This window comes from Cornus florida, unplaced genomic scaffold (genome assembly GCF_030987335.1).
Source record: "Cornus florida cultivar Cherokee Brave unplaced genomic scaffold, ASM3098733v1 CherokeeBrave_3.0.0_Hap2_Chr06, whole genome shotgun sequence".
Classification (NCBI taxonomy): Eukaryota; Viridiplantae; Streptophyta; class Magnoliopsida; order Cornales; family Cornaceae; genus Cornus; species Cornus florida.
In genome coordinates this window covers 51,306,770-51,378,858 of record NW_026775576.1, presented here as the reverse complement: position 1 = coordinate 51,378,858, position 72,089 = coordinate 51,306,770, and the positions used below count along the sequence as shown (strand labels likewise).

The 72,089-nt window shown below is 35.7% G+C and overlaps 2 protein-coding genes across 2 annotated transcripts; both read left to right on the top strand.

Moving 5' to 3' along the window:
• The first annotated feature begins 26,862 nt into the window (after positions 1 to 26,862).
• LOC132311505 (rho GTPase-activating protein 7-like) lies at positions 26,863 to 64,209 on the top strand. Its single transcript, XM_059809422.1, has 22 exons — positions 26,863 to 27,307; positions 31,116 to 31,152; positions 33,597 to 33,673; positions 34,981 to 35,051; positions 35,132 to 35,210; positions 35,333 to 35,477; positions 35,650 to 35,769; positions 36,145 to 36,222; positions 36,520 to 36,575; positions 36,672 to 36,741; positions 40,978 to 41,065; positions 47,724 to 47,967; positions 50,294 to 50,515; positions 51,440 to 51,778; positions 52,624 to 52,673; positions 54,755 to 54,815; positions 54,907 to 54,990; positions 55,803 to 55,916; positions 55,997 to 56,166; positions 58,719 to 58,788; positions 62,453 to 62,659; positions 63,706 to 64,209. The coding sequence occupies exons 1-22, from the start codon at positions 27,254 to 27,256 to the stop codon at positions 63,889 to 63,891; spliced, it is 2,622 nt and encodes an 873-aa protein (XP_059665405.1). The 5' UTR covers positions 26,863 to 27,253; the 3' UTR covers positions 63,892 to 64,209.
• Positions 64,210 to 66,349: 2,140 nt separating this feature from the next.
• Positions 66,350 to 67,848, top strand: LOC132314093 (borneol dehydrogenase, mitochondrial-like). The gene is made up of 2 exons (XM_059813002.1): positions 66,350 to 66,438; positions 66,750 to 67,848. The coding sequence occupies exons 1-2, from the start codon at positions 66,350 to 66,352 to the stop codon at positions 67,540 to 67,542; spliced, it is 882 nt and encodes a 293-aa protein (XP_059668985.1). The 3' UTR covers positions 67,543 to 67,848.
• Positions 67,849 to 72,089: the final 4,241 nt, after the last annotated feature.

Here is a 72,089-nt window from a genome sequence, read left to right as displayed (position 1 = left end):
ATTTATAGTGTGCACTAAGGCGGTATTCCCAGCGGGTTAGTGCTCGGAATAACCATTTAGGTCTTGGTTTACTCCGAGATTTGATGTCCAAGTTTTCCACTATTAGATTTCGCATTCAATTCCAAGTTGACAACCAATGCTTAATTGTGACTTGTAATTTTAGTTATTGGAGAATTGATGTTGTTAAGTACATTGATATTGATATTGTGTTGTTATAGAATCATTGTGTTAGCTTAAAATGATCCTTTAAAACACCTTGAACATAGACGTTATGTGGAATAATCCCTTGTATTCGTCTATATTAATCTTGTAATGATATTGAAACTTTAGGGCATACGCATATGTTTCTTCCTACGAGTAACTTGATTACTCACCCTAATTGTTTGGGTTATTTTATAGGTAAGGAGACTATGTTCTCGGATGCTCATCATCCTTAGGGGTTTATGAGTAATTTGGAACATTTTTGTATATTGCCATGCAAATGTTTAGCATGCTTTACTTTTGATGTTATATTTTTGCAAACCATGGATGTATGGTATTTTGCAAGCTAAGGTGGCTCCTTAGATGTATAATGTGTATCTAAGTACTCTTGGCGATACTTATTTTATATGTATAACATGAGACCAAGGGCCATTAAATTTAAAGTTCTCACGTATGTTTAAAAGCTCAAGTATTGCCATAATAGCCTATTTTATGAAAATTGGGGGTTTAGTATGTCAAAATTTGTAAATGAATTGTAATGAGGCCATAGGCCATTGTAACGGGTCTACTAAGTCATTTTATGTTTGCGGGCATGTTTACATCTCATAAAACTCTTAAGTTTCAACTTTTAAACTTTTTTTGGAGAATTTATGAATTTTTATGCAAAATTCATGCATTGGAATAAGTTTCAAGCTTCCCCTTTGATTTAGCATATTGTGCATGCTTGTATGAGGCTATGAAATGTTTTTAAACTTGTTGCAGATCATATGGGATGCACGTGTAGCTTTAAGGTCGGACCGAGTACCTTCTCCACACATTGCAGCAGCAGCTTTTACTGCTGTCTACTGCGTCGGTCAGCTGACAGACCCTCGAGACCAATTCTAGTAAGTTTGTTGTTGAAAAAGGTCGTTTTAGCAGGCTGATGATCGAGCTTCAGTCGGCTGATGAAAGTTATTATAGTTTTAGTAAGATAGGGTTGTGGTATCTCTTAAACGGAGAATACCACTTTGTTCTATATTCACATTTTTTCCATCCGGACTCCAAATCAGGCAATTCTTGAGTCTAATTTCATTCATTTTTTGTTGTTTGTCTAATGGTGTGTACGGTGGCACCCATTTTACCCTTGGTTTATTTCTTTTCGGGTTTGAAATCCTTACTTTAATACTTGACTCATTTAAGTTTAGTGGCTTCATAAGGAGTCATTTTGGTGACTCAGGGATGACGTACATCTATAGAGGCCATTTTTCATCTTTCGCTTCTGCATTTCGGATCCGTTATCGGGTCATCTTTAGGTCATCACTAACGCACCGGGTTTATAAAACTTGTGCCGTCGCAAGTGGTATCATAGCTCCTAGGTTTGAATACCTTAGGACAACGGGTTTTGGGTGCATATCATGCATTTTTTGATCCACTTTGATATATTCACATGCCTTTGATAACATGTTTTGGTGTTATAACATGTTTACGTGCTTCTTGGTAACATGCTTGGTATTATGACATGTCTCTATGCTTTTATATTTATGTGTTTACAAGCATCTTTATTTGACATGTATGCTTATTTGTTTAAGTGCTTAATTATTTAAAGGGCTTTCTTTGATTACTTTAGCATGACCGTATGTTATATACCTTGTCTTGCTTCGTGTTTCGTGCACTCATTGTGTAAGTTGTATTCGGTCATAATAACTTGTGTTATTATTGACCTCTTTCCTTTCATACGTTTAGCATCATGGTTGTCACGTGTGGAGAGTCTTCAAGTCAGGGCATTGAGGAGCAGGTCGATGACACTGAGTTTACGAAGGGTCCGGGGAGGCCCAGGATTCCAGTTCGTGGCGTGGATGCTAATCCGCCGCGGGGCACCGACTTACGAGGAGCGGGTGGCTCAAGGAATCAATCAGGGGACCGCTGAATCCCTACAGGAATTGATACGTAAGCAGGTGGTTGGGATACAGATTCCGGCACAGGCACAGGCACCAGCACCGATAGTCAATGAGGCAATGGAGTACTTCATGTGACTACAGAGAGTTAAGATTGAACCATTTGCGGGGAGTTCAGATCCGCTAGTCTCAGAAGCTTGGTTGGACCTTATGGTTCACAAGTTGGACAGTATGGCGGTACCCACGGACAGGTTGAGGATTTCTTTGACTGCCTCTATGTTCATGGGAGATGCAAATATATGGTGGAGGTCGAAGACCAATATTCTCAATGTTGAGTTGATGACTTGGAATGAGTTCAGAGATTTGTCCTTCGAGGGCTTCTTTCCTAGGGCTATGAGGCGGGAGATGAGGATACAGTTCACATGTCTTTATCAGGGCACTATGAGTGTCATTGAGTATGAGACGCGATTTACTTCTCTCTCTCGTTATGCCGAGGATATGGTGGCGACAGATGAGGCCAAGGCAATGAAGTTTCAGGATGGACTACATCTTGACATCAGGCCACGGGTCTCAGTTCTTGATTTGAGGACTTACAGAGAGGAGGTCCAGAAGGCTATGCTAGTTGAGATAGAAGATCGGGATCAGTTACGGATCAGGGGTTCACATAAGTAGCCTCGTGGAGACACTCGGTAATACCCTTAAGTTTAAAAAGGATAGTCTCGGTATTTATTTTCTTGTTTTACAGCATTTTTAATTGATTATTTGATTTATTTGGCTAATTGTTTAATTGTTTATTTGAATTGATTGTTTCATTGTTTTATTGTGTACTTGTACTTTAATTGTTAGGTTTAAATGTTTTAATTGGGTATTTTATTTTTATTTTATTCTAAGGAATTGGATTGGGTTAGTAATAATGGACTACTTGGATAGGAGGAGTAATGGGTACGGATAATTTTCCATGAATAGTATACATATATATATGGGTATATGTGTGTGTGTGTGTGTGTGTATATATATATATGGTTATTGTATTTATTAATTTTTATTAGTAGTTAATGTTAATAAATAAATAAAGGTAGTATATGTGATTGGTATATATGACACAACACGTTGGTTTATATTAGCAGACTTATATATATATATATTATATTTTATTTTCCTTTTTCATTTAATTAAACTAAGGTAATTATAGTTATAAAAGGATTTGGATTATTAGGTTTTATATATGTAGGTATTGTCTGCCAAAGGGCTTAGAAACCCTATTCACGTTCTTATGGAGGCAGAGAGAAAAGAAAGAACAGATAGAAAAGAGTGCTTGGGTTAGGGTTCAAGGCTGAACTAAAGGAGAGGGAAGGAGGATCTGCTTGTGGATTGATTAAGGAGCAACAAAGGGGTTTTAACGGCAGTCAAGAGTCACCGAATTTAGGAGGAAAAATGTGATACCCCTCAATTCTAGAGCCACGGGTGATCAAGTCTGAGCACAGAATATAAGGGATATCAAACAATTAATATTTAAACAAGCATTTGAATACAAAAAGAATAATAAAGAATAAATAAATAATAAGCTGAAGGAAACTAAATAATAAATCCCTATTTTAAAATCCTCAAATAATTAAAAATCCAATAATAAAATCCTCTAATCTTCAGATACTAGTAATTTATTAAACTACAACTCGGGAATCCATCCTATGAACCCCTAATAATATCCTAACTGAAATAACTGAACCAAAATAAAAATAATAAGTAACTAATGAAGACGAGTCCTACGTAGAGTCGAAAGAGTGAATGACTGTCTCTGCTCGGCACGAACAATCTCTAAGACTGGAACTGACGAACACCTGAAAAATAATGGTGGGTCAGGCCCACATACAAGTTCTAATCTACTACATCCCAAACAGAGACCCAATACACGTACACATCCTAATTAATTCAATAATAACTAAATAGTCCATATGTAGATATATACACACTAAAGGAACCTCACTAAATTATAAAGTTGTCTCAACCTGAATAGTAGGCAACATGCAAAACGCACATATAGTGGGCATGAGTACCTAGACCTACCAGGGTACACAACTATGCTATATCTAGCTACACATCCCTGGCAATATATGCACCCTAACCACTGATCCTAAGACTCAAGCTCATATCATGGTGTATAATTATATATTTAAAATCCGTCCTATCCAACCATCAAAAAATAAACTATCCAATTATTATTTTAATAATATGTCATCCAACTATTCCGTTGACCTGACACGAATAAGTAGGACTTAACACTATGGTTAATCCGTTCCCTTATTAAAAATAGGTAGGACTTAACTCTTAAGTTAATCCGTCCCTAATATGCCCCATCCCATAATGGTGCATTAATCCATATCATAATCAAATACAAGTTTCAAATCCAAGGATAATGTCAATAATGTTTACATATAATAATCCAAATAAATATGATATAAGTCATATACACATCCTTTGCATTTACTTAAGCAAAAATAAAAATTCCAAACAGCATGCATTTAATTTACATCACAAGAAATTAACATGCATCTCAACTAAATTTTACATCTCCATGTTCTGATTAAATTAATTTAAATCTAACAATTGATTAAAATAATTTACTCCAAGAATATTTAATTGATTAAAATAATTTAATCCAAGAGTATTTAATTAATTTATCTCCTTTAAAATTAATTAAGTTACATACTTAGCATGTAAACTTAAATCATGCATTTTAATTCTTAATGAATCTAATTAAATTAATTAAATATTTTAATATAGACCCATCAATCAATCGAATTAACATAAGAATTTATTTAAAGCAAAAAACCAATTTTCTTATATAACACATTCATTCGTGAGCCACATAACAGCTTGTCCCATGTTGTTTCTCCCTCCTCATGTGGCGTGTGCGTTGTGAAGACAAAGCAATAAAATAAATTCAATTTTAATTACAAATTAAAATCAAAATTCTGATGCACTAGTTGCATGTGTGGCGTGCATAGCAATTTGCTTTCCTCGTTCAGCGTGCACCATTCCCAAATGAAACAAACTCACTTATTTCCAATTAAATTCTTAGAATCCTAGGCTACCAAACTTATCAATCAGATTGTTGCTTCGTCGTTCGGCGTGCCAATTTTATAAAGAATCACAAATTTTGACTTCACTCACAAAGGTACACAAACTGATGTATCAAAAATTCCATATTTATTTTTATATTTTTATATTTTTATTTTTTCCTTTCACCATTGTTAATTATCCTGTGAATCAATTTATATTCTAGAATTATCCCACTAGCAGTTGGACATTATACAAACACACCTTGAAACATCATAACCAAAACATATGCATCTATTTACCAAGACATGAAAATTCATTACAAATCCATTATTAACCCACATAAAATTAATCCATGTAATTAGATCCAATTAATTTATTTAAAGAACCTAGAATTAATCTGGCATGTATAGGGTATGAATCAAAGGAGAAGAGAAGAATTAAAACTTACCTTTAAGGATTTAATAAAAACTCTAGCCTCCTTCTTCCTTTTTCTCTTCCTTCCTCTTCTTTCTTTCTCTCTCTAAAATATAGTACGTGATATATTTTCTAACCTCTTTCGCAACTCTATAGTTATATATTTATAGGCAACTAAAATAACCCTAATTCTTTTCCCATTCCAAGACAAACTAAAATAAAATAAAAATAAAATAAAATAAAATTTAAATACTAAAAATGTAACCTAAATATATGTTACGTATAATCCATGTGTACCCCTTTCTATATATAATATATAAATATATATCAGATTATTATTAAAGGGACTTTCCTTACATATATATATATATATATATATATATATATATATATATATATATATTTATTTATTTATTTATTTATTTATTAAATATACATATACATGGGTAATCATCCGTACCCACTAAACCCCTTATCCAATTAGTCCATGGAGCCCAATTGATTGGTCAATTACTACTATCCATATCCAATAAAAATAAAATAAATAAAATAAAAATAAAAATAAAACAATTAAATTCCTAAATAAATACACATCATAACATACAATTCAATTTAAACAAATAATTAAATCAATTAAACAAGTAAACAATTAGCCAAGAAAACAACTAAAAAAAATTAAATGCAATTAAAACTATTAAAATAATACCGAGACTATCCTTTTTAAATTAGGGGTATTACAAAAAAGGAGATTAGGGGTTTTAATTCTAAAATCCTAAGGCAAGTTATATTCCTATCTCTTCCTCTTTGACTTGTGCTCTATACATGCTTAGTTTGATTCTAGGACGTTTTAAACGGAATTAATAAATTAAATTACATGCTAAAAATCTGAATATTACAATATATTAGTTTATGTAATGGGTTTATGTTTATGTTTCATGATTTGATAAATTAATGCATGAATTGAGTTTTACTGTATTAAAATTATATCTATGAATTGTATTGTTGTTGTTGGGACGTTCTGGGAAGGAGAATTGAAGCTTTGAATCTCCATCAATGGAGGTTTAAAGGCAAACTCGCTGAAGAAGATGAAGTACAGTGTAGTTTCGGTTGACCGACACAGGGTTCGGTCGACCGAAGAAGGGTCATCAGTCGACCAACTGGAATAAGGCTATCGGCCGACCGGTAGAGGATTTCAGTCGACAAATATTGCTTGGGACTTGGGTTTTCGGATTTTTACATACTGTTTAGGATTGCATGTTATGTGGATTTGTTTTAATTATTTTTAAATTGTTAAAACATATTGGTGGAGGATTTAATTACATAATTTAATAATTATATGCTAAGGGTTTGAACAATATGATATTAAATCAAATTACATATTGTTAAAGGAGGACTAAATTGCTTAATATTGTTTTAATAACTTAAATGGATATTAAGTGTTTTTTAGTTGGATGTTGAAAGTATAGTACAACCACGTATATAACTAGTTTTGATTATATTTTATGCTGGATTATTTTTTATGTTTATTTATATTATTTACATCAATTGTGGATTTTGTGGATGAATGCACCAGTATGGGATGGTGGCATTATAGGGACGGATTAACTTATCAGTTAAGTCTTACCTATCTGCATGTAAATAGATGGATTAACCAAAAGAATGTTAAGTCCTACCTATATTTAAGTTAGGTCAGCTGAACAAGTTGAATGACTTTTAGAGGATTAATAATAGTTAGATAAGATGGATTTTATATATATAATTATGTTGACATGATATGAGCTTGAGTCTCAGGATCAGTGGTTAGGGCATATATATTGCCAGGGATGTGTAGCTAGTTCTAGTGTAGTTGTGTACCTTGGTAGGTTTAGGCACTCATACCCACTATATGTGCAATTTGCATGTTACCTTCTATTCAGGTTGAGACAACCCTATAGTCTGGTGAGGTTCTTTTAGTGTGTATATATATTTATACGGACTATATAGTTATAGTTATTATTTATTTCAGTTGGATTTTGGATTAGGGGTCCAAATGATAGATTCCCAAGTTGTAATTTTAATTAATTATTGGTTTCAGAGGATTTATTTATTAAAGATTATTATTTAGTTTTCTTTCAGCTTTATTCTTTATTCTTAATTCATTTTGTATTCCATGCTTGTTTATATACTTAATTGTTTGGTGTCCCTCAGATCTGCGCTCGAACTTGATCACCCGTGGCTTTAGAATCGAGAGGTATCACACACTTTGTCATCTTCCGGGGTCAGTAGAAGAAGGCTAAGGCAGGGAACAGTACACACTCACAGGGGGCACCACAAGAGATTCATTCTGTACCCACAGTTCCTGTATCTTCAGGATCAACCCGGGGTATGATTTATCACTATTGTCAGCAACTGAGGCACATCAAGCCTCACTACCCGCAGCTTCAACCATAGGCCAGTCAGACATCAATTTCTACGAGAGCAGGGCAGGGAGCTTGTTTTTATTACAGGCAACCAGGTCATCTCAAGAAGGATTGTCCAAAGTTGTTGAATAAATCACGTAGTGGCACAGATTCACGTATGGTACCAGCACAGTCTGCAGTGGTTCAATCTGGTTTTATGGTTCCTCAGGTACTATAGCCAGTGGCGCTAGTTGGCACTTATCCAGCCAGGGGCTCTGCACTTACTGCTTCTACACATTAGTCAGGCTATCATGGCAGTTCACAGCAGGGCTCAGGGGCTCAGGGACGAGCCTATGCTCTTCCACAGATGGATGCTTCCGTAGGAACCTCTTTAGTTCAAGGTATCTTTCCAGATTTCATCTTGGGCACGAGTTCTTGTTGACACGGGTGCATCACATTCTTTCATTTATGCATCATTTGTTCATTAGGTCTGGAAGTTACACTTCGGGACAATTTTCTCTGTGTTGACATGCCAGTTGGGGTCCAGTATCTTTGGATCGTGTTTGTCGAGGTTGTGCTATTAAGATAGCTGGGCGGACCTTAGAGTTTGATTTCGTTGTGCTCGACAAAGTGGGCTTTGACGTCATTCTCGGGATGGATTGGTTATCATTCGTTCGGGCTACGATTAATTGCTTTCGCGGGAGGGTGTCCGTTTGCACTCCTAAGGGAGATTGTTTCCATTTTGTGGGACAGCGAAGCGAGCCCCACCTGGCGATGGTTTTCAGCATTAGTGATTGGAGTCACCACAGGTCCTAGTTGACTAGTTTGCTGATTGACGAGGATATGCGTTTGGGCCGTGTTCTTCTGGCAGTTGTTGAGGATTTTGTTGATATCTTTCCAGAGGAACTGACAGAGTTACCTTATTTAAAGGAAGTTATTTTTGCCATTGATGTCATTCCCGATATAACACCTATTTCTATGGCACCGTACCGTATGGCATCGGCAGAGCTTAATGAGCTGAAGGATCAGTTGGATGAGTTGAAAGCTAAGGGCTTTATTCGTCCTAGTGCTTCACCATGGGGAGCATCGGTTCTTTTTGCGAAGAAGAATGATGGGTCTTTGAGACTTTGCATCGATTATCGTAAGTTGAATCACGCTTCGTTCAAGAACAGGTATCATTTGCTAAGGATTGATGACTTGTTTGATCAGTTGAAAGGAGCAACATGTTTTTCAAAGATTGATTTGAGGTCGGGTTACTGCCAGTTAAGGGTTAAGGATAAGGATATATCCAAAGCCATTTTTCGTACACGGTATGGCCATTATAAGTTTCTGGTAATGCCATTTGGTTTGACCAATGCTCCGGCAGCTTTTATGGATTTGATGAACCGTGTATTCAGTGATTATCTTGACAAATTTGTGGTGGTGTTCGTTGATGACATTCTCATGTACTCAGCTTTGAAGGAAGAGCATGAGTATCACTTGAGAACAGTTTTGCAGATCCTTAGGGATAACCGATTGTATGCCAAGTTCGAGAAATGTGAATTTTGGCCACCGGAGGTAAAGTTCCTTGGACATGTCATGTAAAGGGGCGGTGTTGTAGTGGATCCGTCGAAGATTGAGTTTGTGATGGAGTGGGAACGTCTGAAGATAGTGTTTGAGGTTCGGCGCTTTCTTGGCCTAACTGGCTACTACAGGAGATTTGTTCAGGATTTCTCTCGTCTGGCGGCACCTATGACTCGACTTACTCGCAAGGGAGCTAAGTTCATATGGAATGAGGCTTGTAGTTCTGTTTTACAGGATTTGAAGGTTAGATTGACATCAGTTCCAGTTTTGATCATACCTAAACGTGGTTTGGGTTACGTGGTCTATTGTGATGCTTCGCGAAAAGGCTTAGGGTGTGTTCTGATGCAAACTGAACGGGTGGTAGCTTATGGGTCTCAACAGTTAAAGACTCATGAGTTGAACTATACCCATGATTTGGAGTTGGCAGCAGTTATCTTTGCCCTGAAAGGATGGAGGCATTATTTGTACGGGGAGAAGTTCGGGATTTTCTCCAATCACAAGAGTCTCAAATATTTCTTCTCTCAGAAGGATTTAAATTTGAGACAGCACAGATGGGTCGAGTTCATGGAGGACTACGACTTTGAGTTATATTATTATCCGGGAAAGGCCAATGTGGTGGCCGATGCATTGAGTAGGAAGTCACGGAGTACTCTTGCTAGTATTTCCGTCCGCAGATGGAAGATGCTAGAAGAGCTTGCAGATCTTGGTTTACAGTCATATGAGGATGCTTCAACGGCTATTTTATTTAGCCTTGTGGCTCAACCGGCTTTAGTTAGCAGTGTTATTGAGGCACGACAGGAGGATGGAGAGATGAAGTCCATCCACGTTCGAATTTCAGGCGGCGAGAATGTAGAGGGTTGGACCTTACATTCAGACAGTGGTCTCAGGTACAGAGGGAAGATGTTTGTTCCCTTGTTTTGTCGTGACGTTGTTCTTTGGGATTTTTACCATTCTCGACTCGCAGTTCATCCTGATTGTACGAAGATGTATCACAATTTGCGTGGATTATTTTTGTGGAAAGGCATGAAACAGGATGTTTCTCAGTTCGTGGCTAAATGCCTTACTTGTCAGCAAGTGAAGGCAGAGCATCAGAGACCGGCAGGTTTGTTGCAACCATTACCAGTGGTAGAGTGGAAGTGGGAGCACATCACTATGGATTTCATAACGGGGCTTTCGAGATCCAAGGCAGGGAATGATGCCGTTTGGCTCATTGTTGACAGATTGACTAAGACAGCTCACTTTTTGCATATAGCAGTGACAGATGACGCAGAGAGACTTAGTAGATTGTATGTGGGGCAGATTGTCAGGCTTTACGGGGTTCCAGTATCCATTATTTTGGATAGGGATCCCAGATTCACGTCTCACTTTTGGCAGAGTTTTCAAAAGGCTCTTGATACGGGACTTCATTTTAGCACGACATTTTATCCTCAGACTGATGGTCAGTCGGAGCGTACCATTCAGATATTGGATGATATGCCACGGGCTTGTATTTTGGATTTTGGAGGTAGTTGGGAAGGCTACTTACTGTTCGTTGAGTTTGCCTACAACAATAGTTACCAGACTAGTATTGGCATGCCATCTTTTGAGGCATTGTATGACAGATCTTGCAGATCTCCAGTTTGTTGGACCGAGGTAGGTGATGCAGTCGCCTTGGGTCCCGATATTGTCATTGAAACGATAGAGAAAATCAAGTTAATTCGGCAGCGGTTGGCTACAGCTCAGAGTAGGCAGAAGAGTTATGCTAACAGAAGGAAGAGATCTTTGTCTTTTGAGGTAGGGGACCACGTCTTTCTTAAGATTTCTCCACGAAAGGGACTTTTGAGATTTTGGCAGACGGGCAAGTTTTCTCCAAGGTTCATTGGACCATTTCAGATTTTGGAGCGTGTCGGTGAAATTGCTTATCGTTTGGCGTTACCGCCAGACCTGGATAGGGTTCACGACGTCTTCCATGTCTCTATATTAAGGAAGTACGAACCAGATCCATCACATGTTTTATGATGGACAGATGTTATTGTTGATGAAGATATGACCTACGAGGAAGGTCTAGTCCAAGTTCTTGATTCATAGGAGTAGGTCTTGCGGACTAAGACCATTCCATTTGTTAAGGTCTTATGGAGACATCACAGCATTGAGGAGGGTACCTGGGAGCTCGAACAAGAGGTTCGCTCTCGGTATCCCAATTTGTTCTCTCTTTCAGGTACGACTTGATTTTAGGGACGAAATCCTTTTAAGGAGGGTAAATTATAATGACCCAGTCATTTTCATTCCTTTCTTTTTTTCGGTAGTTTCTTTTTTTGTCTTTTTCCCGTTTATCATTTTTCATTACATAACCTCACTTCTTGTGCTCCGATTTGATTCCGGCTTTGCATGCGTCCATAATATTTGATTTCCAAGATAATTATATTTTTGCTTTTGTAGAAAAGCATGTTAGTTGTTTACTTTTTTGTGAAGGATATGGATGCATAATTTCTTGGAAACATTCTTGATTTTTGGGGTTTTAGTGTAATTATGTAAAATAATTATTTTTCATCTTAGGGACCATTTTGTAATTTAATTTGGAAGATATTTTTGAAAAAGACCTTTTTATAATTTTTGGAAAGTGTGACAAGTGTCACACTCTCATGGAGCCACTTGTTGGCATTGGGGTGGAGAGACTTAGAAGCATAATCTTGTGACATGTGGAAGGTGGAGATTCACCCACTTGTTGGCCTAGGATAGGTGCACTTATTGGCTTGGATTGGTGACAAGTGTAGGCTTAGGATAAAGCCTAGGAATGAGCCATGGATTGGTGATAAGTATAGGCACCAAATTTAGTCTTGCATTAATGTGTGTGTGTATGTGAAGTAGTGTAAGAACACGTAAAGAGTGGAGAAATACTAGATCCTCCACTCACCACATTTCATTTTATCATCTTCACTTCCTTTGTTCTCAAAACCCTAACCTAGCCACCATTGAAGAAAAGTTTAGCTTAGAGCTTATTGTTTCATTTTGGCCTCCTTCCGCTCCCCTTAGACTTTAAAACTTGGGAAGTAAAAGTTCTCACTCTCCTCTACAAAACCCTAATGAAGTTTCCCATTTTAAGCTTGGTTACTTTGGATTATAGAGATTCAATTCTCTATTGAGGTATGGGTGGTAGTATGTTTATACTTGAAGTGTTTTATGTTCCTTTGGGGTTTAATATATATTGTGTTCATATTTTTAGAATTGTAGTATTGCATATTATAAGGAATCCTCACATTTGACTTAGGGTTTGTTGATTTGAGCATGTATGATACATATATATATCTTGTGTAGAATTATTAATGGTATATACAATTCTTATTGATTCGAATTGCTATATTTATTGTGGTAATAATTCTATATTTTTGTTGATTACTAATTGTAATTATTTTAGAAGTTTATTACTATAATGTTAAGATTTAGTATATAAAGCTTATTGTGGAGGCATAATTTAAATTGATAAGTTGGTGGTGTTGTGTCATACAGTATATCATCATGGGGACTTGTCATTTAGTATACCATTTTAGACTTAGAACCCTAAGATATGGTTTGTGTGGCTTCAAAATACTTGTGCATGGAAGGTGGTTTACATGTCTTAATTATTGTATATAAGTTTTGAACTTAATAATGATTTTGGATTCTCTTGAGACATTATTACAAATGACATGGCTAGAGTTTGGCTCTAGTGCGGAAGGTACAAGTTCTCCCCATTTATAGTGCGCACTAGGGTGGTATTCCCAGTGGATTAGGGCCCGAAATAACCGTTTTGGTCTTAGTTTACTCCGGGATTTGATGTCTGTAATACCCCTAATTTTAAAAGGATAGTCTCGACATTTTTATAATTATTTTTACTACATTTTTAGTTGTTTATTTGGTTACTTGCCTGATTGTTGTAGTTAATTGATTACTTGTTTTCTTTATTGTATTTAATTGTCTTTATTTGTTAATTGGTTATTGATTGATTACTTTTTTTTATTTATTGGATTTAATTGTATTTTTATTTGTTTTATTGAAAATTACTTGTTTTAATTAGATTAAATTAGTGTAAGAGTATAATGTTAAATTAGGTTTATTAAATTGGTATGATGGTTATAATTTTAGTTTAGGGTTTTCGTTGGACTTAGGTTTTGTAGTTGCCTATAAATATATATGCCATACGTCTGCCTAGGGTTTTAGAACTCTATTCACAGCACAGTGAAGGCAGAAACAAAACAAAGAGAAGGTTGAGAGAACAGAGGCATCGTTAGAGCTGTCAAGGAGGAAAGCAGAAAGGACCAAGGAGGTTGATTGTGGATTAGAGCCGGAGCAGTTGGAGGCTTGATGGTATTCAGTAATTGCCGAAAACTTAGAGATGACGCCGAGATTTCATAACTGAAATCACAGGCAAGTTCTTTTCTTTCTCTCTCCCTTGTCCTGTGTTCTGTGCATACCTAGATGATCTCTATGATTTTAATTGAACATTAACTAAATCTTGCATGCTTATTTTATGTTAAATTAATCAACTATATGTGTTTTAATTGAATCTGAAACTATTCTTGCAAGTTTGGAAGTTCATTGTCGGTTTTAAAGCATAACAAATTGGTATTGTTTTAAATCGTTGTATTAATTCTTACTGTTGTAAACTAAGGACTGGGGGTGATACTGAATATATATTAGACTGTTAAGATCAGTTTTAAGGAAGAATAGAAGGGTAGGAATAGGCCGAAGATGAAACAGATGGTCAGAAACGGAGCAGAAGCGGAGCAGTGCTCTCAAAGAGGGAGAGAGCCGGCTCCATGAGGTTAGGAGCCGGCTCCCCCCTTCATAGAGCCGGCTCCAAGGGCTATGGAGCCGGCTCCATGATGCATTGAGCCTGCTCTGTTGTTTTGAGAGCAGGCTCCCAAGTTTTGATGTGTTCTAGGTTAGTTCATGTGCACTGTTTGGACGATTTAAGTGTTTTGAACTGTTCTGGAAGTATACTGGGGGTATTTAACATTTAATTCAGGTGTTATTAAAAGCTCTCATTGCATAGTTTATACAGTTATGCTAATAGAATGAACAGTATGAAATTAAACAACTTTGCACGCTGTTTACGGATGGAAATGATTTAATTGCCTAATTTTTATTCAGCGATCTAACGGACTATGGCATGATTTTAAATCTTATTTTATATGCACAGTAGGGTCATTTACTTAACAGATTTGACCTATGCATGCTCTGAATTTTAAGTTGCTGAAATATTAGTTCTTTTTGCAATTAGATGAATAAAGGATTGGATTTAATTGCTGAGATATTTTACACTATTCTGTAATTAACTGGATAATGGTTTTGAGCTGAATTATGGTTTTGGATTTTAATTGTTAAAATATTATACACTATTCTGCAATTAACTGAATTATGGTTTCGAACTTTAATTGTTAAAATATTATACACTATTCTGCAATTACCTGGATTTTGTTTTTGAACTGAATTATGGTTTTGGACTTTAATTGCTGAACTGTTATTTAGGTTCTGTAATTTACATGGATGTTGTGGATCGTATGCACCGGTATGGGACGGTGGCATACTAGGGATGGTTTAGCTCAGAACGCTAAGACCTACCTTATAGGAATAAGGGAATGGATTATAAACATTGAATCGTACTTATATTTAGGTCAGATCAACTGAGTAAGTTGAGTGACTACATGGATTAACTGTTGTTTGTAGTTAAGTCATATCAACTGAATAAGTTGAGTGAATAACTGGATTATAAACCTTATGTCAAATCAATATATAATTGAATGACATACTCTGATTATGGATGGACTTTAGATATATGGTTATGGTACCACGAGATGAGCTTGAGTTTCAGGCTCGTTGGTTATGGTGCGTATATGCAGTGGATGCGTAACTGGCTATGATAGGTTGAGGTGTACCCTGCTAGGTCTAGGTACTCATGCCCACCTTTAGGTGCGTTTTTGCATATTGCCTTCTATTCAGGTTGAGACCCCTTTGTAGGCTAGTGAATGTCCCTTAATGTGGATATATATATATATGTGGACTAGATAGATATTGTGAGATATCTAGGATGTATCTGCGTATCGGGTCACTGTATGGATTGCAGTTAGATTAGAACTTGTTCGTGAGTCTGACCAATTCTTATATTTTTCAGGTATCGGACGGTTCTAGTCTTAGGGCTTGTTCGGGCTGAGCAAAGACAGTCATTCACTCTACCGACGATGTAGGATTTCATTTCCATGTTTTAGAATTGGTTTCCATTTTCAGTTATTTTATGTTTAGTTAGGATTTTATTTAGGGGTCCATTAAATGGATTCCCGAGTTGTACTCTTGGAGGTTTTGGAGAGTTGGATTATATTAATCTTTAACTATGGAGGGTTTTCTATTTAATAATTCTTTTAGCTTTATTACTTTATTCTTAAATATCTTTATATTTTGTATTCGTTTATATATTAATTGTTTGATATTCCCTCGGGTTTGGGCTTGGGTCTGATCAACCCATGTCTCGGATTCTAGGGGTATCACAATGTCCAAGTTTTCCACTATTTGATTTCGCATTCAATTCCAAGTTGACAACCAATGCTTAATTGTGACTTGTAATTTTAGTTATTAGTGAATTGATGTTGTTAAGTACATTAATATTGATATTGTGTTGTTATAAAATCATTGTGTTAGCTTAAGATGATCCTTTAGAACACCTTCAACATAGACGTTAAATGGAATGATCCCTTGTATTCGTCTATATTAATCTTGTAATGATATTGAAACTTTAGGGTATACGCATATACTTCTTCCTTGAGTAACTTGATTACTCACCCTAGTTGTTTGGGTTATTTTACAGGTAAGGAGACTATATTCTCGGTTGCTCATCATCCTTAGGGGCTTATAAGCAATTTGGAACATTTTTGTCCATTGCCATGCAAATGTTTAGCATGCTTTACTTTTGATGTTATACTTTTGCATACCATGGATGTATGATATTTTGCAAGCTAAGGTGGCTTCTTTGATGTATAATGTGTATATAAGTACTCTTGGCAATACTTATTTTGTATGTATAACATGAGGCCAAGAGCCATTAAATTTAAAGTTCTCATGTATGTTTAAAAGCTCAAGTATTACCATAATAGCCTATTTTGTGAAAATTGGAGGTTTGGTATGTCAAAATTTGTAAATGGATTGTAATGAGGCCGTAGGCCATTGTTGCGCGTCTACTATGTCTTTTACATTTGTAGGCATGTTCACATCTCATAAAACTCTTAAGTTTCGACTTTTGAACTTTTTTTTGTAGAATTTATGAATTTTTATGCAAAATTCATGCATTAGAATAAGTTTCAAGCTTCCCCTTTGATTTAGCATGTTGTGTTTGCTTGTATGATGCTTGGGAATATTTTTAAACTTGTTTCAGATCATACAGGATGCATGTATAGCTTTAAGGTCGGACCGAGTACCTTCTCCACACATTGCAACAGCAGCTTTTGTTGCCATCTGCTACGTCGGTCGGCTGACAAGAGCCATCAGCCTGCTGACAGACCCTCGAGACCAATTCCAGTAGGTTTGTTATTGAAAAAGGTCATTTCGGTCGGCTAATGATTGAGCCTTAGCCAGCTGATGATGGAATTTTGGCCAGATAGTCTTTGCCGTCGGTCGGCTAATCCTCCCTGGAGCTTTTCCATTTCAGTTTTCTTGGATAGCTTTGTTACAACAACTTCAGAGGGTCATATCTCACTCGTTTTAAATCCAAATCAGGTCATTCTTAAGTCTAAATTCAAGAGGTTGAAGTTATATTTCCAATGGTACCAACCACACATCAAAAATCCAACCATAGTGAGAGTTATTATAGTTTTAGTGAAATAGGGTCGTGGTATCTCTTTAACGGAGAATGCCATTTTGTTCTATATTCATATCTTTTCTATCCGGACTTCGAATCAGGCGATTCTTGAGTCTAACTTCATTCATTTTCCGTTGTCCTTCCAATGGTGTGCATGGTGGCACCCATTTCAGTTTGAGATTACCACTTTACCCTTGGTTCATTTCTTTTCAGGTTTAAAATCCTAGCTTCAGTACTTGACTCATTTGAGTTTAGTGGCTTCATGAGAAGTCATTTTGGTGTCTTAGGGATGACATACATCTATAGAGGCCATTTTTCATCTTTCGCTTCTGTATTTCGGATCCGTCATCGGGTCATCTTTAGGTCAACACTGACGCACCGGGTTTATAAAACTTGGGCCGTTGCAATTACACTATTTTTATTTTATTTTTATGCATGATATTTTGGATGTCAGATTCTTATATTGATATATCTTTTCATGATTAACTCCATTATCAGGTGCATCCCAGTGACTTCAGTGAGAGAGTGCAGCCCATATTTTTCAGGACCACTCTTATTCCTTTCTTTCTTTATTTCATTTACTATTCCACTTACACTTGCATGTCCATTGTGCACCATTATTATCCCATTTGTTATCTAATGAGGTTTTATCCATGTGCCATCTTTTTAGGACCACAGTTAATCCCAAGTTTGGTAAGGTAATACTACCTACTTCAGATACTTGTGTCCCGACCATTCATTGCCATAGCTATACTGGTATACTCTTTCCTCTTTCTTTTGTTCTCTTTGCACATTGAAGACATTGTGCCATTTAAGTTTAGGTATAATGTGTGTCATTTGCATTCAATTCAAAATTTTGAGCATGACTTGTGTATTTAAGCGATTTTTTATGATTGGTCCATGACTAGCTATGATTTTGATCTTTTGAGGACTATATTGCTTAAAATTTAAAATTGCTTGACTTTAGAGTTCAATACTCCCTGTATGCCTTGTGGATGCCATTTAGGAGTAAATTTTTTTAAAGATTGATATCATGCTTGCACTTGTGGTCCACATCATCCTGATTTTGTGATTGTTTTGAGATTCACTCTAGGATTCTACACTAGCACAGACGCACACTAGCATTCATTTGTGGGGTGCATGCTTTGTTGATTATTGATTTGGTTATATCCCAATTGAGCTAGTAGCGCATTGAAAGTTTTCATTCTTGATAAAGGTGGATAACAAACCATTTCATTGAGTAGCCGAGATTCTAGCCTCATTAAGCACTGAATTTCTCACACCGAAAAGTGGAAGGCCCAAACTCTAGGTTAATAACTGAATTAAAAAAAAAAAAAATTTGCAAAAGCAAATAAAAAAATGAGGACTTCTCCCAAAAGGTGAGAATTGGGAAATGATTAGATGGAGGTAGTTTTGATTTGTAGCCTAGTTGATTTGAGCTTATAAGTCTTTAGGGGTGTTTAAACACCTAATGCCCTAAAGTCGTTCGGTTTGGGAGTCATTGACCTAACGTTCGACCTCATAGATCGCTAGAAAGCTTAATAGATCAATACATTGCACTATGCTTCCATTTTTATCCTTATGGATAAAAAATAATAATAATAATAAAATAAAAATAAAAATAAAAATAAAAAAGTGAAAAGCGCACCTAGATGAATAAAGCTTTAATAAAAGGTCCATTCTTTGTCTTGAAGATCGGTACTAGATTTGTGTGCTAGCTTGAGACTGGATGTGATCATTTTTTTAGTTAACTTAGATAGCAACATATTTGATGACGGTTCACTTAAAAAGGATTCTAGAGTTGTTTTGATTTACATGATCATTATCTTGATGTGTGGAGTACCATATTTGCTTACTTGATGTTGAGATTTTGGGAGATTGTTTGGAAATGGTTGAAAAATTGTATACTTGAGGTAGTTTTCTCCCAATTCTTGTTTGGAATATTGGTGCCTCTTTGGTGAGAAAGAGCTTAATGTTTGTGGGTATCATTTTTGGAAACCTTCACGAGATTTCACTCATCCACTAGGGTAACCTAGGGGTTTTAAAAGGCTTGTTGCATATGTTAAATGCAATCGTGTTCCCTACAAAAATGGCGTTATCCATCTATTGCTTTCTAGTTCATAGTTGTATAGTTATTCATTTCTTTATTTTCTTCGTAGTTCATTGCTAGGGACTAGCAATATTTAAGTTTAGGGGTGTGATAAGCGCTGAAAAGTGCGTATATAAACCCCTTAAGCTTGAGTGTTCTAGGACCTTATTTTATCGTTTTAGTCTAATTTCATGTTATGTCCCTTTTCAGGCACTTATCCCCAAAATAAGTCAATTCAGCTGAATTAGAACATTTAAAGAAGCAATCTTAAGCTTAGTGGAAAAAATGAGCAAAATGGAAGCAAAGTGGTGCAAGAAGCCCTCTTCGATCGATCGAACCAATCTCCGATTGATCACACTGTGATCGTTCTAACCATGCCATGATGGATCGAGCCTTTTGCCCTTATCTACAGGAAAATTTCTCTTTCGATCGATCCAACCTTTCCTTCGATCGATCAAACATTTTTTATTTTATTCTCACCTACCAATTTTGCCCTTTTCCCAAAAATATCTCAATTTTGTCATTATTCAAAAAGGCGCTTCCATAATTCGATCAATCCAAGCACCTTTGTGATCGATCGAACTGCCTCAAGTGCATGAAAAACATAATTCCAACCAACTTAAAGGTGTGCTCGTGGTGCAATCATTTGGAGGTCCTAGTGCACGAGGTTTGACCATTGGGTGTGACATTTGAGCTACTTATATAAGGATTTTGGCTATTTTGAGTAGATATATAATAGAGAGGCTAGAGATTAGACGAGAGATATACACCATTTGCAAAAGCTCTTCCACTCATCCAGGGTTTCTACCAAGAAGAGGAGGATCATTTCTTTCATGGAGATAGCCCTTGAGGGTTGGATGATAACATCAATGAGTGGCTAAACCATTCTCTTGGGGTTAAAGATAACCCTAAGCATGCCTCTTAGACTTTGATGTTTGTAATTAATGGGGATTTGTGTTGTAATTATTGTCTTGACATCTTTTATATATAAATTTTGTTTCTACAATGATTTGTATAGTTTAATATTTTCAATTAATCATTTAGTTCAATCCATATGTCTATGTATGCTAGAATGAATGTCCATGTGTTTATTTCTAGATTTTGGGACATTGATGCATGTCTATGTGTGTTGGTATTATGAATCTAGTGATGATCAAGACATGGTGCTTAAATAGATTATTCTTTTGGATTATTTGATGGTTCATACTTATTTCTTGATGGATTGTGCCACCTCTTTAGTTTAATTAGTTTAATTTTCATGTCACTAGCTTAGTTGTAGTGTAGTTGATTTACTTTCTTAGATAAGTGGACAATCCATGCTTATTGTGTGATGTTTCATGCTTATGAATGCAAGTAGTATATTTCTCTAATTTAATGTGTGTGCATTAATAGTGGACTTAAGGGAATGAACAATGGCTTAATTTGATATGTTGTGTTATTCATTAAATTGACTAGATAATATATGCTTACTTAGTCATCCATACTTGATATTCAATTAATGGCACATACTTTCATTTATAATATATAATCCCCCTAATCTATCAAATATTGAATGTCTAGGAAGGTAGTGCTTAGTAGTGAACTCTATATCCCAAGACTTCTCTCTCATATTCTCTACACCTCATTCGCTTTAGTTATTTTACATTGCATTTATTTAGTTTAAATCATAGTATAATTCATCAACCAACCATATTTTGATCATTCAACCTACTAATCCAACATTGATTTCCAATCAAAAATACGCCTTCTTTCCTTTGGGACTATCCCTACTTACTCTAGCTACATTAATAGTTAGTAGTGGTAGTGGCATTCTATAAACTCAAACTTGGCCACACTACACACGTTTTGGTAACATACTTGCCGCTACACACCAACTCCCCCTGAATTTTATAATCTATTTATGATTTTTTGGAAATGTGGAAAGTGCCCCCCTTGAATTTTTTTCCTCCCTTATATTCTATATGTGTTTCCTTATTTTTGCTTCCCTAAATTGTTTCCTTATATTCTACATATGTATTTATTAATTTAACTCATTCCAAAAACATATTTCTCTACATATATAACCACATATTTCTCACTATATATATATATATACATATACATACATATATACATAAACATTAATTTTATATGTATACATATTATTCTCTAAATATAAAATATAATATACAATGTGACCCCCTTGAAAAAAAAAATTTGGCTTCGTCCCTGCCCTCGGAGGATACTACTCTTCTTTTGGTATGCTACAATTCTATGGGTTATGGCATGGGGAAAGTGCCTTATGCAAGTCTATTGCAGGATCTATTTGCTTTTTAAAATTGTCATTTATTTCCATCTTGGTGCTCGAATTGTTTCTTGGGAGTGGTTGATTCAGTACCCGATCTATCCTGAGGGTTCTATCTTTACTTTAGTTTTATCATTGAAAAATCCATATCGATCATCACTGCCGGTCTCCACTCCCCGTACCAAGCACTGTGGTAGGTTAGGGTTAGATTATCGACATCTGGCGGGTACGTTGTACATTGGCTCTTTTATGGTTGATATATCAATTGTGTTATGAGAACGCAAGGCTTTAGAAATGGGTATTGCACATTTTTTCTTATGTTCAGATGCCAACCACAAAACTCCTAAATCCACTTGTGAAAGAATCCAACTAGGATATGATTTCAACTATTGGGCACGTGATGGATTTAGTATTCTCACTCCACAAGGAAATGTGCAAAAAATGTCTTCCTTATGTTTCTATAGCTAACGCAATTTCACGTCAATGCCACTTTCTTGAGCCCAACGCTGGCTAAGGGCGTGTTATGTCGCATCTGTTACTGTCCCAGATATTTTTCTCTACTGGTCTAGTAAATTCTGTGAGACACTCATATATTAAGCAAATAATTGTGAAGATGTGTTGTAAAACTTTTACTCATCCTTTTTTATTGTACGTTTGTGTGTTGTTGCTTCTTTTCTGTTTTCTTTCTCAACTGCAAACCACTGTCCCCTTTATGGTACCAAATATTGTTGATATGTTTAAAGGGTTGAAGTTAGTACCCGCACAAAGAGTCGATTAAATTGTTGGTGGATGATACGGTTCAATATATCCCAATGAAGATTGTGGTGCCTGCTACTGAGGTTAGAGGTGCCTTGGTAGCACTTTTTTGGTTAAGGTCTTTTATCCTTTCGTTTTTTTTGTGGTTTATGCTGTAATTAGTGGCTGGTTTGTTTGTGTGATCTTCTTTAGTACTTTAGGGTTGGTTAGGTTGGTTTTATGGTCTATTTATATCTATATGTTTCTCAGTAGTCAGGATATAATGCCTGCTGTATCTTTTGCTTGGCTTATTTAGCCTTCTTTGTATTGCCGGGAAAAATAAATAAATACTGAAATGCTCTCAACTTTTCAATGGTTACTACTAACGAAGAACTTCTCAAAAAGATAGATATATATATGTATATACATACACACACTAGTATATATATATATATAAATAATAAAACGCAAATAAAATAGTAATAATGAAATAATTTACTATACTTAATAATTTTAAAATAGTACAATACTATTTTGTTATGTATATTACAATTCACATCCATCTAAAAATTATTTTTTATTTTTTTGTTCAAAACTTAAAAACTTGTAATTGAATTACAAATTGAATATTATTTTATTTTATTCTTAAAATTTTAAATTGAATAAAAATTATGATTTATATGTCTTGGAGAGATGGAGTTAAAAGTTTTTAAAACGCGACTATTTATGTTTCTTTGAAGCTTAAATTGAATACAAGCTTACCCCCCACTCCCACTCCCCCTCCCCCATGTTTGGGTTAAAGACAGATAGATACAATTTAGATACTTTTTGAATAATGACACTCCCCAAGTTTGGTAAATTGAACAACGACACCCCAAATCAAGTTATAAATTGACCATTTTAATCTTCTCAAAGCATTTTAATTTTGTCCATTAAAATACTTATGAACAAGTTACATCCCACAATTTATACTATATCAAATTAATTACAAATTATAGTTTGTCAACAAAAAGCACCATGTTCCGAAAATGAACAAGTTATATTACTCTTTAAAGTGGAATAAACAATTGCATTGGTTAGGTGCAAAATTTATTAATTGATAGAATTATTAAATATTAAAATTTACCAACTTCTGATTGAAAATAAAAAATTTGACATTGAGAAGTGATAGAGAAGATAATAACATCATTATTTTGACACAACTTTCACTTCACGTATGTTTAATAGCATAAATCAAATCTGTAACAAACTCGAGAACCATATAAAAAATAGACAATGAATATTTTCGTGAATAGTTAGTAATATTTGTAGCAGTATATATTATATATTAATTGTAATAATACTATAAGTTTGTTCTAAAGTTTAGGTGAATGAGTTTCTTGCAAAGATAAAAAATAAAAAGTCTTTAGTTGTTGATCAATTAGTATGGGTAGTCTAGGACTTATGAAAGTTAATTTATTTGCAAATAAAGATTACATAATCCTGAATAATCAAAAGAGTGCGAATATAGTGTCTCCCTAAGGTCAATGATTATAATTGTCAAAATAAAGTTGCAGTGTGAAGGTTAATTTTGTCCATTAAAATGTTTTGGGAATGTTAAAATGGTAAATTCATAATTCATATAGGTCAATTCATAAGCCAAAGGGCACTAAGACACATTTACTTTGATTTGGGGTGTCATTGTTCAGTTTCCCAAACTTGGGGGGTGTTGTTGTCCAAAAAGTGTTTAAGTTGTAGCTACATGCCTTTTAACCCAAACTTAGGGGGTGTGAGTGCAATTTACCAACTGTTTATGTTTCTTTAAAGCTTAAATTGAATAGAATCTTATTTCATATTTATATTTATTGTACAAATTCCAAGCGATTAGGAAGCAATTCCAAGAGGTGTACGAATGTATATTAAAATGTCTACACGTTTTTAATATTAGTATGATATATATATATATATATATATATATATATATATGTACATATACATATACATACATATGTATGTATATGTATATGTACATATATTCAAAATTATGTTTATCTTATTCAATATTATATTTACTGGGCAATTTCAAGAGGTGTAAAAATCTATAATTATAATAACAAGGTCATTTGAGTAATTTTTTTCATTAAATGGTAGTTTGGGTATTTATAAATTATTCCATTAACAAACTTAACTCTAACTAATGTCAGGGGCAGTCAAAGAAATTTGGACAAACTTCAAGGAGTGTAAGGGACTTTTAATCATAGTTTCAGCAGGGAGATATTTGGACAAACTTCAGGGAGAGGTTGGGTGTTTCACCATGAGTGTTAATAGATTTATATATATATATATCTCTTTTATTCTTAATATAATTAAGTTGTTTTTATTGGTTAAATCATAAAAGATGACTCATCTTTCACTTAGTTTTCAAATTTTTTTTAAAAATATAATATAATATAATTATTATATTGGTTAATTTCCAAAACACACGGATCATTCCAAAAGTGTCATGTCTCGGATTTTTTCAATATTTTTTTGGACATTTTTTATTTTATTTTATTTATGCATGGAGATGCGTGTCATGATATTTTGGGAGTTGTTTGTGATGTTTCTTTGGGTTTAGAACCCTGAGAAACTCATTAGGGTTCATTGCGGTCGTTTTTGGTTTTCGTGCTCGCAAGGGTCCGAGTGGACCCCGCGATGGGATCTTTGTGTTCGGAAAATTTATCGACATCAGTATTTATTTCATTTATATTTTAGGATATCATTTAACAATGCATTGCATCATTTTTGGGCGTTCCAGGATAATCAATAATACTCTATATGCAATCCAAGCATTTAGAAAACAATAACCCAGCTTTTTTATAACATTTAATACCTCAATTGCTTTTTTGGTTCTTCTTGGTAAAACTTTTCTTTAAGACTTGTTAACTCTGAAAATAATTATTTCCCATCAAAATCAGAAACCATATAATGTTTTAGGAAATATTCATGGTTATTTTGGAAAATGTGACGATTGATTGTACCTAAGAGTTAAAATTTTGGTTGTTTATATTTGGCTTAACGGAATCTGTCATGCATGCACATGAGCCCAAAAATAATATAATACGGAGTAATAAAATAAAGGGTTAAGTGCAAAAAAAACCCCTAAACTATTGCTATTTTGCAAATAACCTCTTGAACTAAAAACTGTCTCCCTAAACTATTGATTTGTTGCAATTAAGGACCATTTTATCACAAAAGACTATTTTACCCTTTTCTCATTAAAATTTTTATTTCTTATTAAATTATTTTTATTATCTTTTCTCTTTTGTAAATATTAATTATAACATTTACCTTAATTTTATTATTAGTATCAATTTATCATAAAAGTGAAAAAAATAGATAAATAGATTTGTAACTACCATTTTCTAAATTGATTAACTTATTATTAAAATTTATTATTTATAATAAAATGTATTATAACCAATTTAAACATTTTTATCGTAAAAAAATATCATCTTTTTTCATACAATATATTATGAAAAACTAATAAAATACTTTTGAAAAAAATACCATCTTTTCATGTAATATATTCATTAAAAATTAAAAAATTAATTAATTTTTAAAAAAGATTCTACTAAATTTTTTTATTTAAATAATTAATTTGAAAAATTAAAGGTAAATTTATGCAAATTTAATGAAAAATATCTCATCAAATGAGTATGAATTTTTTCATAATTTATTTAGATAAGAAAAATATATTAAATATAATTCAATGAGAAGGGGCATTATGGTCATTTAATGAAATATAGTTTAGTCCTTGGAATATGTTGCAACAAAATGACATAGTTTAGGAAGTTTTATGCGCAAAATATAGTTCAAGGGGGTTAGTTGCAAATTAAAACATAGTTCAACATGTTTTTTTTTGCACTTTATCATAAAATAAACAAGTTTCTAAGTTTAAATATAGATTTTTTAATTTTAATTTTATTTTTTTATGGAAGGGGACAGAAAAAAATTATTATATACAAATTATTGTATTATATATATATATATATATATATATATATATATATATATATATAAATATTATAAGCGCCTGTGTTTATTGCCATAATAATAATTATATTTTTTTTGTAAGTTTTTATTGCTATAAATTTACCATATATATAAATTAATATTGTATTTTAATTATGATCAAGTATACATATTACTATATTTGTATTACTTAGGTATGATTCTAAATTTGAGACCCTTCAAATTAGAAACATCTTGGTTGCCTTATCCAGGACCGCACTTGCATAATATATAATTTTTTTAATCCCGACATAATATATAATTCCAAAACCGTCTTTTAGGTTGAGTTGGCTTGGCTATGCTTTAATGCTACCCACACCACACTTGGACTCGAAGCGTACCAAATAAGAATCCGTTTCTCTCTACTCTCTCTCCTGTCCTCGAATTCTATATTGTCTCAGTCATTCACGGGACTGCACAAAAGTAGGTGAAAAGCAAACCACAACTAAAAAACATTACCATATTACCACGACAACCACTATTGAATTGCACTCCACCTAATCTTATTAACAAAAACACAAATACACAAACTAAGAGATAGAAAAAGTAGAGAGTGTAGAGAGAGAGAGTGGTAGCTTTGGTTGGTGCTTCTTCTACATCTATCCATCCCATCCGAACCCTAGATTTCAAATTCCTCTCTGTAGCTCTCCAGATCCGCCGGCGATTCTCCACCGGAGCCCGCTCTCCGATCCGAGTCCACTCAATGGGTGACCACGCCGACTCGTTCGGTTAAAATGTTGGTCACTCTCAGTGCTTTCACTTCGATTGGTCACACGTTCAATGTCATAGTTTCAGTAGCTTTTTTGGTGCTGTCTGAAAATGTCGGCTTCGTTGGCGGCTTTCGAGCGGCCCAGAATTGGAGCTACAAACACGGTATGTTTTTTCTTTGTCTCTCCCTCTTCGTTTTGTTGCCAATTATAAGAGCAGTAAAAAAAAAAAGAAAAAGCTTTTGACCTTTCATGTGAATTAAGCCAAGTTGTTGTATGAAGCTCAGTTGAGAGAAAATCTGAGGAATTCAAAATTTAAATTCCATACTTTTCCAACATTATCTCAGTAACCCATCAGAACACTAAGATCCTCTCTTTCAAGCTTCCCTTAAACCATCTTAGTATGGAAGGAAATATGAGAGTAAAATTTTTTAAAATTTCCCTCTTTTAGTACTTATTCTCAGCAACCAATCAGAACGCTACTGGAATATTTGAGTCTTTGATATTACAGTTATGCTGTTATAATGATAATTATTCCCTTTACAAGCATCGCCTTTTGTATCAATTGTTGTTAATTATGGGTATTTGATTGCTTGATTGTGATGATAATGTTGGACATCCTTTTCCTGCCCCTCAATTAGTAAATTTTGAACTAATGGGACTTATTTTTGAAATAGAGATTTTAAAATGGAGGTCACATATGGTGTTTGTAAAAACTATTTGCTCAACGTGGCATTGTGAAACCAATCTACATTCGTGCTTGCAGCAGTGAGAATAAAGTGTATTTTTTTTAATTAATCTAAACAGTAAAAAGTTGGGTTCTTTTATATAAACATGCATAAACAGAGGTGCATGAGTAAATAAATATAATATGAGTGAACTTCTTTCCACTTATCAGAACCTGGGAATAACAGTCTTAATCATCTCATGTCAATGCAAATTGTTCAATAAGATGGTTTACCATTAGTACATTATAAAGGATAAAGAAGCTCATCTAACAGCTTCGACATTGTTGTTTTCTTGATTATATGCTTAATTGGTGCAAATGGGGCTGGATGATTTGGCAATATATACATGTTCACTATGTATTCTTTGAAGTAACTCTACATTGTGTTTTATTAAAAGGTGATATCCGTTCTTTAGTTTTGTACTTAACTCTGACTTTTTTGTTGGTGTGGAGGTTGGACATTTAATATAATATATAAGTTTTAATCAAAATACAAGGGATTGAGTCTTGATTTGAAAAAAATATGAATTGTTCTCTTTCATCTATTCCCCTTGTAACAAAGAATGAATAATGCTAACAGTAAAGATAATGAAAAAACCTCCTGAAGAAATTTGCTTTGGTTTTCCTCGAATTTTAAAAATTATTTAGTTACAAAATATAGTAAATTAAATTGAATAACTACTTCATTCTCCTAGACCTTCACTTTTCAACAAATAAAATTCTTCTAGGACTTCCATGATGGGGCACAACTACTGGCACCACTGCCATCATCACTCCCGTTATTGCTATTACCCCCACCACTTTGCCCTCAACTATTGGTGTCAAGTACCATCACCATTACAAGTAACATTTACAACTGTTAGTCCCACCACTTTGAACACCTCAACTACTCCTATCACATGGTTGTTATTTACACTCTTCTCCGATCTTTACCCCCACCGTAGTTGTTGCCACTACTATCATCACATCATCTTTATTGGTGCTCCATCACTAACACGGCCATTTTTTCCACTTTCAATCTGTCATTACTAAACATTAAGTTATTAATTATATAATTCTTAGATTAAATTATATTTCTTGAATAATTGAAACACCAATGACCCATCCAAACAGTGAAATGGGGTAGGGCGGGGTGGGGTTGGGGATCAGGCTTATGGATATGTTCAACAAGGATTTGTTGGGCCAGTGGTTATGGAGTTTGGGGGTTTAGAGATATAGGCTTTGGAGGAGGGTTATTAGTTGCAAATTTGTGGATGCCAGGGGTGGTTGGTGCTCTTTAGAGGTGAGGGTCTTGGTAGGGGTGGGGGTCTAGGAGTTCATTCGGAAGGGCGGAATGATTTTTCAAAACAAATTCGGTTTAGAGTGAAGAGTGGGAGGCATATTAAGTTTTGGGTGGATGAGTGGTGCGGTAGTAGACCGTTAGCTGGTGCTTTTTTGGGATATTCAGTGTGCAAAACTTCATTAGGATTGGGAGGTGGAGGACTTTTGCAGTTCTTGGATTTGTTATGTAGTCACCGGATAGACGGATAGGGGGAGAATGAGTGGACTTGGGCGATTACCACTCATGGGAGATATGAGGTTCGTTCTTTTTATTGGAAGCTGTTGGATATGTAGGGCTCTGCCTTCCCCTGGAAGGCTCTTTTGGTGCACAAAAGCCCCTCTCGAGGTGGCTTTTTCCAGCTAGACGACTCTGTTGGAGAGGATTCTGACGATCGATAATCTAAAGAGAAGACGATAGATAATTGTCAATTGGTGTTGCATGTGCAAGAGGGGCGAGGAGATGGTAAATCAAATTCTCTTGCATTGGCCAGTGGCTAGGGAGGATTGGAACTTACTCATAGCCTTGTTTAATGTGAGTTGGGTCATATCATTTTCCACGAGGAGCATGTTTGGAGCTTGGTGAGGTTGTATACTATATAGTGGGAAAGCAAGCTCGAGATGCTTATAGGGTTGTCCCCTTTTATTTGTGGTGGGGTCTATGGTGGGAGAACATCAGATCCTTTGAAGGGGAGGAAACTCCTATTTGGGCATTCAAATTCTATGTACTTAGTTTGTTATTTTTTGGACTCATGGGTGGGTTTGTAAGTCTGTGGAGGATCTCTTGATTTTTTTAAAATATATTTTTTTTGGAATAGTTTGAGGTTATGGTGCCTTTTTGGATTGTGTGCAGTTGTGTCCAGGATGCACTTCCCTTTTGAACATTTTCTATAAAATCTTTACTTGTCAAAAAAAGGAAAGAAAGAAAAAAGTGCAGTTTAATAATTTTCAAATTCTAGATATTGTTCATATATTATTTCCATAAGCTTCCTGTTTATTCCACAACTTAAAATTGCAATTTATTACTAACAAAAATAAAAGAAATCAGCTGAAATTCTAAACATTGGGCCGACATTTTCATTAAGAAAAAAGTCGGTGGTTCTGTCTTGACTCAACTTCTCAACATAGTGTTTTGCCAACTATTTGAGTTCAGTTATAAGAATCCTATTTTGTCATTCTACCCTATTTAAGGCCATAACCTTATTTAAGCTTGAAAACATCATATCTTTCTTAATTATCTCAGCTCATCTTAGTTTTGGCCTTTCTCTTCCTGTAGGATTACCCTTAATATGGATTGTGTCACTCTTCCACCTGTGGTAATGGTATTGACCGTTGCTGCATTTGCCCAAACCATGCTAATTGATTTTCTTGCATTGTTTCTCCAATTGATTCTACTTCAACTATTTTAGGATTGTTTTATAGTAGGTGGTCTTGTGTAAATATAGAGAAATGGACCAATAGCCAATGGTCGTTAACTGCTTGAAATACATTGGGAACATCATTGATCATTGTAAAAGTTCAATCTGCCTTTTATTCTCTTTCCTATCTTTCAAATGTTAGTTTGATACCTATGGCTTTTATTCTTACCATATGTAAGAAATTTATCTTTAATGAACTGCATATGAGCCAAAGGTTGATGAATTCTTGTAATATGCAGACACATGCTAAAAATAACTTCTAAAACCGTGCAGATCCAACATAATTTTGTGCATACCACAGTAACTAAAAAATCTTCATAGGCAAGCTTGATTTGTTACTTTCATGATATTTAATAACTGGAAAACATTTATGTTGAAACATATATATATATATATTTTCTTCTTTAATTTCAGATAATTTAGATTTCTTAGTGGCCCCCATCAATGCACGCTCTCTATATGTTTTATGACCTCTATTCTTTCATGGTTTTCAACTTATGAGATATGTACAGGTTTTCAAGAGCGGGCCTCTTTTCATATCTTCAAAAGGTTAGTAAATGCTTGTCTTTCTTCCCGAAGCTTTTTTCTTATTCCTTCAATTCTTTTGGCTTGCCAATTGTAATTTATTCATTTGGACTCATGGCTTGTGTAATTAAATTGTTTCATGCCTTAAAACTTCTGTGTGTTGTGCAGTTGTTGCTTCAGTTTCTGAATGGCGTACCTTATTGCTTCACCTATTGTTTTGTATCTGTTGACAGTTGACAATTCAATATATATATATATATATGGTTTTGGGCTTGGCCAGAATTCCCACCAAAATTCTGACATACTTGGACCAAATCTTTGTCTTCACAAGTTGAAGTTTACCTCCACTTAAAAATAGTTTGTATTGCATGCAATGGTGAAGACACTATTGCTATGAGCTTATGTTAGTAGAGCTAAAAATATATTTAGTTTTATGATCAAAATACTTGCATGTATGGTTCCTTAATAACATATTTTGTCAGTAATACTTATGAGTGGAGTGGGCTTGACCTGAGTTACTATCCAATCCAAACTCCATTTTAACGACATTAGATTTTAATTTTGAAACCGAATTCTAAGATGTATTGGATATAAATTTTCCTGGAAAGATCCATCACGGAAGTGGGTTTTATTCAATAAACATGAAATGGATTGTTCCCAACCCGAGATCTGACCCAAATCAAGGATATTTTTCATTATTTGGATCCTGTTTGGATTGTACGGGTCGATATGGGTCGTGTCTATAGGATCCAAATCGAATCAGATCCCAATTTTGATCATGAGATTAAAAGATCTGGACTCGGATTCACGTGAATTTGCTCCAGATTTTCTCCTCTTTGTCCTTTTAGTTGCCAGGAATGTGGTTTCTAGCGTGAACACCCATGCATGCCCAGGAATACTAGGAGTTGAATATTCCCATTCCCATGTTTGGATATCTTTGTGAATAAGTCTTAAAAAAATATTTAAGTCTGATTACCATACTTGGTTCAATCTTATATAACGTGCAAATAAATCAGTCTCTGAATAAAATTTCAAAAAGAGAATTGTTTACCTTATTAATTGGTGGGTCCAAATATTCCTGTACAAGCTCAACGTCAATAACATTGATAAATTTAGTAATTATTATTTTTTAGTTTTTTAAATGAATTAGGCTTCTTGTTATGAGTCTTCTGATACAATTTTAATGTAGAGTTGTTTACCTGAACAGACTAGATTCTATTCCAACATCACCCATTTTGTAAAATCCACGAATCATCAAATTCCAAACAGTCACATCCTTGTGAGTCATTGCATCGGACACCTTTTTCGCCACCTACATTCTCTCACAACTTATATATAAGTCAGCAATCCCAATTCAAATTGAAGCAAAATATTAAAACCCAAGAGTCAGAATCACCCATTTTGAGATCAACAACATTTGAATATGATTTAAACAGAGGGAAAAGGTGAATTGAAGCAAACAGTTACATCCTTGTGAGGATTGCATCACCTTTTTTGCCTCCTCCATTCCCTCACAACTAGTATACGACTCTACAATCCCAATTCAAATTGAAGCAAAACATTCAAACCCAACAGTCAGAATCACCTATTTTGAGATCAACAGGATTTGAACACGACTTAAGCAGAGGGAAAAAGTGAATTGAAGCAAACAGTCACATCCTTGTGAGGCATTGCATCAAACACCTTTTTTGCCTCCTCCATTCTCTCACAACTAGTATACGACTTAACAATCCCAATTCGAATTGAAGCAAAGCATTCAAACCCAAGAGTCAGAATCACCCATTTTGAGATCAACAAGATTTGAACACGAATTAAGCAGAGGGAAAAAGTGAATTCATCAGGCCAAATACCACGTTTTTTCATGACTGAGAACAAATGAAGGGACTCTTGAAAGGGTTCACCTAGAGAATGGCCTTTGATCATGGAATTGAAGAGGAAGATGTTGGGATTTTGGGTTTGGTGAAAGACGAGATTTGTGTATGCCATTTTGTTGAAAGAGCCACAAACGGAGACAAAATGGGCAGGAATTTGGTTGGATTGGTGGAGGTGGCGGTGGAGGAAGTGGTTGTGGATTTGAGCTAGCTGGGTTTGGGATTTGCAGCCGTGGAGGGTCAGATGGGGTTGTTGGGGGTGGGTTAAGTGGTTAACACACAAAAAAGGTCTAGGAATCCTTTTTCTTTCTTTACGTTTTTCTTTGGCATTACAAAACAATATGTTTGTCTCATTTTCTCGCCTAGTATTAGGTTAATCTTGGGTTTTCCTTTTTTGGTAACTGACCTTTGTCCTACCCATGAGTTTGTTTTTTGGATCTATAAGAGAACAATTCACAAAACGAATAATTTAATGCTGTATCTAGATTTCAGCCAACCTGTTAATCTTTCAGCATGGCATATTGATTACTTCTGTTATGAATTTTAACTCTTGCCGTCATGACGTGCTCTTGTAAACTAATGCTAAAACTCCTGCAGGACTAGGTTGGAAGTCTTGGAAGAAGCGTTGGTTCATCCTAACACGCACTTCTTTGGTCTTTTTCAAAAACGATCCTGTTAGTATAAATGTATTTGTTTTTGTTTCATTTTGAGATGTGTTAATATGGTATATGTTCTTTCTTGCATTAAGTTGTTCTTTCCTTAGTTTTTTTTTGCATTATTGAAGAAATGCTACTTCACAACAACTCAACTCAATAAAGCCTTTTCTCAACTACTTGGGGTCGGCTATTGGAATCCTATATTTCCATTCCGCTCTATCTAAGGCCACAGCCTCAGTCGAAGCTTATATTATCATATATTTCCTTACTAACTCTATCCATGTTAATTTTGGTCCATGACACTCTTCTTAACTGGTGCACTTAGTGGGCTTCTTTGCAAATATTGAAATGATTGTAATCGATTTTCTCATTTTATCTCTAGTTGGTGCTACCTCAGCTATCTCACAAATGTGTTTATTTCTATTTCTGTGATTTCTTGTCTTGATGCACATCTATCACACCACTCGCATTTCCAGGTTTCCGTGTGGGGGATGGACCACTTGCTCCTTCATTGTTGAGTGGCTTCGATTCCTTGGTTTTCCATCTTTTCTATATGCGGAGCCTGACTGGTGTTGTCATGGAGGCCATGTACTTTGCTTCTGGTTTGGTGGACTAGTGTTTGACTAGAGATAAAAAACCGTGTGGAATCCATGCCACGTACTAACTTGGGGCCTGTGGAAGGCGTGGTATAAAAGAATTTCTTGATGATAGGAGATGAACTTGGAAATTGGAATAGGTTATTCTTAGGACATTTTGCTTTGGAAGATTTTTGAGGACTATAGGCTGGAGATCTGCTGATTAGATGAGCTTTGCTTGTAATGTTCTGCTTTTGTTCTTGTGTATACCTGGTGCGTACGTGGGCGTTTTTCCCATTTTTCAACAATTTCCTAATTCATCATAAAGGGAAAAAAAGGATGAAAAATACATACATTGAGTATTCATTGACTTCTCTTCGTCTCTTCACTCATGTAGTCATGTGCGAAACCCATTTCCTTAAGGAAAATGGTCATTTATAATCCATACCATTACTTCTGTCTTCCACAGCGTTAACATCTAAATCTTGTATCTTACTGACATACCCAGTTAATTGAACACTAAATGCGCAAGAAAATGATATTCCATTGGTTTTGCATTTGGTCATTTGAAACTGTTGGAATGGTACTTGTCATGTATTAGATCTTGACTAAAAATGCATTTTGCTGATTTCTTCTTGTCTCAGATATTGACTTCTATGGTTCAATCCCCTGTCTGAATCGATGCATAAATACAATTTTGGCTGTATTATCTTACGTGAATAGGTGTTAATTCTCTTAGTTTCTATGTAGAGTGCACTTCCCCAGAGAGGTGGTGAAGTAAATCTGACTTTGGGTGGTATCGACTTGAATAATTCAGGGAGGTATGTGTGGGTGGTTTCTGCATGTTGTTTTGAGCTAGTATTACCATCCAAATGGCTTATCGCAACTTTTAAATTTGCAGTGTGGTTGTTAGAGAGGATAAAAAGCTGTTAACTGTACTGTTTCCTGATGGACGTGATGGGCGAGCATTTACACTTAAGGTGCGATATTGACTACATAGTTTTTGTTAATCTTTTCGTTTTTTCTAAATTTCTTCTTCCCCTTTCATGAGTATGATATTCAATTTGCATTGTCTTTCTTTTGTATATTCTTATATTTTTAGGCAGAGTCGTCAGAGGACTTGTATGAGTGGAAGACGGCCCTGGAACATGCTCTTGCACAGGCACCTAGTGCTGCCTTAGTGATGGGGCACAACGGGATTTTTCGGAATGACACAAATAATTCAATTGAAGGGTCTTTCCATCAATGTTTGTACATCATTGCCTCAACTTCTTCTTCTTCTTCTTTTCTTCATGTTTATCAATTAATATTTTATTAGATCTTTTATTTATTTATTTATTTATTTGAGTACTTTTTGTAGCAAAAACCAGTCTTCCTTATTGAACTGAATTTTCACTGAATTTTGTATATTTCATTAAGGGAGGGATAAGCGTCCTGTAAAATCTTTGGTTGTTGGACGGCCAATTTTGCTAGCACTAGAAGATATAGATGGAGGTCCATCTTTTCTTGAAAAAGCTCTTCGATTTCTTGAGAAGTATGGTAAGTTTTTATTTGACTATTATGGGGATCCTTTTTTCCTACATTGACATGCTTTTGTTGGTTTTATTTCTACTACAATAACATACATATATATATATTGATTTAAAGATTTGCTATAATAACCTGTACTTGAGAATTTATATTGCTAATGAGTTGTTTGACAAGAACAATTACGCCAAACAATTATTTATGAACTCAAAAAGCTAATGATTTAGTTTGGAATGAAGTACAGTCAAATAGACAAAAGGACTATACTTTCCTTAGGTTCCTTTCTGACCCTTAATTCTTCAAGATTAAAACCCTTGTAAGAAGATAAGTCCAATGAGCATAAGCTGATCATGTTTATAATCCAGTGAAATTTACCATTTCTAACAGGAACTAAGGTTGAAGGAATTTTGCGACAGTCTGCAGATGTTGAGGAGGTGGACCGCAGGGTTCAGGAATACGAACAAGGTCTCCACTTTCCTCAATTTGTCAATTTTCTTTCATTTAAGAGGTTCCATTTAAGTTATTTTTTCTATTGAGATTATTACTAATTTTCCTAGAAAATAGTTTTTCCCCCTTCTTCTTGGCAATATATAGTAGAGAGCCAAACATTTTACTTTATAACTCGATTCTCCCTATTATTCTTTCTTTTGTTTGTTTGATATTTGTATTCAAAATCAAAATCATTTTGTTTTGTGGCAACTTTTTTACACTATTTGTTTGTGTAAACACATTGTTTACTGACTGAGGCCTAATTGTTTGCAGGCAAGACTGAATTTGATTCTGATGAGGATGCTCATGTTGTTGGTGACTGTGTTAAGGTAATCTGCCGGTATTGGATGTAACTTATGACTTACAGATCGGTGCTTCTTTTGAATGACATGTAGATTAATGTCCATCCTACCTCTGTCATGCAGCATGTTCTCCGGGAACTACCCTCATCTCCTGTTCCTGCTTCCTGCTGTACTGCTTTGCTGGAGGCTTATAGTAAGTTACACTTTTGTTTTCTTTAGAAGAAAAAAGGTTATCAAAACCTAGGTTATACTGAATGCTGTTCCTGTTAGCTTTTCGACATCTATTTGTTCTAAGTTCTCCCAATATTGTAACTTCCTGGGTTAGCATTCTCATATTATCTTTATGTAGTTTGTAAAGGTATTTCTTTTTTCCCATAAGTATGTAGTTGTTAAGTTATTATGTATTTGTTTATTGAAGATATGGTAATTAATTTGCTGATATGGATGCTTTTTAGAATTTTTTGTTTTGTAATTGGTTCTAACGTTGGAGAGTGTGAAATATGAGTGCCATACCCAAGGCTCTGATACGTAGAGTGCGCACATTCAATTAGATCTAGAGGGGGATGAATGGGTATGATGAATATTAATTTGAAGCTAGCTTTTCAAATTACGATTAATTCTTAAAAGTCTGTTAATTAATTAGTCACGTTTCTTAATTGTTGTAATCACGTAAACACATAAAATTATAAATAAAATAAGTAGAGGTATGCAATATTTTTTACGTGGAAATCCTTAGAATGAAAAAGTCATAAGACCTAATTCAGATAGATCACAATCCACTTCGTGAGAAAGAGGTTAAAACTGATTTACCATATTTCACCATAAGATCACCTAGCCCCTCCCGACTCAAACTTCCAGCCATTGATCCATTGACAGACTCGCTCCTCATGGAATTTGTTTCTACATTTACTTTGGACTTTTGATCTCCACAACTATCAAGTCTGATCAATTTTTTTCTTTACGAACCACCTAGTTGATTCTCTGATGGACAATTATTGTCCTTTGATTCTCTCAATCACATATAATATGGTAATATAAAAAACACCTTTGATTGTGTCTCAAAGTTCTCTCTCTCCAAAAATATAAATTCTGCCAATAATGTGTAAAAAATTTAAATCCCTTGTGAGAGATACTCTAGTCTGACTATAGGAGGATGCATATAGTATTTTGTAAGTCAAATCCTTATATAATTTTGCTTTGATAAAGTTTCCAACTTTCCATGAAAGTGGTTCCACAGGTTCGATCAATCGACACTTTGGTTGAGCACTACTGCCACTGCTTCGATCAGTTGAGCCTTCGAATTGAAGCCTACTGGATTTCAATAAAAATTTCCTTAAAATCTCGATGGATCCACCATTCAATCAATGCTCAGGGTTATGTAAAAATCCTCAATTTCAAAAATCATTATATCAAAAATCCCATTTTTGATAAAAGATTAAGATAAAGAAAACATACATAGGTCATGGTTGGTTTCTATGGTCTCAATTACCTTTAATCTAGATATGTGATTGAGTCCTGAGAGATTTTCGGCATGTTCTTCCTTGTTTTTCGTCTCCATTTTCTTTAAGTGGTTGTAGACAAACAATTTAAGACATTGACAAACACTACAATCCAAGTTATGAGTAGGAATTTTACAACACATTACTCATATTCCTAACAAAAATGATAATTTGCCTCTGCTTAACACATAGCTCTCTCTTAATGTTGTTGCCTTCTTCGTGCTCTAGTTTGATTGAATGCCAACTTATTTATCGTTGCTGCTACGTTACGAATCACTGATAATAAAGATCGTCAATGCTTATCCAAAGCATGAATTTTTTTTTTATGAAAAATTTCTATTATTCTATGAAATAAACTCTCTCATCAAGTTACTGATTGGTTTGGAATCCACTTTGAGGGATGCGTTCCCCTATTTAACGCTTTACAATCTTACTTATCAAAAAAAAAAGAAAGAAAGAAAAAAGGTTAAAGGGATAATTTCTCTAAGTTGTGCTGTACAGAAGTAGTGTGGAAGTTTAATCTTAGTAGGATAACCTAGAAGGGGGGTGAATAGGTCTAGTTTGCTCACTTGATTAATTTTTAGATTATTTTTTATTTTAACAAACTGAAGCACAATAATATTAAATAGAAAAGTAGAGAGATAGACACCAGAGTTTTTGATGTGGAAAACCTCAGCGTGGAAAAACCACAGAGACCTAGTTGTCTTTGGCGAAACAATCCACTAAAACTGAGAAAGAGTACGAGTTCCGGTGCTCTTGGAACTCCATGAGTCTGTGATTCTAGTGCATTTGGAATCAACTGCTGTTGCTTTACCTCCGAAGCTCAGTGCCCTCTGACTCCAGTGCATTTTAGAATGATTAGCAACCCTGATCCACCACAACGTAATCACATCACGATCATCCGCTTTTCCTATTGATTGATCGCCTTGTCTTCCACTAACCGTGGAAAGATGCGAGTGAAGTCTGCTGCTCTGATCAATTGAATAGCTCCATTGTAAGCTCACGATACTGTCGATCAGATCTAGAGCATCACACTAAACACTCAGTGTGAACTTGTTACCTTAATATAAAAGAAACAAATTCAGAAAAATCTCAGCTTCATTTTTCTCACAAAGCTCTGAAGATATTCAATAAAAGCTCTGGTTTCCATCCTTAACCTTATCAAAGCTGAGTATTTATATGCAAGAGAGTCCTTAAAAAGTGTTGAAAGAGAAGTCTAAAAGCATTAGAGGACGTCTCTTGAGTTTGGGCTGAAGTTGGAATCAAAATCCTCTCAGAAAGATAAGTTTTCGATCTTATGTGAAACAGATTGAGCTGGCTGGGCCAAAACCACAACCGGTTGAGTATCTCTCTGGAGTTTAATATAAAATTTTTAGAGGCAAGTACAATCAGTTGGGTTTTTGACCAACCTGTTGTGTACAACTGGTTGGTGATTTGGCCCAACCGGCTGTGAAGCATTCTGAAGTGATCCGAATGCCCAACAAAATAAATTCACAGTTGGGCAAATCAACCAACCGGTAGTAAGGCATTCTGATTGACTGTTTGTTATTTTACCAAATTCCAAGATCCTTCAACCAAACCAACTTTTGAAACAACTGTACTCACAGTCTCACTCATTCACTCGCTTACCTGATCTAAGTGATTGTAAAATTTGATCTATATGTATTGAGCTCATGTCAATCACTTGCCGTTCAGCTTCCAAAAATGAGACTGAAGATAAACATAAAATTATAACCCGATTAAACTCATTACGAACATACCTTTTATTAGCATTGAGAATATCTCATAGAAAGATATTATATAATTTTAACCAATTTGGCCATAATTGCCTCAAGTGGCTATCTGGATGACATACGTTTCTGTTGGTTCTGTACCACACTACCCGTTTACATGAAGATACTATTAGAACGACAATGAATAGTCTTATCATCAAAGATGTGCTTGGCAGCATCGAGAGTTTCACGATATTTCTGTCTACAGTTACTTATTCACTGAGGTAACGCTTTAAGCAGATTATGGCCTTTAGTTTTGTAAATTTAATATGGAAGATAATGATTGGAAGATGGAACAAGTTCAGAATGGTCAAGGTTTGATGGCATTAAGATTTAGAAGGCTGCATGCTAGACCGCTGGACTTCTGTTACGTCAGCTGTAAATAGATGTAGATGTGGAATAAAAGGATGAAGGAGGAGGAGAAGAACCTTGAGTTGGCTTTAACTAAACTCTTAAAATATTAACGCACATTAGTTTCGTCATGGTACACTCTATAGAATCTCAAAACCTTTCTATTCAAGTAGAAACCTTCTAAATACTAACTGATATATGCAGTAAACAAATAGGACGACTTCTTTTTTGTTGGGTTCTTGAGAGAAACTGTAAATCTATGGGGGAGATAGTTGATTTTTTTCGGGATATATTGAGAGTTTAGGGGCCTTGTTTGGCCCTTTTGTAGCTTTTGCAGGATGCGTTCCCCTTTTTGAACGCTTTCTAATGACTACTTATATAAAATAAAAAAAAAAAAAAAAAAATCTAATGGTGAAAAGTATCCTTGTAAATGTAATGGTAAATCAACCCTATAAAACACTGCTAATTGCTGTCAGAAGAGGAACCCTTAAGCCTAGAGGTCATTAGAGAATATAGAGTGTAAAACAAATGGAAAATTCTTATAGTATAGCAAATTTCCGTCAAAGATTCAAATATCTAGATAAGACTCAACTAATTTGAGTTAGTAGGAAATTGGCAGGATGCTGGAAATAATACACTTAATTCTGTTAAACAGTGTGTTACAGCTTTTGTTTCGGTCTTCTAAGTCCATTTTCTTACTTTTTTCCAATAAATTTCAGGTTATGTTTTTTTGAATGATGTATTTGTGTATTACATGTTACATGTATTGTTAAATTGATGTTGTTGCTTTGCTCTTGCCTCAATTAGAAATTGATCGCAAGGAAGCTCGGGTAAATGCTATGCGCTCCGCAATAATGGAGACGTTTCCTGAACCAAACAGGCGTTTATTACAGAGGTAATCTCTCTCTCAATTATTGTTGTACTCTTTTGTTTTGCAATTGCATCTTTACAGTTTTTGTGCTGCTGTGTTTCATATTCCAGTCATTGACATATACATTTTAATTTTGTTTCATTGTTACCTTAATATGTATTTTGATCATAATTATTGTAGTGTTTACGTCTTTGTTTATTTTGTTGCAAACTGTTTTGCTATGACGCTAGTTTCTTGGAAATTAAACAATTCTGCTTTTTACGGTAATGGCAAATTCAGTAAAATGATCATACTAAAAAATATGGTAATACACTACTCAATGAACAAATATGGGAAAAAGATATTTGCTAAATGCTTCTTTCGTAGATATAAGAAGATTAATTATAGGTCTTGCCTTGGTATGTGCTTTATGCAGGAGGGGCACCTCTTTAAATCTATTGTTAGCAATAGAATTTTTCACCATCAGAAGAATTTGAAATTGAATGGCTGAAACCACCAAGCTGATTGTTCATTATCTAGTTTGCTGGTGTAAACAAACTTGAAAGAAAATGTTACTTTAATACTTTTGCGTTTTCAAAAGAATACAATATTACTGTTGGTGACTGCTGACATCAAATTTGCAATTTTAAGATTTCCAATTACATTAAAAAATGGTCATTACTCATAAGTTCATAACAGAAAAATTAATTTTAAAATTTAGCTATTACCACAGTTAAATCCATCAATTTCTTGTGAAATGTAGCTCAGCTATGTTGGTTTTTGTGTCTCTCTTTTTTTTGATTAGTTATGTTGCTTTTTGTCTTTGTAGCCATATTATATATACATACTGTTTTGCAATGTTTTCGTAAAAACTTGTATACAACATGTTCACCCTTCTACATGCAAAAATGAAAGGAGGACTAGCTGAGATCTAGGAAGCACGGACACTACAAAATGGGCGAAGAATCTGTGTCCGACAGGTGTCGGACACGTCAAAAAACGTGTCTGGAATTTTTTATTTTTTTTGAATTTTCGGACACGGCTCGGACACTCCGTGGACACGGCATGGACACTTCTGGAAATTTTTTTTTTTGAATGTTGATATGTTTTTTTTTTTTTTTTTTTTTTTTGTTTTGTACTATCCTTTTGGTATTGTAAATGGTAAAAGTCCTAGGTCAAATGATGGATGGGAATAGATGATAGTACACTGACTTGTTTTTGTATCTTTTTTGGGGACTAGCCTTTAGGTTTTTGTGAATGTTAAGTGCTAACAGTAAAGTCATGAATGTTAATAATCCTTTCTGTCTATGCTTTTGTATTTGGAGTAAAGTTGCAATGATGATTAAATGATACTAGTTATTATTCTAATGTCTTATTTTTTATTTGGTTTTATAATTCTGTAACATTGTTCTTTTATAGTTTATTAGTTATGAGCTATGATTTGTGTTTTTTTTTCATTGTGAGGTTGATGAAAAATAGTAACACTCAGTAATTTTTAAAGTACTACATCATATATATATATACACTATTCGCCGTGTCCGTGTCCTAATTTTTTTGGATTTGCCGTGTCGGTGTCGTGTCGTATCCGTGTCCCGTATCTGTGTCAGTGCTTCTTAGGCTGAGATACTTGATGTGTTTTGCTTTGCTTCCAATTAGCCTTAGGCCTGAGGATCAACATCGGGAACAGTGAGATGGTCCTGGTTGGGGTGATCCATGATTTTTCCTATATCGTTGGGTGTAGGGCCGCCTCCTTTCCAATTTCTTATCTGGGCTTGCTGTTGGGGCTTTGCTGAGGAGGGCGTCCATTTGGGACCCAGTGGTAGAACGGTTTAATAGAAGGCTTGCTGGTTGGAAGAAGCAATATCTTTCAAAAGGGGGCACATAACTCATGAAGAGTACCATTTCGAATCTTCCTACTTACTTTATGTCCCTTTTTCTAATGCCTGTAGCAGTTGTCCCACTGACCCAAAAGAAATTTTTTTCTTTTGGTTAGTAAAATTTATTAAAAGACGGTCAAAAGGGGAGCGGATCCCAAAGAAAAACACATGGCCAAAAAGCGCCTCAAGCCTTTAAAGAGGCCAAAAAAACAACATTCTCCTCTATAGATCTATAATCTCTCCCTGAGACCCAACAAAAAAGAGTGGAAATAATAGAGAACTTAAGCATAGAAATAGGCTTCTCCTTTCCATCGAAATATCTCCGATTTCTCTCGAGCCAAATGCACCATCAAATACAAAGAGGCGTATCCCTCCAAGCGTCCTGAATGAGGGCCCCCACTGAAAAACCTCTCCAAGCCTCAATCAGCCCAGACCCTCTCCATCAAAGGATCTCTTATTCCTCTCATGCCACAAACCCCACTATAAATGGGGTGGGTTGCCCTCCAAGCATCCTTGGCTCGGCTCTCCACTGTACACCCTCTCCAAGCCTCAAGCAAATCAACTGTGGAAGTAGGAAGCACCCAACAAATACCGAACATAACCAAGAACATCGACCAAACGTCCCTCGCCACTGGGCAATGAAGGAGGAGGTGATTAACTGATTCACCTGCCTTCTTACACATGCAACACCAGTTGACGGCAATATGCCTTCTCCTTCTAAGATTATCGATAGTGAGAATGCTTCCTAGGGAAGTCAACTAAGTAAAAAAGGCCACCTCCAAGGGGGCTTTTGTCCTCCAAATAGCCTTCTATGGAAATGCTTGGCATGGGGCATCCGACAGAATCCGGTAGAAGATCTTGAAAATCCCTCTATGGGATCCCACCCACACCATGTCAACCATGCCCTCACACTCCCTCATCTAACTGTAGAGCAACGCAAAGATATCGAAGACCTTCGAAAGTTCCTAGTCATGAAACTCTCAACGAAACCGAACGTCCCAAGTCAATCTACCATTATTGAGCCAATAACAGTCAGTAAGCCACCAGAGCATGCCTAGGTGGGGTTTGGAAGCTTATCTGGAAGGGATGGGAGGAGTTTTCCGAACACATTTGATTTAGGGTCAAGAGTTTGAGGCACATTAGATTCTGGGAGGATCTCTAGCGTGGGGATAATGCTATGACTTGTAGGTTCCCACGGTTCTTTAGGATCGTTACGAACAAACATGCCCTTGAGATGGTGGAGGGGGAGGGGATGGATGAGATGGTTTGGACAGGCTCCTTGAGAGTGTTTTTGGAGTGAGATTATTCTATCAGAGCCCTCTGGAGATTCCGGGCCCTGCCTTCCCTTGGAAGGCTATTTGGAGATTGAAAGCCCCTCTGAAGGTGGCTTTCTTTGCATGGTCATCTGCCCTTGGTAGGATTCTCACCTTAAACTATATCATGACGAGGAGGCAGGTTGTGGTGAACTGGTGCTGCATGTGCAAGAAGGCGGAGGAGTCGGTCAATCACCTTCTTTTGGACTGTCCAGTGGCAAGGGATATTTGGTGTATGTTTTTGGCAATGTTTGGTGTGCTGGGTGTCTCCCGACTCTACGGTAGATATGATTGCAGCTTGGAGACGGTGTATAGTGGATAGCGGAGCTAGAGATGCTTGGAGGGCCACTCCCCTTAATGGTGGGGTTTATGGTGAGAGAGAAATAAGAGATTCCTTGATGGAAAGGAGACTCCTATTTGGTCTCTAAAAGACATCATTTTGAGTTCTTTATTCTTTTGGGTAAATGGTGGAATTGTAATTCTGTGGGGGATTTTGCGGATAGCCTGAAATTATAGTTGGCCATTGTCGTCTCTTTGTGTATTCTCTTGGGAGCGCTCCCCTTTTGAGCGTCTTTAATAAAATCTTACTTGTCAGAAAAAAAAAATGTTGCCATGGAAGATACTATCTAGGTGACCTTGAGTAGTTTTCCAGAGGGAGCTTAAGAGGGGACGTGCAGGTTTTTCCATAAAATGCTATTTGGTGGACAGAAGGCCTCTCCTAATGTTGCTTTGTACGTGCAGGCTTTGTATGTTGCTGCATTGTCCCGTGGCTCATGATTGTTGGAGTCTCATTTTTGATTTGTTTGGTATTCATTGGGTTATGCCTCGGACATCTCGGGATTTGCTGGATATTTGGAGGGGCCAATGGGTGGGGGCTCAGGCGAGAGTCTTCTGGAGGGTAACCCCCTTTTGTGTTTGATGGAGCATTTGGAAAGAGCGGAATAGAAGATCTTTTGATGGGAAGGAGGCCTCCATTGGGGTGTTGAAATTCTCTATTATTTGTACTCTTTTTTGTTGGGGTTGGGGGAGAGATTTTTCCTCCATTGAGGATACTGTGGACTTTGTGGGCTCCTTGAGATCATAGTTTCAGTTTTTTGTATAGCTTGGGATGCGTTCCCCTTTTGAACGCCTTTTATACATTTTACTTATAAAAAAAAAAAAATGTTCAATAGGCCATAGGAACGGTCTGTTAATCATCCCTTGCTGCATTGTCCAGTGGCAATATATTGGAGTGGATCTCCTATTTGGCTCTGAAGCACATTTGTGTTGAGCGTCTTGTTTCTTGGGATCACTGGGAGCTCCTTTTTGTTAATAGATTATTTTTTGTATAGCTTTTTTGGTATACATCCTGTGTGCATGGTTGCACTCCCTTTTTGGTGCCTTTTAGTGATATTTTACTTACAAAAAAAAAGGAAATGTTGTCTCGAAGTGAGACAAATGCTACACATCTTCATAGACATAAATCTAGTAAGAGCCCGTTTGGGATTGCGTTTCAACGGCTTTAAAGCGCTTTTATTTTAAGAAATTGCATTTAGATGTGTTTGGTAATCATTAAAAGCACTTTTAATTGTTACCAATTTTAGATCAATAGAGCTTTTGAATGAAGCTAAAATTTGGAGCTTTTAAAACTGCATTCTGAGTGGAGGTTGTATATTTTAGGTAACTGTTTTTTCTTAGACTATTTTGTCCATTTTTATTTTTTATTAAGACAATTTCACCCTTTCTTTTATAAAGTTTTACTATTGTCAAATATAGTAACAATTTATTAAAGGATATTATTGTAAAATTAGAACTACAAGTGTTTTAAAACAATTTTTTACTAAACAGATTAAAAAATACTTTAATTGTGAAAATTACTTATATAATGTGTCACCAAATACCTAACATCTTTTTTACTGTCTGCAATTTTTTGACCTCTCTACTGAGAAGTGCTTTTTTCATTCTAACAGCAATGCAAACGGGCACTAAATGTAGCATAGAAATATGTAAATTATGTAAACAAAATGTAGCATAGGAATATATAAATTATTTAAACAAAATGTAACACGTTGAATCACACTCTGATTATAAAGATACAAATGCAAGATGAGCAAAAGTATTAGTAATTGTGTTTCAAAGATCTAGAAATTTAAAAATGAATGTCGTAATTGAAAGTGGTCTCCCCCTAAACAGGTCTTTTAACTAACTAGACCTTAAAGAAAAAATTCAATCATTCTGACTTCTATCTTGAACAAGAGAAAACTGGTGAACAAACATTCTTATGATTGCCATATTTCATCAAATAAGGAGGCTCAACATGTATGCTAGCTCTTTTAATCATCAATGTGCTGAAGCAGCACCGTTGTTCAGACCTTTATTTTCATCACTGCCAATACTGATTGAATATCCAATACAGAGTTCATTCATTGAAAAAGGAATTATCAATAATTAGGGGACATTATGTGAATTGTAGGTTTGTCCAATAAAAGGTGACAACTAGCGTGTCTTATGATGGACAAACAGGATTGCGATATGAATTTGAAGTAGCCTAACCAGGGAAAATTGCTATCTACTGGAGAGCATTTCATGCCTACCATTTGTAAAAGAATAACTCGCGATTGAAAGAATATATATATTTTTTAAAATCTCTATTAATTGATGAAATTTGCAATAAAACTGGATAAAAATACAATCCCGTCTTCCCCCGAACCACCAAAATAATAAATAAATAAAGCATGGATGGTAGATCCATGTTGGCAGAAATAATAAACCCTTTTATTGGACGGAAGAAAACAATAAAAGTGAAGAAAATAATTTGCTACAAAGGTTTTGATGAAGCTTGTGGGAGTGGTGGAGCTACGATGCATAGTTTGAAAGAAGCTAATTGATAAAGCAACTTGGAGCCCCCTCTTCATTATGTTGTTTTTGGTCTTGGTTTGACTTATCAAGAAAAAAATTGTTTTAATGTAGTGCCGTTCTTATTTTTATTTATTTTATAAGAATGTAGTGTGGTTCTTGGAGGCAGCTTGTCCTTCTTTTTTACATTCTTTTCCTTATATATTATTTTCATCTCGCGGAAAAAAAATCTCGATATTATTTATTTATTATTGTTGTTGTTGATTTTTTTTTTTTTGGGGGGGGGTGGGGGGCCGGCATAGCCTTAAAACTTGTTTTTGGCCACTCTGAAGTAGAAACTCATGAAGGCATTATCCCAGTTGTTGCTGTTGATTGATTTTCTAATATGAAACAACAAAGAAACATAGTGTCCTTAGTTGTCGCACGCCGCGGGGGGGGGGGGGGGGGGGGGGGGGGGTGGGGGTTTGGCCACTCTGAAGTAGAAACTCATGAAGGCATTATCCCATTTGTTGCTGTTGATTGATTTTCTAATATGAAACAACAAAGAAACATAGTGTCCTTAGTTGTCTTTTATATCTTTTGTGAGTGAAATCCCCAGTAATATGTCATCTTAAATTATGATTGATCCTGTAATTATTTTGCTCACGTTTAGTTTTCACTCTGCTCATTCTTTTGCAGAATCCTGAAGATGATGCATACAATTTCTTTACATGCTTCTGAAAATCGGATGACTCCATCTGCTGTTGCCGCTTGTATGGCACCATTGCTCTTACGGCCTCTTTTAGCTGGTGAATGTGAGTTGGAGGATGAATTTGATGTTAATGGTGATAATTCAGCCCAGCTTCTCGCTGCTGCAAATGCTGCTAATAATGCTCAAGCTATCATCACAACACTCTTAGAGGAGTATGAGAACATTTTTGATGTAAGATTCCCTTGGTCTTCTGGTTTTTTAATTTGGTTAGTAAAAGATTAGTAGTGTAGATGCCTTTCACATATTCTTATTGTGTAAATCATGGATTTTATTTTTCTATTGTTTCACAACTCCAAGCTGATCTGAAGCATATATGTGAGCTTGTAACTTATATTATCTGGTTGTTCTAAAACAAGTAATATTCATCATTGTTTGTAATATAAACTTTTCCATTATTATCTTTTATCCTTTTCAACTTCTAGTCTTATGGGGCTGAACAACTTAAACGTGTAAAACTACAAAAGATGAAAAGAGAAACAGCCATGTGGGCCCCACCACTGGTGTTGCATGATCAGGTACTATTTAAGATGGTGTTGGAGGATTTGAATAATAAAACTTATGCATTCTCTAACATCTTGCTTAAGCTTTTAGAGTAGATGGTTGTTAACATGGTATCAGAGCAGGCTAGGTCATGTGTTCAAATCTCACCGTCACCCTGAAGATTAAAATTGAAACTTGTGTTGGACCAAAAGAAGGCCACAGGTGAGGGGGCATGTTAGAGGATTTAAATATTAAAAGTTACACCCTCTCTAACGGCTTAAGCTTTTAGAGTATATGGTTGTTAACATATGGGCATGGGTGAACAACATGATTCCAGCTCATATGGAGTTTAATAAGCAGATTTTTCTTACCTAGGGGTTTTTTGGTATATGATAGAACAGGAATTTAGTAATTCTATTTTTTGCTTTGGTCTCCAAATTAGTTAGTCATTTCAGTTAGTAAATTCTCTGGTGTTTGTCAAGTTCTTTATTTCTGTATGAATAAATTGAGTTTTAATCTAGGAATTCTTTGCTCGGTTAGATTTAGGAAATCATTTGTCTTGTAGAAAGTTTCCATGCTTCTATGAATCTATACAAGAAGGTCTTTCTTTCTCAGCATCCCGTGTAGAGGAGACCAACACTTTCTGATAAGGTTATTTATTATTTTTTCTTTCTTGTAACGGTGAGACTCCATTGATTTCTTCTAGGTGAGACTTTTAGAAGGCCTTAGAGAGTATCCAATGTTTCTTTTTCTTCTTTGTTTTCTTCTTCTTCTTCTTCTTCTTCTTCTTATTTATTTATTTATCTGATTTGTTAATTATTTTAATTCCTGCAACTGCTATGCGCACTAATAACTGCAACCAGTTGCATTAGCCCCCTTTTTTTGCTTGGTTGGCTGCCCTAGGAGCATTCTCACTATCGATAATCTTAGAAGGAGAAGGCACGTTGCTGTCAACTGGTATTGCATGTGTAAGAAGTTGGGCGAGTCAGTTAATCACCTCCTCCTTCATTGCCCATTGGCAAGGGACGTATGGTTGATGTTCTTGGTTATGTTTGGTATTTTTTGGGTGCTTCCCATTTCCACGGTTGATTTGCTTGAGGCTTGGAGAGGGTGTATAGTGGAGATCCGAGCCAGGGACACGTGGAGGGCCACCCCCCTCTGTTTATGGTGGGGTTTGTGGCATAAGAGTTATAGGAGATCCTTTGATGGAGAGGGGTCACCTATTTGGTCTCTCAAATACAACATACTTCTTTATTATTTTTGGTCAATGGGACATATCGTAAATCTTTAGATCATCTTTTGGAGTTTATGGATAGCTTGAAATTATAGTGTTGCCTTGGGTGTGTTTGTATTTCTTACTGTTCTCTCCCCTTTTGAGCGTCTTTTAATTAAGTCTTACTTATCAAATAAAATAAAATAAAATTAAAAAAAAAAAAGAAAGAAAAAGAGAAAAAAAGAAGAAAAAAGAATAGCTTTCAATCTCAACCAACCTAACCTTCGTTCTATTCCCATACCATAAAATTAGCTTTCTGACCATAAACCCCAAGATTTAAAGCAATGGCACACCAATACACCATTAATTGATTGTACGACAGCTTTTATCATCAACCATGAGGTTTCGTCCTATGATCGTATCAACATGGGTGAAACTCCAATATAAAAATTGTAAATGTAAGATGGAGTGGCAAATTGTGCCAGGCACTCCATTATTTGATTTTATGACAGCTTTTATTATCAACCATTAGGTTTTGTCCTGTGTAGCAAACCAAAGTAGTTAGAAAAAGTTTTGTTTGATTAAATATTATTATTTTAGTAGTTAACAGATCTTCTAGTGTATGATGCCTTTCTTGTGCAGTACCTTTAAGCGAGATGACTCTGCATAGCTGCATATCTACTGATGATGGTGGATGTGAGGCATTTACAATGTTTCTAAAAAATTTAAGGCAATTTTAGCAGTTCCTTTATGTAATATTAACTACTGTGGTTATTCTCAGCTATTGTGATTTGTCTCTTTCAGGATGATAATCTACATAGATGCTCTATTTCAGCTGAGTCCCGGATTGAAAACAGTGGGACTGAAGATTCAACTGATGATGAAAATCTGGATATGAAAAACAATGGTTACCATGATGCAGAAAATGAAGTTGATCCAGAAACTGATGATGATCCTGATCGTGTACACAGTGGAAAATTGAGTGAAAGCAGTGGTTCTGTTGGAAGTGATCTTTATGACTACAAGGTTCTCTCTCTCTCTCTCTCTCTCTACATGTACACCCACACACACACATATTCTGATATGTGCAACGCACGGCCCTTCCCAACCAAGACTTTAACCCTGCACCTTCCCTTCGGGAGTGGCATGAAATACCGCTCAATCTAACAGCTGGTGCCAAAATTTACGTATTCATATGTCTCAAACATAGTTGATAATGGCTCAAGGTGCACTTGGGCGCCAAGGGTCTCCTAGAGCCTAAGAGCAAGGCACAAGGCAAGGCATGGGCTTGAGTCAAGGCACAAGTTGCATAGAACATATAGAAGTATAATATGACATTGCAAATAATATCACAAACTACTGCTGTTATAACTCATGAACATGACATATTTACAGCAAGAATTATTGACTGCATAAAAAAATATGCTGCAGTCGGCACTCTAGAAAAAAAAAAAAAAAAAAAAAACTATATCCCTAATATCCAATTTATTAAAAAAAGGAGCTACCCCAAGGTAAATATTCTCACCATGTCATTACAAACAGAGCCAGCCATAGTTGTTAAAGGCTCAAGGTGCACTAAGGCGCCAAGGCCTCCTGTCAGGGGCAGAGCCAGCATGTGCCCCTGCCCGCCGCGGGGGGGGGGTTGGTGGGGGGGATGGGGCAGATGCCCCCTTGGGCCCATGATGAGAATGGAAAGAGATAGAAAATTGGAAAAATGGAGGATTTTTCTCCACTGATTACTCTAGTAACAGTAAATCTTCAATAAGAGGAAACAACATGAATTACCGGAGGATTTTCCTCCACTGATAACTCCATTAAATCTTCAATATTAAGCAATATAATTTTAAGTTCTTATACATGCCAAATCTCATAATTTGTTTATCTGATTTAGAAATTTACTCTGGTCCAATATTGGTCATCTACTTGATGTGCTATTATTTTCTAACGCAGGCCTTTGGAGGTGATGATTCCGATGTTGGAACCCCTAGGAATAATCGCACTTCGGCAACAAAACCAAATCCACTTGCAAATTCTCAACCACTTAGAGATTCTAATCAATTTAATGAGCAACAAGGCCCACCAAGGAAGAAAAGTGAAAGTGAGTTGGATTCTCCTGAAATTTTACCTGGCAGTGAGTCAACTCGATCCATGGGGGAGGTGTTGTCATCTATGGATCCAGGGCTACCTCAGTCGGTCCTTGGGCCTGAATCATCTGCTGAGAAGTCTATAAGTAAACTTACAAACTCCAATCTCAATGTTAAACGGTCTACATTTTGGGGAAAAGGAGCTGTAAGTCATCTTACTTTGAGTCATCAACGATTTATTGTCATTCCCATTTCATCACTTGGTGTTTTTTATTTTATTTATTTATTATTATTATTATTATTATTATTTTTTTTTCCTTTTTCTTTTTCATTTCTATTATATCTCATAACTTGGTTGATTTCTTCTGGCTTCTAATATATGTCGTTTCATTTTTCTCAAGTATGTCTTTGTTCTCTCTTGGAGCCTTGTACTCATACTGGCACTCTTCTGCAGTTGATGGCTTCATTAGCATCCATTTCTTTTATTTATTTGCAATGTCAATCAGTTGTTCTTGGCTTGAATATTCTGGTTGTATACTTGATTATCTAAATTTGTTTGCTTTGTTTCCCTGGTGTGGGCGCAGATGTAATAAACAAAAACCTGGTGTTCGATATGGCTATTTTAGAAATATATATTTGGGGACACTATGATTCATTTAAGTCCTATGATTAGAATTGTAGAATGCTAACATAATTTATACTTTTTCTTAATGACCTCTGGCTTGATTGATTTGAAAGGGATATGCTTATTGGATAAAAAACGTATAATACTTGCAGGTGTAGTGTTCACTTTCACTTAATGGTTGATTAAAATTACAAATGTTGAGATGGGCAATGCACAAATTTTATTACGAATGGTGTCTGACCCCCTGTTCAGCACATGGACACTTCACTCCCTTGGAAGTAATTATGTAGTTTTCTTTTGTGGATGTGCTTGTCATTCATGGAGGCGTGAAATCAATTATAAGATGCCCACATTCTGTTTTTTATGTTTTGTATCTTGAAAGTGCTATTGATGGGAACCTGAGAATTCAGTTTTATATTTTTCAGGTCAGAAAGATGCCTTCAATGGAATCAGTTGATTCTTCTGGAGAGGAAGAGTAAGATTTTCTTTATGGACTTCATTATTTTGCTTTGTGGCACCTGATACATCTGTTAAAGGCATGATCATATATGAAACATATGACAATTACGTTAAAGATACATTCTTTGTTGAATCAACTCCTGGATGTGGTGCTGTATTTCAATTATGAAACATATGACAACTTATCTGTAAGTTGGTACATGTGCCCATTTGATTGTTGAGTTACAGTTAGAGTGAAACCAATGGGTGTGTCTGGTCAGTACAATATTGTGTTTGGTTTGGGTTAGCATATTGTCAAGTCACGTATAGCTACTGAAAAGCTATTGTTTATATATATTATTATTCCTAAGTGTAGATTGTTCTCCATGGTAGATATTTTTGATTCATACTTGATATTTTGTTTCAATTTCTGGAACCTCATGGGAAAGCTGATGTTAATAGGTGCAGAATGGCTATATGATGAAAGTACCATAGGTTATGTTTATATGCACTTGACGAAAGAATTAACTAAATAAAACCAGATAGCAAAAATAATGTGGTGAAAGGTGGGGTGGGGAGGTCCCAGCGAAGGAGCAAATAAAGTAAAAGCACAGACTAAAGTCTTATGTGAAATGGTAACTCTGCTAATGAAATTTAAAGAGCTTTGCAAATTACAATGCAAAAACTATTCATACAATCATGCTTGGATTTGAGTTAAAGGCCAAAAAGTGCCATCATGGTTTCACTTTTTAAATCAGGGAAGAATGGAGAAGAAATGCTGAAAACCCATGGGAAATTAAGCGACCCAAAGCATGAGTAGTGATACTAGAGAAAAAAATTATAAGGACTTCTAAAATTTGGATTGAAAAGCCAAAAGCGTATATTGTGAGTTAAGGACTTAAGCAAGAGTTTTTGGTGAAGGAGATTTTTTTGGGGGTGGGTGGGGTTACTGAATTTTAAGTTCATGGAAATACCAGGAGCATTTCTTTGGTTATTTATTATTATAAATGTAATTAAGCACCGTACAAGTTTCAGGATTAATGAAGGAAAGGATATCATCATATATATGGAGAAGTCTTTTGATAATCATGCAGCTGAATCTTGTAGCAGTACTAACTACTTAAGGGTCAAATTGCAGTTATGCAATTAATTGTAGGAGATAGATGGAGTAAATATCATGAAAATAATGTGATATCTAGAAAAGAGGTTTACTGCTTGGGTGGCTTTTCGTTAAGCTGTCTTAAAATCAGTTCTGTGGTGTATTTTTTTTTTTCCTACTTGGTACTCACACACACTTGTCTCTTCTGAGACTTGAACCCCTGACCTCCCTTTGGGAAGTAAGAAGCTGATACCGCTAGGCCTCTGGCCCGTTGGTGTGGTGTGGTGTATTCTTTTTCCTACTTAAAAGGCAGCATTTTGTTTCTGTGTGAATTAGAATTTCAAGCAAGTGCTTTGGCATCTTTATAGACATGTAGAAGGTGAAGTGTAATTGGATGGGTTCAGCTTATGGTGGAATGAAGCTTCTTCTTGTTTTTAAGAGGTTATAGGGAAATTTGTCCTGAATCTAGTAATTCTATTATAATATTTCGTGCAACATTTTTGAGAAAGGGTCCAACTTCCCACTTTCCCATCCATTAATAAAAGTCCACGAAATTCCTCCTCCATTTTGTGGGGCCTTTTCTTTTTTCCCTTTTCTAAATAAAAGAAGTCCTCCCCCCCGCGTAGATGTGTGTGTGTGTGTGTGTGTGTGTGTGTGTGTATTAATACTTCCGCCTCCATTTTGTGGTGCATCTTAAATGTTTAATAAACCCTCTCCATGCACTTTTGGTGAAGTGTCAAAAGGAATTCGGGATCGTAGATCTTGGTTTCTCTATTTTGTTGCATCAACAGGTCAACTTTTAATACTCAATTGAACGGTGTTTGTTCCTAGCAATTTGCTAAGAAAATTCCTGATCAAAATTTTTATTGCATTGACATATGCAATCCACTTATGTTAAAATTACTATTATTACGAATTTACTATAGAATTTCATTTTTATTAGTTTGTTCTATTTGTATTGTTATTGTTGTTTCATTTTGAAATCTGCTTTCACAAACACGTTTCATGACTGTTTGCAGACTTGCTATTCAGAGGCTTGAGATCACCAAAAATGACTTACAACATAGGATTGCAAAAGAGGTAACATTTAGGTTCCGCTTTTAGGGTTATGTACACTAAATCATAGTGTATTCATGCTGTAGTTAACTGGATTGGCTATCATCTCTGTTAGGCGAGAGGAAATGCAATTTTACAAGCTAGCTTGGAGAGAAGGAAGCAAGCTTTGCATGAGCGCCGCTTGGCACTTGAACAAGATGTAAATACTTTCTATCCATCAGATGTAGCCATATTTATATCGACTGTTTTCCATTTTTCATGGTTTCATTGAGCACTATTTTCTAGCTTTTAATTTTACTCAAAATGTTAGTTATTATTGGTGAACTTTATCTATTCTTCCAGTAAATTTATTTTAGCAATTTGGTAGTTGCGTTTGATATTTCCCATCTTAATTTTGGTATTAGTGATCAGTTCTCTTGTATCTGAAAAACAAAAATACACTATGGTGGGGGTAGGCAAGTTTTGAATTTGGTCACTCTGCCAAATGAGTGTGTGGATTTGAGAACTAGAAGTAAGGAGCTTGGTTTTTTTGCTAGTTAGGTATTTAGATGTCCTATGATCATGTCGATAGGGGCTTTTTCTTTTGTATTATGGAGAAGTTGGGTTCGAGGACAAGATGGAGGAGGTGGATCATGCATATCCACTTTTAGAGTTTTGCTCTTAGTGGATGGAAGATTCTTTTTAGGGGCTGTTTTCAAGTTCTTGAGGGTTGCATTAAGTGGTCATTGTTGAAAGATGTACAATCTGTAACATCATAATGTTAACTTCTCTCTCTAATGCCTATCCTAATAGCTTATTATTTTATAAGTTTCTCAAGGTGTAATTAGCATAGGTGTCATACTTTAATATTTTTCCATATGTTCCTTTGACACTTCTACCATGTCATTTGGTTTTAAAATGTCTTACCTTCTTTGATTTATTTTCATATTTGGAAAAATAATGTATAAGGTTATTTAGATAAACTTCAATTTAGCATGTCTTTACTGAATTCTGCATGACTCTTATTAAAAGGTTTCAAGGCTGCAAGAGCAGTTGCAAGCTGAGAGAGATCTAAGAGCTGCATTGGAGGTTGGGTTGAGCATGTCTTCTGGACAAATTTCCAGCTCCCGCGGAATGGATTCCAAAGTTTGTACTTTACTAACAAAGTTATATTTAAATGGATGCTTTATGCAAACACGTTCTTATGAGTTTACTCTAATTTGAAGACGAGGGCCGAGCTTGAGGAGATTGCTCTTGCTGAAGCTGATGTGGCCCGGCTGAAGCAGAAGGTTGCAGAATTACACCATCAACTTAATCAGCAACGTCAAAATCACTATGGCTCCCTTTCTGATGTGTGTGATCGTTTTCAACATGTCCTAGATCGCAATTCTCAACAGTGAGTTGCTAAAATCCAGTTCTATCTCCTCCTCTCCCCCCCCACAACAAACAACAGATGTTAAGCTTCCATGCCATAGTGTGGTGTCGTTTCATTAGTTTGTCGCAATGGCTGGTTTTAAACAGTTTTATTAAAAGACTATATTTTAATGGATCTCTTTTTTCACCCAACAACCTGTTATGATATATAACCAAAATTAAGATGTCAAGTTGGCTGATTATAAAAAAAATTAAAAAAGTTGGCTTATAACTCTCATTGGACTTATTTAAGTCATGGAGGATGATTGTCCTCCTGTCATCAATAGATTGCTTCATGAACAATGATTTCTGTACAGTAAATTGTTTGTTGGTCTCTTTTAAAATTATTCTAGTAATCATCTTTGGCCATCTCAATGTTATGAATGTGAGATGAATGCTGAAGGGAGGACTGCTACTCTGGGTGCTCATAAGTCACAAAGTACACCAAGTCCCTTCTAGACCTAGAGTGAGGGTGTATTGGTCTTGCAAAGACTTTAACTAACTGAAACTTAGATTATAATAAATTTAATTAAGCGCAGCAGGAACAAATAGCAATAAATAGAGCAAAAATTTAAAATTGAAACTTAGATTATGATAAATTTAATTTAGCGCAGCAAGAAAATAGCAATAAATAGAGCAAAAATTAAAAACTGAAACAATCACACACTGAACACCAAATTTATATGGAAAATCTCATAGGAGAAAGATCACGGGACCCCAGGCTTGGTAGATCAAATCCACTTTAACTGAAGGTATTACAATTCTGGGTGTCAGATTCTAAAGCCATAGAAGTACCTAAGTTACCTTAGATACAAACGCCAGATGTTCTACCCTGAATGCAATTAAAGAGCACTTATTTTGCTAGCCATCCAACCAATATGTAATATGTTTAGATGATGAAAAAGAAAAATATGTGCTCTTTAATTGCATATATGCTCACTTTATGTATCTCTTTATGCATATATATGATTAGAGAACCCTATATGTGTACGGGGGGTTAGAAGGAAGAAGAAAGTCCCTTCTTGGAAGGGGGAGAGGGAGGTTAGGAACCTTATTTCATATGTGAATTATGAGGGGAAGGACGAGATGGTGTGGGAGGGGGCAGTGAGGTGGGTAGAGGGATGAGCAAGGGGAGGGGAATGTTTGTGTTTTCAGATGAAGTTATGCATCATTTCATGGAATGTTCATGGTCTTAATGACCCGAACAATAGAAAGTTGGTCAAGTTAGTGGTGAGAAAGTGGGGAGCTCATGTAGTGTGTTTGCAAGAGACGAAGTTCGATTCAATGGCGGATAGGGTGGTTAGGAGTGAGAGGGATCTTCCTTTGGGGCATTAAAGTTTCTTATTGTTTTAGCTCTCTTTTTTGTTATGTTTTGGGGAGAAATTGTAAATCTATAGAGGAGATAGTTGATTTTTTGGGCTCCTTGAGTTCTTAGGTCCTTTTTGGCATCGGCCTTTGTGTAGCTTTCAGGATGTGTTCCCCTTTTGAACGCTTTCTAATACATGCTTACCAAAAGAAAAATGTTTATATGGCTTTATGTACAAAAGAATTAGGGTTTTATAGTTGCAAATAAAATAGAGATGTAACTCCTCCACCATGAGTTCGATGGATTGAACTTAAACAATGAAGGTCGATCGATCCTACGACTGACCCAACTCTCTGCTCCTTTTAAATACCTGTTTATTTTATCCTGTTTAATCAATTTATGAAATATGCATTCTACAATATGTCTAATGCATCTTAAACATGATTTATGTGATTGCACAAAATAGAACCCTAAATGGTGAGTTTGATATTAAAGAACTGAGTTTACCTTTTTGTCTTTGTAATGATCTTTAATTTTCATCTTGAATGTCCACGGATCATGAGGATATCTAAACCTAATTAACTTAAGATTAAACATTTAGAATTGAACAAACTAAAAACAAAAGGCAAAGACGCTGGCTTTTCTGATGAAGTTTGCCAATATAAAGTCCTAATAAGCAGAAGCATACCATTCAACATGAATGTAAGGCTACAAAAATGACACTGACCAAATTTAACTATATTTTTGTGATGTGACCTTTTTTGTTCAGTTTCTAATCTGAGTTTTAGTCATGTGACCTTTAGATTCATGTATTTATATGTGGCCTTGGGGTCTGTAGTTGTAAGATAAAACTTTAACATGCTTTTAGAATTATTGTTGCATTTTTTTTTGAGTACGTAGTGCAGCAACACATGATAAGTATGCAATATAATTAATTACATTTGACAGAAAATGAAGTACTAAAATATCTCTTTTCTATGACATGGATGTTTGGTGTTCAAAAAAAAAAAATTCTTCAGCAAGTATCAGATACAACCCTTGCTTTCACTTGTTATTAAAGAGCTAACATGGAATGCAAAGTTGAGCATATATCGTTCATTGCATTTTTGTTGATACCTGAATTTGAGTGGAATATGATTTGGTGAGAACATGGAAGTGGATGCAGGAAATTATATTTGGTTCTGTTTAAATTTTATTTTTAATACTCTCTATATGTTTGCTATGTGCAGGAAATTTCTTCAGCAAGATTTTGATACAACCCTTGCTTTTTGTAACCATGAAAGGAAACAAAGAACCGAGGTATCTGCCTCATTCTTTTACCCTTGATCCATTGTTCATTGAATTGTTTTAAGTAGGATTTGGAAAGAGGGAGATATGAATCTTTTTCCTTTTGCCCTTTTTGGTTCTTTCTGGATTTCATCTGCTGCTCTTATTTATTTTCAATTTTTCACTTTTTACTTCTTTTCACTTTGATCCTTGTTTTTTGTTGAAAGATTTAAATATTAAAGTTACACCCTCTTCAATAGTTTAAGCTTTTGAAGTAGATGGTGGTTAACATGGTATCAGAGTAGGCAAGGTGTTGAGTTCAAACCTCACCGTCACTCTGATAATTTTTTTTTGATAAGTAAAAATAACATTAAAAAAAGGCGTTAAAGAGGGGAACGCGTCTCAATTACAAAAGTGGAACCGGGACTAAGGCCCCAAAGAATCCAAAAAAGTAATTAAATCATATGAAGAAGAACAAAAGCTCCTCTTCACATAATTGAAGAGAGAACGAAGAATGTAAAGTTTGACCGTTTCCGTAGGCGACTCTTTTCCTTCGAACATTCTGCTATTTCTCTCCTTCCAAATGCACTACCATACACAATGTGGTACAATTCTCCAGAAATCGCGAACGTCTCTTCTCACTTGATAGTCTCTGCAAACATGAATCAATTCCTTAGTAGATCGTGGCATAACCCAACACATGCCAAACAACCCAACAATAAGATTCCAACAATCAATCGCCACAGGGCAATGCAAAAGGAGGTGATTAACGGTCTCCACATCATCCTTGCATAGACAACAACGATTAACTATACAATTGCCCCTTTTTCTCAAATTATCAATTGTCAGAATCTTTCTCCACACAGCAGTCTAAACAAAGAAAGCCACCTTAGTTTGGAGCCATAGACCGCCAAATAGTTTTCCACGGGAAGTCTCGATTAACAAAATTTGACAAACATAAGAACAAAGATCTAACTTCAAAACGACCATGAGAAGAGGGAACCCAAATTAAAACATCATTACCTTTGCCAACGCCCTCCTGTCGATACAGAAGATCCAAAAAAACACATACCTCGTCCATCTCCCAATTCTGAAAAGAGCGCCGAAAATGCACATCCCATATAATCTTGCTGCTATCAAGCCGATAGCAGTCGACTATGTAGGCGTGTTTATCAACAACAATACTAAATAACCTTGGAAATGTACGAGAAAGTGGCTGATCCCCACACCAGAGATCTTCCCAAAACCAAATGCAACGTCCATCACGGAGTTTGAATCTGATATGAGCCGAAAAAACATCCCATCCCTTTCGAATAGCCTTCCACATCCCTACTCCTCCCACTAGGGTAACCAGACGCGTAGACCAACCTCCAGCCTCTTCGCCAAACCGACAAGAGACTAACCTGCGCCATGGTCGATGTCTTTCCCTCCCATATCTCCGTAACCACTTACCCAGGAGAGCTTGATTGAAAGGAACTAATCGTCTTATGCCAAGTCCACCCAATTTCACAGGCTTACAAATTTCCTCCCATCTGACAAGGTGGTACTTGAACTCATCGCCCTTACCACCCCAAAGGAAATCCCTTTGAGTTTTTTCAATCCTGTCTGCAATGGAACAAGGGATTTGGAACATAGAAAGAAAATAAGTGGGGAGGCTCGACAAGGTGCTCTTGATAAGAGTAACTTTACCCCCTTTTGACAAGTATTGCTTCTTCCAACCTGCTAATCTCTTCGCATACCTGTCAATCAAGGAATCCCAACTCTCCACTAAACTTGAAGAGACCCCTAGGGGCAAACCCAAATAAGGAATAGGGAATGAGCTCACCTTGTATCCAAGGATTGCAGCTAAAGAGGAAATATCCGGAACATTCTCTACTGGGACAAACATACTCTTTGCCACATTGACCTTTAGCCCGGAAATTGCCTGAAAACAAGTCAGAACACACCTCAAGTATCGAAGTTGAGACACATCAGCATCACAGAAAACCAGGGTGTCATCTGCAAAGAGTGAATGGGAAATCTCCATCTGATGGTCTAAAGCCCTTAATAAAACCAAGGTCCTCTGCCCTACGCATCAGTCTACTTAACCCCTCCATAACAACAAGAAAAAGGAAAGATGACAAATGATCACCTTGGCTTATACCTCTAGAGCAACTAAAGAAATCGGCGGGAGAGCCATTCACAAGAACTGAAAACTTGACAGACGAAAGACAGGTCTCAATCCATTTCCTCCATTTACTTCCAAACCCCATTATTTGTAACAAATAGAGTAGGAAATTCCAATTCACATGATTATATGCTTTCTCAATGCCAAGTTTGCATAGAACTCCAGGAATACCACTCCGCAATCTGGAATCCACACATTCGCCAGCAATAAGAATTGAATCAAGAATTTGTCGTCTGCCAACGAAAGCATTTTGGGAATCCGAAATAATTCCATCCATGACTTCCTTCATTCTTAAAGCGAGCACCTTAGCAATGAGTTTGTAAATGCAGCCCACCAAACTAATAGGACGAAAATCCTTTATATCTGAAGCACCTCCCTTTTTTGGAATAAGGGCAATGAATGAAGCATTAAGCGATTTCTCAAAGACGCCAAAAGAATGAAACTCCTGAAAAGTACCCATTACCTCATTTCTTACAACTGCCCAACTTTCCGTCAGAAATCGCATAGTGAAAGCACCGTCACTCTGATAATTAAAATTGAAACACGTATTAGACCAAAAAGAAGACCACATGTGAGGGGGCTTGTTGAAAGATTTAAGTGTTAAAGTTGCATCCTCTCTAATAGCTTAAAGCTTTTGGAGTAGATGGTTGTTAACATTTTTCTGTTGTTCTGTCTTTTTTCTTTTAAAATAGTTATTATGTTACCATTTTATTTTTCTGTCATTTGCTTTCTTTCCTTCTTCTTTTCCTTTTGGTGGAAGAGTGCCGTAAAGAATGCTACATAAACTGGGAACTGGTATTTCCAAGTCTTCCTTTTGGATGGCACAAGTTATCCCTGAAAAGTCCCTATTCCAAATTTGTCTCTGGTATTTTCTAGTCACTATGAGTACTAGGGCACTGGATCATGTGGTTCTCAACAAAGATCATTTTGTAAAGAATATCTAAGACTGATTATACTAGATACAGTTGTCATTCTCGATTGTAAAAGGTTGTTTCAATGGCCGGCAAAATATGCCATTAAACAATCAGTTTATGTTCTTTATGCGATAAACCTAACAGTTGTTCTCATTCTAGGGTCGTCGTCTTCACATGTAACAATCTTCTCCATATGGTGCTAAAATTGCATTGGCCTCGGTCTTTAGATTCATTTAGCTCAAGCATGTGGCTCTCTGCATTAGTTGGGATATTTGGCATGAAATGTGGGTTCATATTGAATATGGTGTAAGACTTGCTGTTTCCTAAACCTCTTGGGGTGCACATTTTACCAATTCCACCATTGTATTACATGTCCATCCATGCATGCTATGCATGCTACATATTGTAATGATCAGATTTTGGTGGCTATGAGTAACTCTCATTTCCTAATAAATTTTTGATATAAAATGTATCACTGGATTAATTCGGTACTGGTGCATACCATAATATAGTTGAAAATATATCTTCTCAAACTGCCATTTGACTTTTGATTTCTGTCGGTGGCTTCTTTGTGCTTAAAGTATTCTAATTTTTTCCCTTGAATATTTTGCTTCAGGAGAGTTTGCTGGGGGCAGATTTGAGGAATAGCAAAGGTCAGGTATTAACTTCTGGCAGCAGTAGCAGGCAACCTTCTCGGAAGCAATTTTTGGACACAACAAGCTTGAGTGATTCTAAAAGTAACGAAGCATCCACTAGTGCATCTGTGGATGAGCTCTGTGCTGTTGATTCTGCCTCTGTGCCTTCCACTTCTAGGGCAGTAGAGGTTAGACTTGCTTCTTTAAATAGTTTTGGTTTCTGTTGCACAAAATGTTATTCTAAAGAAAAGAGAAACTTTAAGTACTATTACTTTAGGATCATAGAGAGTAAATCCTTACTTATAAAAAAAAATAAAAATAAAGAGTAAATCCTTAATCTACAATTAGTAACTTAAGGTCTTTCTCTTCCCCGGTCCACCATTCCTTCATATTGTGCTTGTCAGACAAAAGAAAGATCCAAGTACATCTTTTTCATTGAACTTAGGCCTAGTTTGGTGTTGTTGAATGAAATAAAGTGGGAATGGAATAAATCAAAGAATGGAATGGGAATGGACCATTCTCATTCCCATGTTTGGTTGCACAGAAAAATATCATATTTTTGTAAAACATATATATATATATATATATATATATATATATATATATATATGTATGTATGCATATATATATGTGTAGCCGACATTTCATCAAATGTTTTTTTTTTCATTCATTTATTTATTTAATTTTTTTTTAAAAGTGGGAATGGAATGGTCATTTTTTTAGTTGGAAAGTGGAATGAATTAGTGGGAATCACCATTCTTGGAGAATGGACAAGAATCATCATTCCAACTTTAAAGTTACTTACCAAACTAAAGAATGGAAATAAAAACATTCCATTCCCACTTCATTTGATTCCATTCACTGACACCAAACATGGCCTTAATCAACAGCCAGCACCTACTTTTTTTTTTATTGTGCATAAATCACTAGTTTATTTTCTCTTTCAAAAGATTGAATTTAACGTCCAAGCTTTTCATAATATTTTTGAGACGATCAAAAAAGGAGTTCCAAAGATGACTAGTGTCACCCTCCATTGCTTTCTCGGGTTGAATTCATTTGTGATTATATTTTCCCCAAATTTGTTATCAAATGTGATGGTATACCAAAGCTCTTATCTTTTGGCCAAAAGATGCTACACCAGAGGTTGATTGAATTATTCATAGGATTTTGCTGAGTGATTGATCCTGCATTCTTGGCAGACTTTCAGCTCCTGAATTTGTTATAATGGTTGCAGGTATTGGATTATCCTAGACAGCCATCAGCAGCGTCCTCCACTTTGGTAGAATTAACAACACGTCTCGACTTCTTCAAGGAACGGCGCTCTCAGCTGATGGAACAACTCCACAACCTCGATTTAAATTATGGGACGACATCTTCTCAAGATTTTATGTATAAAGCCACATCTCCACGATGGAACTGACAGGCGATGATGCCCATGGATGGAGTTGAGAAGATTGACCAACTTCTTCCCTTTTGTATATCCACTGTACTATTGCATATAGTTGTATCTCCCGACACACTGTTCCGAATACTCTCTTTTTTCATTTCTTTTTCTTTTATTTAAATTTCTGTGTTCTTTTTGTACTGAGAACATTATTTGTTTTCGGTGAGGAGCGTTCTTTTTTTATTTATTTTTTTCATTTTGTGTTACTGAATAGTGTGAACATAATAAGTATTTATATCATTCTTGTATAAAATAGTAGGGAAGAATTTTAATGTTACAAACTTCTCTGTGATAGGACTTGGGGGTGTGATTCTTCTTCCAGAAACATCTGGCTGTTTGTAATAGTAATGATCTAAATGTTTCTTTAATCTTGTGACCTGGTGCATGAAATAGGTTACATGTGCTATAGATCTGCACGAAGAATCTGTAGCAAAATTACTGGTTTACCTTTGTCCTAGTGGTCTCGGGTCTGAACTCTAAGCCAAGGTTTCGAGCAAGTGATTAATTCCGAATAAAATCATTATTTTTAACTTTTCCTGGGACATTCAAAAGCAATGTGAATTAAGTTGCAACATTTAATGTCTTTAACAAAAATGAGTGGACCCTGATACTTGTTGCACCTGTCTAAAATGAAATGGGTGAACAAGTCTCCTTTAAAATTTGTAATAATTTTATTGTAATAATTCCTCACGTTCTTTGTTTGAATTTGTTGTACGGCAACAACAAGAAAAGCTATTTAATTTACATTATTGAGCATGAAATAACTATTTCAAGTTAAAGAAAAAACAAAACAAAAAAAAACTCTTCTGATTTTTTTTTTCATAAGCAGGTGTTTCCTTGTGCTATGGAAGGATCACCTGAATTTTTTAGGGCCCCAAGGTTCTCCTCGGGTCAGGCTTTAATACGATTTTGTAATAATTTACTCCATCACATGATATGAAATTGTTCGTTTTGGATCCGAGTTTGCATGATTTTGTTCTTTAGACTTTATCCCACAAGGTCTTGGACCAATTCGAGTGTAAAAATCCTACATATATAACACATCCCTTTCCACGCTCAGTGCCTAGTATGATTGGTCTATTTATACCCGCCCACAAATTTATCACAATACTTACAAAAGAGTCCAATAATATAGATTACACAATCTTATTATTTAGGTGTTATCGATTCCATACGTTCACTAACAATACAATTTAGCAAGCAAAAGTAGAATTTATACATTACTGGTATTGTTTAATGGCCATTTTCACACGGCTTGTCACATCCAAAATATTAATTACATTAGTTCCTATGCAAGTTTCTTATTTAAAATCGCACATTAGATAATGGAAAATGATAGATAATGTTAATTATGATGTTCTGTGTGACATGTTTTGCCCATGACATTCTTTGATTTGTTTTTATCTTTTCTAAATTTTATTGGAAATTCTTTGTGTAAATGAGAGACCAACGAGTAGGTGGTTCTCAATTTCATTTTTGCCAAGTTAGTTTCAGGCATAAATGGCTAACGTACTGCCATCTATAATTATATTACACCCAAAGGACAAGACTTGTGTACTTATCATGAATCGCTAATGTGGTCCAATCACAAATGTACAAATAGTCCTTAATTAAAAATTTGAAAAGTGATAAATACGAAAATAGAAAGAGTGATTAAATTTATTTTTTTAAAAAATTATTGTCCTTATTTATCAATTTCCTAATTTTGTAATTACGAATTATTTGTGAATTCTTGTCTTTTTTCTGATTTTTGAATTGTTCCTAGTTTGGGTCTGAATTTCTTTTGTATTAAACCTTGGTTTAATGGGCTGGGTTATTGTATCATGGGTTGGCCCTCAATTTGGGCAATTCCTCTATTGGGGCTGTAAATTTCCGACTGTTAATATATACAGTATATACATAATATTTACCTTTTTTTCTTTGCTTAACTTTTTTTTAAAAAATTAATAAATAAAATAAAATAAAAATTACGCGGGAGAGAAAGACTAGCAGTGTTGGAGATATAATTGTAATGAGTTGCCTCTTCAGTGTAGATTGGAACACTGTGATTGTAGAGAGATCTTTGCCCTGTATTTATAGTGTGAGTTTAGACAACACACACAAATTATTGTGTTTTGTTTTTTTTTTTTTCTTGGTTGGATGACAATACAAAGACATACAAAGCTTGTAAGACAAAATTAGAATATAATTGGGTAGTAATCAGAATCTGTTAAGTCCAGTCCAATGTACGACTCTTAGATGCCCAGGTCAATAAAAGACAACAGTTGATCCACATAGTAATGCACCAAATTCTATGTATCTTACGTTGCATTGTTGAATATATAAATCATTGGGGAAGAAAATGTTGAAGCTTACAAAGATTTTCTGATTTTCTTCAACTAATTAATTGAAAAAAAAAAAAAAAAAAGAAGTTGAACTTTCGAACTAATCATTAATGGCATCTAAAATGTGCCTATATGAAGATCTAAATATTGCCAAAAAACGAGATCATCAAAACTGTGGAAAAGCTCTTGTCTCAACAATGTCAGCAAACTCTGCAGCTGCACCCAAGGTTCATACATACTATTTAAGTTGCTATATATCCTACTATATATATATATATAGATAATTTATTCAATGACACTGTAATGTTTTTATTTATATCTTATTTATGTATGGATGAGTGATCCAAAATTGACTCTCAAATAAAAACTTGTTTTCAAATTCACCATTAATTCTATTAGGATGATCCTAAACCGGGATGGATAGGTTAAATTGGCATCCCTATATGTATTAATCGTCACGAACAATTGCTTACTTCAATTTTGGGTGCATACCCTTTGAACATGTCTCAGATTGGAAGGCAAAGTGGCAATAGTCACCGGTGGAGCACGCAACGTTGGAGAGAGCATTGCTAGAATATTTGCCAAACATGGTGCTAAAGTCGTTATAGCAGATGCCCTGGATGAGTTGGCTCAGTCAGTGTGCCAAGACATAAGTCCTGAAATAGCTTCATTTTTCCACTGTGATGTAACTAACGAGCTGGACATCAAAAATGCCATTGACACCACCATTGCCAAGCACGGCAAGCTCGACGTAATGATCAACAATGCAGCCATCATAGACGGACCAAAAATAAGCATACTCGACGTGGACAAGTCTGAATTCGAGACTGTCATCAGCGTTAACCTAACCCGTGTCTTCTTGGGCACCAAACACGCTGCTCGTGTGATGATCCCGGCCAGGAGGGGCAGCATAGTGTCGATTGGGAGTGTTGCTTGTAGTGTTGGCGGTGTTTCAACTCACGCTTTCGTGAGCTCAAAGCATGCCGTGGTGGGACTCACTAAGAATGTGGCTGCAGAGCTGGGACAGTTTGGCATCCGAGTGAATTGCTTGTCGCCTTACGTCATTGTCACCGAGCAGATGAAGAAGTTTAACAGGATGGAGAATGAAGGGGGCTCTGGTGTTTATTCTAACCTTAAGGGGGTGACTCTTGGTATGGAAGATGTGGCTGAGGCTGCTGTTTTTTTGGCTAGTGATGAGTCCAAGTATGTGAGTGGGCATAATCTGGCACTAGATGGAGGCTTTACCGTTATAAATCCGGCTTTTGGATTGTTTTCAAGGCTAATTAATGTATTTTCAATCTAGTTTTGAGTTGGATCAACGTTGAATTATGAACCCTTTTAGTTGATTTTGTGGCTCTTGTACTTGTGCACTCTAATCAAATGATGCAGAATGATGTTGGTCTCTCTTGGAGTTGTTTGTGTTTTCAAAGGCCTGTGATAGTGTTTGTGTTTTTTTACTCAGTCGAGCCTCTCTTAGGCCGTGGACAATGTGTTCTAGTCTAATTAAGTTGTTTAATAAAATATTATAAAGATGTGTAAATATAAGTTTTGATTAGATTGAAATACTGACTTATATATGGTCGTGTACAATCTAATAATTTTTCATCTATCAAGCCTGAAATCTTTGTGGATTCATAACTCTCTCTTATTTTGCTAGTTAAAATTTTACTTGCATCTTCACTAGTTAAATTCCCATTTGCCTATCAACTGTTTTTTTAATGCAAAAAGATTTCTTTTAATTAAGGAGGGTAGGATGTATGCTTGGGTTGTGTCGTGGAATTAATGAGATTATTGCTTGAAGTATTACTATTAAGTTTGCATTTCCGGTAGCTTAAAGCTACATGCACACCAAATGTTCGATGAAATGATTTATCTACATTGCCATCACTTTTAAATGTTGCATTTACATGTGCATTTCTGTTACTTAATGTAGACACTAAAATTTTAGTGGGCTTTGGTTTTGATAAATGGACCCATTAAATATGAGCCTAATGTTTAATTAAGTTATTTAATTGGCCCAAACTTGATCCACTTAAATTCTTTAATTAGTCCAGCCCAGATGGTTAAATAAACAGATAATTATTCCTAATAAAATATATTTAGAATAATTATTTTTAAGGATAATTATCATAATATAACCGGCCCGACTCAGTTATAATTTTATTCTTATCAGGAGATAACATGTGTCATCATCCTTTCAACCCAAGAAGCCTATAAATAGAGGCCTGGAGGAAGAAGGAAATGGCACACAAATTCAGAGTCCAGAAATTCAGAGACTCAGAAATCCAGAAGGTTCAGAAATTCCAAATCTGAAGGTGTAGAACAACAAGCACATCCAAAGCCGTGCCATTCTTCATCAAATTCAACAAATCATCTCTGAAGATGAAGAACAACAAGCACATCAAAAGCCGTGCCGTTTTTCATCCAAATTCCACAGTGATCAACAAAAAGCACATCAAATCGTGCCGTTCTTCATCCAAATTCCACGGTGATTCAAGATCAAGCTCGTGCAGCCCTTGGATCCAACCAACCAAAAAAGAGATCGAATCAGAGGACCTTATTCTTTGTAAAGATTATTACAAAGGATTGTACTCTAATTTATCCAAATTAATAAAATACTATATTTTGCCCATATTTTGTCTTTATTTGCAGATAACAAAATTTGTTTGTACAAATTTCTGGCACGCCCGGTGGGACATCTTCTACCTCTCATCTCTTTCTCCTACATCAAATTCTCAACAAATTCATCGTCAGATTCTATGACTTCCAATAAGATTCAGACGAAGAGCAAGAATACCACCAAAGACATCACAGTTATGATGGATAACATCAATACCATCACAAAAGGTGGCAAGAAGGTTACAACTTCGTCAAGTGGAGCAAACACCTCTGCAAGTTTAATGATGTGGAGCATAGCCAAATCTTCCGTTCCTGCCAAAAGACAGCACGATGCGATGAAAGTCAATTCTGCCAAATCTGTCAAAGTAACAACTCAAACTCATATCGCCTTCACCTCGCTGGAGGCAAGGAGGAAGGTTTCTACAACCTCAAAGGTTGCTTCAGTCACAAGTTCAAGTTCCACCACGTTGGGGGCAAGGAGGAAGGTTCCTACAACCTTAAAGGTTACTCCAGTCACAAGTTCAAGTTCAAGTTTAAGGCTGGTCCACCCAAGGCCAAAGATTTTTTTTCTGACTCCATCACTATGCTAGTCATGATGACGAGTACGACCTCATACGAAGAGCAATTGACGACTATGGTCCGTGCAATTGAAAGGTTACAACATTCTCTCAAGGAGCAAGATCTGAAATTGTCTCACTGACAGAAAAGTTAAAATTGCGTGACGACAATGCTAAGTTAAGCAAAGGCCGAATTTCTCATTCTGATTCTATGCTAGAGAACACTCCAATTGATGATCAAAATGACGTGTCCGCCAATCCAACAATTGATGCTGCTTCCGTCACCTCACTTTCCGTCCAACAACTTCAAGACATGATAGTGAATTGCATAAAAGAACAATACAGTGGCGTTCCTTAAAGTGCTCGCATGTAATCAAAGCCTTACACAGAAAGAATTGACATCTTAAAAATGTCGATTGGGTATCAACCTCCAAAGCTTCAACAGTTTGATGGAAAAGGCAATCCCAAGCAACATGTCACACACTTTATAGAAACTTGCGGCAATGCTGGTACAAACGGAAATCTCCTTGTCAAGAAATTCGTTCGTTCCCTCAAAGGGAATGCATTTGATTGGTACACAAACCTCAAAGTTGGAGGTATTGACAGTTAGGAGCAGATGGAACTAGAATTTCTGAACCATTTCTACAGCACTCGTCGTACTGTAGGTATGCTGGAGCTTACAAACACAAAACAGATGAAGGGCGAACCCGTGGTTAACTACATCAACCGTTAGCGAGCTCTAAGTCTTGACTGCAAGGATCGTTTGTCTGAAATTTCTGCAGTTGAAGCATGTATGCAAGGCATGCGTTGGGAGATTCTTTACATCCTAGAAGGGATTAAGCCTCGCACATTTGAAGAGCTTGTTACTCGAGCCCACGACATGGGGCTTAGCATGGAAAATCATGGTGCTAGAGAAGATGTTCCTGATATATCCGATAACCTTCAAGAAGATGAGAGAAGTGAGTCCGAAGAAGAAGACAATATATTTCCTAATTCGGATGACGAAGTAACCTCATCTTTTATTATAAGTATCAACTCGAAAGACTTGCATCAAGAAATGCACCATGCTACAACAATGACTTCAACCGAAAGTGCTAAATCACAAGGGGCATTAAGTCAAGGAAACCAAAAAGATATTCCTCAAAGTGACGACGAGATAGTCCGTACCCTTCATCATAGGCTTGGATTGTCATCTGATTCTTGCAAAGTTGAAGAATAATTAAAGTTGAAGTGCTCCCCAATACGAGCATAAACTGTCGATGACACTCCTTGATATGAGTATAAATTGTTTGTCTGAAAAGAAAAAAACAAATCAAGAACTCCTTGATATGAGTTTAAACTATCCTAAAAAAAAAAATAATAAAAAAAGACACATTCCTTGACACGAGTTTAAACTATCTACCTGGAAAAAATATCAATAACTCCTTGACATGAGTATAAATTATTTGCCCAAAAACAAAATTTCGATGATACTTCTTGACACGAGTTTAAACTGTTTACTTGGGAAAAAATAATAATAATAATAAAAAAATAATAAAATAAAATAAAATTTGTGAATTACATGATGACTTGATCCCTGTTTAGGGTATGTAGGCATCTTGGAAGTTTGTTCCAAGTTCAGTCAACCTAAAAAAAAAGGGGCAAAGTGTGCTCATCGCATGATATCAAAAGTGATTCGTTGCACCCTGTCAACTTGGCATGCCACCAAGGTATAGCTGCAAAGAAAATTTTGGTCTGTCGCCAAATTGTAGCTGCAAGGAAGAAATTTGGCTCGCTGCCAAAGTGTAACTGCAAAAAAGAATTTTGGTCTATTGTCATAGTTATACCTACAAAAGAAATTTTGATCTGGCGAAGTGTAGCTGCGAAGAAATAAATTGGTTCATCGCCAGACTGTAGATGCCTAGAAATTTGGCTTTCCGTTGAGATATCGTTGAAGAAAATAATTCTGCTCGTTGCCGAGGTGTTGCTGAAAGAGAAATTTGGCTTTCTATTGAGGTGTCGAAGGAAAAAATTTCGCTCGCCGATAGAACCTTGAAGAATATTAGTGGCTGTGCACCAACATTCGATGAATGCTTTGAATACATCTCCATGGTGATCATATAAAAACAGCTCGTCGATAGAACCATGAAGAATATTAGTGGCTGGGTACCAACATTCGAGGAATGCTTTGAATACATCTCCATGGTGATCATATGAAGACAACTCGTTGATAGAACCATGAAGAATATTAGTGGCTGGGCACCAACATTCAAGGAATGCTTTGAATATATCTTCATGGTAATCATATGAAAATAGGGAGGCAAATAGAGCACCATATAGTTGTTGTTTTGATAGAAAGTCGTGGAAACGCGCCAAGACATCTTCTAACCACTCCCAATATAGTTCGGTGTGTGGCAATTCAGCAGAAAGTATACAGGGAATACTCCATGATACTTCATTCGCCTGAACATTGAGACCCAAGAGTGAAAATTAGTTTTTCTCAACAACTCTCTCATGAAGTGAAGAATTTAATATCAAGGCTTTCGAGACAATGGATTCTTCATTAATCTAATCAAGACCAAAGTTGGTGAGGTCGCTTGTAACCTTGCGTGTCCAATGAGAAGAACAATGTTCATTGTCGGGATTAGGCATTTGAATGCGTGTCTAATGAGAAGAACAATGTTCATTGTCAGGA

What these genes read in the sequence shown, in the direction of transcription:
- LOC132314093 (XM_059813002.1), top strand. Translation starts at nt 66,350, where the DNA reads ATGGCATCTAAAATGTGCCTATATGAAGATCTAAATATTGCCAAAAAA. An exon ending in AAAGCTCTTGTCTCAACAAT is followed by an intron (nt 66,439 to 66,749) that starts GTCAGCAAACTC and finishes AACATGTCTCAG; the next exon opens with ATTGGAAGGCAAAGTGGCAA.
- LOC132311505 (XM_059809422.1), top strand. Translation starts at nt 27,254, where the DNA reads ATGTCGGCTTCGTTGGCGGCTTTCGAGCGGCCCAGAATTGGAGCTACA. An exon ending in TCTTTTCATATCTTCAAAAG is followed by an intron (nt 31,153 to 33,596) that starts GTTAGTAAATGC and finishes AAACTCCTGCAG; the next exon opens with GACTAGGTTGGAAGTCTTGG. An exon ending in AACATAGGATTGCAAAAGAG is followed by an intron (nt 54,816 to 54,906) that starts GTAACATTTAGG and finishes CATCTCTGTTAG; the next exon opens with GCGAGAGGAAATGCAATTTT.